The sequence below is a fragment of the Cibotium barometz genome, chromosome 15 (assembly GCF_041138505.1).
Source record: "Cibotium barometz isolate CiBa-2024 chromosome 15, ASM4113850v1, whole genome shotgun sequence".
Classification (NCBI taxonomy): Eukaryota; Viridiplantae; Streptophyta; class Polypodiopsida; order Cyatheales; family Cibotiaceae; genus Cibotium; species Cibotium barometz.
In genome coordinates, this window is record NC_141060.1 from 3,476,472 (window position 1) to 3,548,560 (window position 72,089).

General features: G+C 38.6%; 5 protein-coding genes across 6 annotated transcripts in view; 3 read left to right on the forward strand and 2 right to left on the reverse strand.

Annotated features, from left to right (window-relative positions):
- The window catches only part of LOC147630858 (putative serine/threonine-protein kinase PBL7), a 12,927-nt gene extending 11,265 nt beyond the window's left edge, over window positions 1-1,662 (forward strand). The window contains exon 5 of the mRNA XM_086809239.1: window positions 295-1,662. Coding sequence (XP_086665365.1) covers window positions 295-807 — 513 coding nt within the window. The 3' untranslated portion in view covers window positions 808-1,662. The remainder of the gene's footprint in view (window positions 1-294) is intronic.
- A 19,688-nt stretch (window positions 1,663-21,350) lies between these two features.
- Window positions 21,351-23,273, forward strand: LOC147630859 (uncharacterized). Its single transcript, XM_086809937.1, has 6 exons — window positions 21,351-22,125; window positions 22,213-22,341; window positions 22,426-22,512; window positions 22,643-22,765; window positions 22,865-22,927; window positions 23,028-23,273. The coding sequence occupies exons 1-6, from the start codon at window positions 21,637-21,639 to the stop codon at window positions 23,205-23,207; spliced, it is 1,071 nt and encodes a 356-aa protein (XP_086666063.1). The 5' UTR covers window positions 21,351-21,636; the 3' UTR covers window positions 23,208-23,273.
- Window positions 23,274-23,343: 70 nt separating this feature from the next.
- Window positions 23,344-24,631, forward strand: LOC147630860 (ubiquitin-like-specific protease 1D). 2 transcript variants are annotated; one of them, XM_086808961.1, is made up of 6 exons: window positions 23,344-23,402; window positions 23,481-23,654; window positions 23,742-23,879; window positions 23,966-24,059; window positions 24,170-24,271; window positions 24,379-24,631. In XM_086808961.1, the coding sequence occupies exons 1-6, from the start codon at window positions 23,359-23,361 to the stop codon at window positions 24,472-24,474; spliced, it is 648 nt and encodes a 215-aa protein (XP_086665087.1). In that variant the 5' UTR covers window positions 23,344-23,358; the 3' UTR covers window positions 24,475-24,631. The 2 variants fall into 2 exon arrangements, with proteins under 2 accessions (XP_086665087.1, XP_086665086.1); XM_086808960.1 differs by having other exon boundaries at window positions 23,364-23,654.
- Window positions 24,632-25,586: 955 nt separating this feature from the next.
- LOC147630861 (uncharacterized) lies at window positions 25,587-30,152 on the reverse strand. The gene is made up of 7 exons (XM_086809938.1): window positions 30,022-30,152; window positions 29,559-29,671; window positions 28,119-29,299; window positions 27,973-28,040; window positions 27,397-27,888; window positions 26,754-27,144; window positions 25,587-26,665 (listed from the first exon to the last, which is right to left on the reverse strand). Exons 3-7 carry the CDS (start codon window positions 29,296-29,298, stop codon window positions 25,587-25,589), a joined length of 3,210 nt encoding a protein of 1,069 aa, XP_086666064.1. The 5' UTR covers window position 29,299; window positions 29,559-29,671; window positions 30,022-30,152.
- Window positions 30,153-30,211: 59 nt separating this feature from the next.
- LOC147630862 (uncharacterized) lies at window positions 30,212-31,215 on the reverse strand. Its single transcript, XM_086809230.1, has 2 exons — window positions 30,757-31,215; window positions 30,212-30,618 (listed from the first exon to the last, which is right to left on the reverse strand). The coding sequence occupies exons 1-2, from the start codon at window positions 31,081-31,083 to the stop codon at window positions 30,355-30,357; spliced, it is 591 nt and encodes a 196-aa protein (XP_086665356.1). The 5' UTR covers window positions 31,084-31,215; the 3' UTR covers window positions 30,212-30,354.
- Window positions 31,216-72,089: the final 40,874 nt, after the last annotated feature.

Below are 72,089 nucleotides of genomic sequence, written 5' to 3' on the forward strand. Positions count from 1 at the left end.
AGTGTGCATTTTACGCTGCAATGGTCCTTCTTGATGTGAAAATTACTTCGTCTGTATGTGTGTGTGTGGGTGTGCGGATTTGTGTGTGTTGAGCAATGTAGATTCTTCATCATCTTTTTTCCACAAATTGACTTGATTAGTGTGCATTTTACGCTGCAATGGTCCTTCTTGATGTGAAAATTACTGTGTGTGTGTGGGTGTGTGTGGCTTATACTGATATTCCTTTACATTGTCTATAGGAGGGTTTTACTTTTTGGGAATTCCTATGGAGCTAATCTTGTGTATTGACTGTAGGCTCGCCCACTGTTTAAAGATCGAAGGAAGTTTCCGTACATGGCGGATCCATTGCTTCAGGGCCAGTATCCAATGCGAGGTTTATACCAAGCTCTTGCCGTTGCGGCCATGTGCCTCCAAGAGCAGGCTTCGACCAGACCTTTAATTGGTGATGTCGTGACGGCACTAACATACTTAGCGTCTCAAACGTACGATCCCTCCATTCATTTGGTCCATAGTAACAGATTTGGGCCTTCGCCCAGCCGCGACAAGAAGGAGAGGGAGAGAAGAAGCTCAGAAGATCATGGCGTGCCAAGAACATCTCGGCAGAGTAGTCTAAAATCTCCTCGCAGGCAGGATTCGCCGGACACACATTTGACGCGATTTTGGAATGGTGCGTCGGAAGATGTGGGGTCTGGGAGGAAACATCACTATGATGATGATGATGGTGAGGGTAATGAAAGGGCAAGCCCTGGGTCAGGTGGTAGAACTCCACGGAGACTACACAGAGCGTCCTCACCACACTTCATATGATTGAGTTGGCGTGATTATCTACATATAGCTGGATGATGATGATGATGATATATATATATATATATATGAGTACCTCCTCAGGACATGGTTGGTTATCAACATATAGGTGGCTGGTTATCCAAATGAGTACCCCCTCCCCTGTCTACATGGGTCCTCGTCGAAAAGCTGCAATGCCATAATGTCTAGTTCGCGTGCGCTCTTCTGAAATGTAGCCTTTTAACCATCCAAAGTATGATAAAGAACAGAGCGTGCGCAGCTTGCGGTCGTTGGTTGGTGCCTAAAAGGGGAAGCTGCCGGTGTGTGCGGCCAGGACGGCTATTTTATGTAAATGTTGCGGCTGTAAAATCTTGGCGGTAAGTCGTAGATGACTACACCGGCAGAAAACTGGGAAATCTTGGAGGTTAATGCCAATCATTTTTTTTTTTGTTCCTTACGCTCATTGGAGTGTGCTCTGCACCTTGGGGGCTTTTACATATTGTTTGTTTAAAGATCTCCATTTTCCATTCTCGCCATTCGGGCTCAGAATTGAAGGCGTATCCTCGTTATCGATTCGAAGGCGAAAATGAAACATACATATAGCTTTCATTGCGCATTTACGGATCAGCCTCTCATGCCTTCAAATTTTAGCCTTGCTCATGATCCTTCATGCCTGCACACAAGGTGGTGTAGTACAATAATATGATCATTATCAACATTAATGGCCAACAAGCTTTAGAGAGGCAAGAATGCCACCCCTCACTACATTGTTTTATGCCTATTTTTGTCTCTGAGACATGATGGAGGCAAGGATTTTTGGTAGTGCATATGCCCTATCAACTATCTCTTTGGTGCTTTAATTCTTTCTACTTATTATGATCCCTTGTTTGCCTTGCATCTCCGGAGGTTTGATAGAAAGGCCCTTGTGTGAATATATGCTCTATTATGTGTGTGTGCACGTGTGTGCGTGTGAGCATATCTTGATACTGAGTTCTATACCAACTATTAGGGCATTGACAATGTAAGTGGGGATGTTGTACTATCTAGTCTATACTATGCATAATGGGCTCGATAGTAATATATATAGTCTTGTGGATGACTATCATGAATATATAACATGTACCTTTTTAAAAGGTGAGTTTGGACATGATCTTGGATGCATCTAGATATATGAGGATTTCGCATACTAACATTCTACATTTTTTTTGGTTCAATGTCCCTTGTGAGATAGTATGGGGAAGCTTTGGGTATAACTAAGGGGTCAATAATACCCAAATGGATGTCATTTTCATCTTTGTGTGATATGTTGATTTAGGTGCTTCGAATCACATGACAAGTCATGGTGAGTTGTTCAAAGAAATGAAGAGTCTTAAAAGACCAAGTTTTATTGAAACAGGGGATGATACTGCTCATCCGATTGATCATGTTAGAGATGTGCCATTATCTATGCAGGATGGTAAGGTGAAGTACCTTACAGATGTACTTAATGTTTTGAACATTACAAAGAATCTCGTTTTTGTTGGTCAGCTGATTGAGCAGGGTTTGTAGGTCCGATTTAACCTTAATGGTTGCTATGTAGAAGACTTTAAAGATAAGTGCAAGTTGGTTGCAAAAAGTAACAGAGTGGACAGAATGTCTACATTGAATGTAAATATGCTTGAAGTGAGTGTCGTAATGTTTTCAAATAGTTCAGGAGCTGCAGATACAAATATTTGGCACAAAAAAATTAGGAATGTAAATGTGCAAAGAATGAAGTCTATGTAGACTAAAGAAATTGTGACAAGATTGCCTAAGTTTAAAGTTGAAGGTATGCGGAAAGTATGTGAAGCATGTCAATTTGGAAAGGAAACAAAGCATGTATTTTCACATGACAGAAATGTGAGCAGAAATGTACTAGATGTTGTGCATTCAGATGTATGGGATCCTACGAAGACTGTCTGGCTGACTGCAGATATTACGTAACATTCATTGATGACTACATGAGAAAAGTGTGGATGTACTTCATGAAGGAGAAGAGTGAAGTGTTTACTCATTTTTCAAAATTTCAGAGTGATGGTTGAAAAACAGACAGGAAAGAATGTGAAGTACTTAAGGTCAGATGGGGGGGGAGAATACTTCTCCGACGAGTTCTCTGAATTCTTGCGAAAGAATGGCATTCAGAGATAATTTATATATAAACACACTCAGCAGCAAAATGGAGTTGTTGAGCGAAAAAACATGCACATTACAGAGATACAAGCATTGATGGGGCAGAGAAGAATATCTACAACAGTTTATATCATGAGCATGACTCCTACTGCAGCTATACATAATGTAACGCTAGAGGAGAAGTTTACTAGCAAGAAACTTAACTTCTCACTTGAAAGTTTTTGGATGTATTGCAGATGTGTATGTGCCAGATGAGTTGCGTACCAAGCTGGATCCAAAGGCAGAAAAATATGTGTTTATTGGGTATTTTTTCGAGTAAATGAAATATAGATGTTATAATTTTGTTACACGTGAATTAAGGGTAAGCACGGATGTTGTATTTGATGAGATGAGTAGCTGGTATGTTGCTGAAAAAGATGTTTGGTCTCATGTAAGTGAAAATGTGGTTGCACAGAATGCAAGTCAGCAACAATCACAGTTATTGAGTGGACCAGGAGAATCCTCATCCAACGGTTATGTTGATAGGCCATGAAGTGGCAAGCTGCATCATAATACCAATCCTGAAAATGTAGTTGGTACATCACATAAAGGCAAGGAGAAAATGGTTGAGCTCCTTGGTATACCTGATATTTGTGCAGGGCATTCTCTTGTTGATGGAGATTTCAGTGACTCGGAGATGAGCCTTGATGAGGAGCTTAGGATTCCAGTAATGAGGACACTTGGTGTGAAGAAGGCTATGGAAGCCATGAATGCAAAAGTTGTGCAGGTTGTAGAACCCATATGTTTTGATGAGACTATTGGAAATGTGTGTTGGGAGAAAGCTATGGATGAGAAGATGGATGCATTGTATGGAAATGAGACTTGGGATTTGGTGCCATTGCTTGAAGGCGAGAAAGCTATTGGTTGTAAGTGGGTGTATAAGGTGAAACATAATAGTGATGGTAGCATTCATTGGTATAAGACTAGATTGGTAGCCAAAGGATATGCGCATACATGGGATTGATTATGAGGAGACATTTGTCTCAGTTGCAAAGATGGCAACTGTGAGTTGTGATTGCGGTGGCTGTAACTAAAGACTGGTTTTTACATCAAATGGATGTAAAAGATACGTTCTTGCATGGTGACTTGCAAGAAGAGGTGTATATGGATCAGCCATCAAGTTTTGAGGATATAATTTACTTAGAGTATGTATGTAAGCTTCGTAAGGCCTTGTATGGGTTTACATCAAATGGATGTAAAAAATACGTTCTTGCATGGTGACTTGCAAGAAGAGGTGTATATGGATCAGCCATCAAGTTTTGAGGATATAAGTTACTTAGAGTATGTATGTAAGCTTCGTAAGGCCTTGTATGGGTTGAAGCAAGCTCCACGAGCATGGCATGACAAGATTGCTGAGTATCTCATCACTATTCGTTTTCATATGGTGGCAGATGCAGATCACTCCTTGTATGTGCATAAGACTGATAAGGGTATTGTGATCATCACCATATATATAGATAATCTTATTGTTAGGGGTGACAACTTGGATGAGATTGAGGATGTGAAAAGTCTTCTCAAAAGGAAGTTTGAGATGAAGGATTTGAGAGATTTACGCTACTTTTTGGGAATTGAGGTCATTCACACATCTGAGGATATTTGGTTGTCACAGAGACAATATATATTGGACATGTTGGCCAAGTATGGGATGACTGATTATAAGTCAATCGCAGTGCCATTAGACCAAAATGGCAAGCTTAGTGTGGATGTAGGTTATGCGTTGGGAGGATTCACTATGTACAGGAAGATTGTGGGGAGTTTGATCTATGTTACGATCAATAGGTCAAATTTGAGCTACGCTGTTGGCTTAGAGAGCCAGTTTATGTAGGTTCTTCTGCAAACCACATCTTGACAGTGCCACACATGCTTCGGTATTTAAGGGCTACTGTTGATTATGCATTGTTTTATACAACAGGTGTACCATTGGGAGCTATTGGGTACACAGATGCAGATTGGGCAGGTAGCACCTCAGACAGGAGATCTACTAGTGGATTTATGTTTTTATTGGGGAGTGCTATTGTGACATGGAGTTGCAAGAAGCAGCCCACAGTTGCCTTGTCGAGTACAAAGGCAGAGTATAAAGGAGCTGCGGTGGCAGCATGGGAGGTAGCTTGGTTACGCAAGCTACTTGCTGATTTGGAGTTACATATGGAGAGAGGTTGTCATATATTGTGACAATCTTAGCAATATACAGTTGGCCAAGAATCCAATTTTTCATACATGGACAAAACACATTGAGGTACATTACCACTTCATCAGAGAGAGTCTTGGCAGGCGACATCGACTTGGCCTATGTCAACACACAGGATCAGGTCGTTGACATCTTCACGAAGGCCTTGGGAGCTGAGAAGCTCCACAAATTTTGAGATATACTTGGAGTTCATGAGCTGGAGTTGAGCTTGAGAGGGAGTATTGAGATGTCAAGCTCAACATGAGCTGACACTCACGAGGTGCCTGCTCGACATTTATATCATTAGGGTGGATTTGGTAGCTGGCACTAACATATCTTCGCCAGAGATTCTACAGAAGGACTACACCTAGTCCACATCCACCCACTCCTCTTAGCGCGTTCACATTATAGATCGCTTGTATATACTCTATTATGTGTGTTAGTCACTTTATCTCTTGTAGACCTCTTTTGTTGTGTGAAGAAGAAGAATTTTTAGTCCCTTACCTTGTATGTTCTCTTTTAGGGTTTTTGTGTGTGTACTTGCAAGAGCTCAAGCTCTCTTCTCTCTTCTCTCTTGTATCTTTTTAGCACGCACGCGCGCGCGTACACACACACACACACATACACACACACACACACACATGTATTAGTCTACTTATAATCAAATATCAAGTTCATAAACTCATAAATGCAAGGCTTTATGTTTACAAGAAGAAAAGTAATATTCCAAGGAAGGGCACACTCCTTTCGTCTTTGATTTTCTTTTGAGAGAAAGTGTGCCAACTCTCCACCCAACATTAGAAAGAAATAACACATTCCTTTCATCTTTGATTTTCTTTTGGGAGAAAGTGTACCAATTTACATTAATGCTTGAGTAAGTGTAGTTATATTTTGAAGTGAGAAAGGTTACATTTTAGAAGGCAGGAGACTTTGAAATTTAAAAAAACAAATTGTAAATCCCATTTACAAATGATTTCTAGCCATTTGTCAATCAGATTATTATATAAATAATAGTTCACGACATAATCATACACTTCTTCAGTTCTTTTTGTAGCATTTATCCAATTGTATAAGGTTCTCATCTTGTTGTGCATGTGATAAGGATCAATTTTTGGAATAATTTTTTTAGACTTCACACTGATAGCTTTTACTATATTTTTAGAGTCGGATTGTGCTAGCACAATCATATCATTTGGTAGTACATGCCTCTCGAACACCTCCTACATGTACCTTACAACCAAAAGTCCACAATTGGCAGCCATTGATACATAACGACAAGCATATGCATTTCTTTGTACAAGGGTATATGTCTTAAGGGTATATGAAACAATTGGCTAAAAATTCTTAAGGTTTAAATACGACCAAATAATACAAATAAATGTAAGAAAAAAATATGTTTCATCCTTGTATCCTTTCATTTAATTATCATGAAAGACATGAAGTGTTCTTTATTATCTTAGTCATGCTTGATTTCTTAATTACTTAATATGGACATTTGTTTCTCTTGCATGCATGATTCTCTTGTAACACAAGAAGACCATAAGAAGACGGCGTGCACACATGGTCGTTGATCTCTCTAATTTTATCAATATATACATTTTTCCATCCTGCATGAAAGATGATCGTCTCGTAGTGGCTCCTCTCATGAAGATGAGCACATGAAGATGATGTGCACACATGGCCACTGATCTCTTTGCACTTTTGTGCAATCATATTAAAGAGCTCTTATTTCATGCGGGGATGGTCACTGAGTGAGCTTGGTGGAGCGAGCTTTTTTGGGATGTCCTCTCTCTCTACTCGAACAATCTCTCTCTAACTATTGTCACCACCACCACTGCCTAACCTAGCCCAGCCTAGCTCACACCACCCTCTCTCTCCTTCTCCCACCCTCTTCCATCCCCCTCTCTCTTCCCTCCCTTTCCCTCTCTCCTTCTCTCTATAGGACAGAGAGTGTGGTGTGGGCTATATCCATCTCTATATCCTCCTCTTTCCTTCTCCTATCCTCCTTCTCTCTCTCTCCCTTTCACTCTCCCACCCTCTCTCTCTCTTTCTCTCCTCTCTCCCTCCCTTTCACTCTCCCACCCTCCCTCTCTCTCTCCTCTCCACCCTCTTCCCTCTCTTTCTCTCCTTGTTCCACCATCGTCCAGTCCACACCACCCTCTCTCTCCTTCTCTCACCCTCCCTCCCTCTCTCTCCCTCCCTTTCACTCTCCCACCCTCCCTCTCTATCCTTCTCTTACCTCTTATCCTCCTATCCTCATTCCCTCTCTCTCTCTCTCTCTCTCTCTCTCTCTCTCTATATATATATATATATATATATATATATATATATATATATATATATATATATATATATATATCCTCTTCTCCCTCTCTATCCTTCTCTCACCTCTTATGTCTGTTTCCTCTCTCACTCTCTATATCCTCCTCTCTCTCTCCTCCTCTCTCTATCCTTCTCTTGGCTCTCTCTCTCTCTCCTCCTCTCTCTATCCTTCTCTTGGCTCTCTCTCTCTCTCTCTCTCTCTCTCTCTCTCTCTCTCTGTGTCTCTCTATCCTTCTCTTACCTCCTATCCTTCTTCTCTTTGCTAACTGTTGAGTCTTTCTCTTTGCTCACTCTCACCGTCTTCTCTCTGTCCTTCTCTTTGCTCTCTCTCTCTCTCTCTCTCTCTCTCTCTCTCTCTCTCACACACACACACACACACACACACACACACACACACACACACACACACATACACACACACAAACTCCTTCAGTTTTTTTTTTGTTGACTCTTAAGAGAAAGGGGGAGACAATAAGATTTGGAAGTGAGGATTATAGTAAGAGGCAAGGGTCAAATTTATAGATACACAAAAGCAAAAGGCAAAAAGTTAGTTTGCATGGTTATCCACTAAATTTAGAAAAGTAGATGCATGTCTTTTTCTTAAATTTAGAAAAGTATATGCATGGTTTTTCTCTAAACTTAGAAAAGTAGATGTATGTCTATCTGCTTTTTTTATATAAAAGTAGATGAATGGAATGAACATATTCAAGGCATTGTCATATAACCATATTAGTTGTCTTGCTAAAACATTAAAAAAATAAAAAGTAAATAGTCCTTGCTAGTAGATAATTGAGACATCATACATTTTATTATTGCAACATGAAGGATCTTTCAAAACTACAGTACAATGTCATCACAACACTACTAGGTCCTGTTCACATTGTTCTGCTACTATTGAACATTCTCAATAGGTCCTTCTTTTTTAGAGTGGGTTGATGTATAAACATATTATGGTTCACATCTAATCCAAAGATACGCAAATATACAAAGTAAAGGTGCTTGCATGCATAATATGGTCGTCCAGCACCTATCTTGATTTGAAAATCGAGACATGTGCATGATGGATTCTTTCCCATAGTCACCTGGTAATTTTTATTGCGTACTATTGATTCCTCAGTCTCAATTACAAACACTTTCATTTTTCGACCTTAATGACCAAATTCTCATCAAAGGCCATAGCCGTACTTGAAATTATCGAATCTATTCTCTTGGCTATCATATCTGATATGCTACTTTTGTAGCTTGTTGATCATTGGTCTACATCATTTGCATCCTGACATTGTCCGTTTTGCAACACAAACCCACCAATCTCTAATTCTCGGATCTCATTCACAATGATGGGGTGACTCTCTTGGCATAGACTGCTACGTACACTGTGTCACCAAACATGTCCACCAAAAAAGCTTTAGCAGCCTCTTGAAGAGCTTCTAAAGCTACTATTGTCCATCGTGTGTGGCAGCCTGCCGACCCGTCGATGCCATTGAGATATCCGGATCGCATTCAAATCATCCATGATCTCCCTAATGAGGCGATGAAAAGGTCTCCTCGAGATTAGAAGGTCTATCATCTTCTGATACTTTCTTATTTCTTAAAGAGCGACGATGCTAGGTCTCCACCGACGTTTGCGATGTACGGACAGTGTTGGGGGCGTGACCTTCACGGGATCAATCCTCATGGCAGTCTACTTGGTGCAAGCCATGTTCTTGAAGAAGATAAAACAAGAATAGAATAAAAATGAAAGACTCTAAACTTATATTTATAACTTCAAAAATTAAAATTATAACTTATATTTATATTTTTATAGAATGAAAATAAATAACTCTTAAAATTTTAGTAATTTTTATTATATTTAGAGTTTTTCAACATCTCACTAATTCTCTAGGGTTTCTAGAACTTCGTTCCATGTTTAAAGTAATCTAATTTTTAGAGTAATTTTTATTATATTTTTTTAGTAAAGATAAAAAATTTAAACTTATTGAAATTTTATACACTTATAGTCTTTCATGCATACATGTGTGAAAAATCCTAAATCCATATGAGGCTTGTGAACAAAAAAATAATGCTTTCGATAAACTTGAAAAACTATACGAGAGAAAAAGATAATAACACCCAAGATATTGAGAAAGAAACATCAAATCGTACTTGTATTAAAAACACTTCTCATAAATTACAAGTACATTGAAACACAGGTTTACAACACATTATATGAATTACTCAAATCATATTATCCATGTTCAAACTGAAGGTATCGCCATTATTACGAATCCTTCATACAAGTCTCAAATCCTTGTCTCCATAAGAGTGATGCGCTTTGCATGAATAGCTGCCAACTAACCATCATGCATGAGGTCCACCGAATATGCCTCAGTTGCTTCTTGAAAAACTAGCAACGCTTGGGTTGATCATCGCTACATATTATTGATTGTAGAACTAAGTCTTGCATAGAACCTATTACGAGACATTCGCTGGAGATCTTGCAATATCTCTCTCACACCAGTCTTGCAAAATGGCGCCCTCGGTATGATTAAGTTTGTACTTTTTTTATACTTCCTTATTTCTCGAAGAACAGCAGTGCCTGGTCTCCATCGACGCTTCTTGTGATGTGGCGGATGTGGATGCGTTATACCTGTAGTAGTGCCTCTTAGATTGTCAGATTGAGTTCGCTCACTATCAGTCTCCACCATTGGTATATTGACCTGGGGGTGTGTTGGGCGAGTCTTAGTAGGGTTCCTCTTAGCAGTTTGCTTGGTGCGTACCATGTCTTGAAAGCTAGAAGACTATAAAATGTAAATGTCTCACCACTTATAAGTAATAGTTTAGTCAGCTTTAAAAATAACACAATTGTTCACACACAAGTATGCATATACTCACACAAAATCACTTAATATTATGGTTATAGTTAGTGAGATTATGGGTGATATATCACATTGGTTTACAAGATCTATGTGAAAGCCATTTTGTTTAGTAGAGTAATACTTGTATCAACAAAAATATTACAGAGTTTCAACTTGCATTTGCTTATTTTGAAACACTTGACTCTCGGGTTTTTCACTTGCTTCCCTCTCTTTCTTGAGTTCTCAACTATTCAGCATGTTTCTCTCTACCTGATGAATTCTCAAACCGTGCCTTTCTAACCTCACATATGACTCTATGTATTGCTTGTGATCCATTGGACAACATAGGTTTCTTCTCCTCCAACCTTATTACTATCTTTCTATACCACTATAGAAGTAATTGTTTCATTGGATTGACATCATAGATTCCACCTCCATGAGTAGTTGTCTTTTGGAAAGCACATCGTGCTTGCCAATGAGATCGCTCCATGCCAGGCATGCCAGCCGAAGGTTGGCGAGAGGATGGCCCTGATTCTGCATAATCAGGGCCATCCTCGCCCGCGTGCCAACCTTCAGTTCGCATGCCTGAAGAGCCTCGATGCATGCCAGATTTCATGTGTGGTGTCCCTAGGCCCTTGAGGCCCCACACAAACAATTTCAACTCGTTTAAAAATATTTTTTTCATGTAATTGTATTTTAGAATAATTTTTTATATTTTATTTTTGCATGTAAATATTTTCTTCATGAAATTATCTATGTCGATGAGTTTGCATCAAGAGGAGCTTGTGGAACAAGGGGTGGCAACAAGTAGAGGAAGACTCCAGGATGCAGCTTTGAAGGAGTATATTGGCAGATCTTCCAAGACATCATTGTCTTTCACAAAGTATGCTCCTCTGATGGACAAGTCTCTCTCATGAAGATCAAGGCTTTAACAAAGGGTGCTACCATTCAAGTCCATGCCTGTGACATCAAGCTTAGAGAAGGTGGTGCTTGTAGTGCTCCAAGCTCCTATATTTATTCGAAGCTCAGCGTGGAGGGAAGATTCACTCACTTGTTGGCCTAGGCCTTGCTACTGGGAAGATTGATCTTCATGCTATCCAACTTGAGCTTGGAGAAAATTTTGTTGTAATTTCTTCACTTAAAGCTCCTACTACTGAGCCTAGTACTAAGAGGCGCAGAGTTTAGGGTTTTTGTACTTTCTTCTATGTCATGATGTAATAGTTTCTATATTAATAAAAATATATTGTCAAAGTTTTGTTGTATTCGTGCAATCAACAAATAATATTTAATCATTACTTTGAAATTGAAATCACAATACAATTATGATTGCCAGATATAATCAAGTAGACACTTGGCAAGGATCAAAAAATATATCTTCATTAAGTAAAGCATTTACATCATGATCACATGAGATTACATTGTGGCATATACATGAGATTACAAGGTCTCCCTAAATCTGTGGCTCATCACCATAATCTTTCCTTCACTTTCGCATGAGTAGCTTCTATTTCTTGTTACATATTATTATTATATTATATTATTATTTGCACTTAAATATATACTTAAAGTTATATTTATTTTTATACTTATATCCATAGACTTAAAATTAATGACACTTTATTAAAATATAAGAAATCATAAATTATATTTATATTTCTAGGATAATTAATTATATTATTATTTACACTTATATATATATTTATACTTATATTTATAATTATACTTACTTATACTTATCTTTATTTTCTTACATATTAATGGGTTCAAAACACACTAGCCTTAAAAAATCACTACAATTTATGAAAATGAAATAAAATTAAATTTACAACACTTTTAGAGAAATAGTTTTTAATATTTACTTGGAAGAATAAAAATTACATGGACTCTATAATTTCAAGGATGTGTGGAGCAACACACTGCTTGCATATTTTACAATGTTCACTTCGACTCCCAAGCTTCCTACCATCCAGTTACTTGAAATAAAAATTATAAGGGGGATCATTGGACATGAGTTGGATTTTCTGCCTCAAAAAACTAAGGGGCCAATGACTTTCTACATTAATGCTAAAAGGTTCATGACCCTCCCAAAGAATTTTCACATCAATGAGTGATGAATGCGTGTCATCTTACATGTCTTGGTCCAAGCTGAGAGCCACTTCTCTCGTAGAAGTCGCCACCTTCTATACTTGAAGCGAATGCACAAAGTTTGTCTTGCAATGAAGTACCTATCATAAAAAACAAACAGCCAACATAAAAACAACAATCAACAATCAACAATTAACAATCAACAACAAACATAAAAATATAAATGTCTTGCATAACAATCAATGATCTCGGTGTCTTACACAATGAAGTACTTATGAATAAAAACTATAAATAATTAATAGCAGTGTAATATTACCTAAAGGTAACATGCAACACAATGATTCTACACTCAATGATATCATCATGGTGAGTTCTCTCTTAAGATGCCATGACTCATCTAGTAATTGAGTCATTCAATCCTCAGATGGGCACTTGCATTGATACGTAATCTTAGTTTTCTTTACTACTTCATAGGATCTAAACAAACCAAATGGTACAATCCAACTTAGATGCACATATCTAGAGCATGTGGAGGGTTTCATGGCAGCATGAACATCAGTTTTTATCTTTAATCTGCATGCTTTCTGACATGTCTAAGCTAGGATTATACCATTCTTGGCTAGACAACAGTGGTAGTGATATGTACTCCAAGCTATGTCTCTCCACAATATATGTGGAATCATAAAAGTAAACATTCTGAGATGCCAATTTGCTTGCACTCTTGTTGTCATAGATCAAGGCACCTATCACTGCATGTAAAACATTTAGTTTTTCACTTAAGCACTCTATATTTTGTCATTCATGCAGAGTTGATGGATATAAAGCTACAAGCAACAAACATGCTTGTATTAAAACTCTATCTAATAACCATGGACTCAAAGCACAAGAATACAAAGCAGAGAGATATAAATTTAATGTTAGGCTTATGTCTCACACTGAAGTTATCATGATGCACTCGAATCTCTTTGTGCATATAAACATGCTGAATGAAAGTCTCTGTTATTGTACCATTGGTGCATCTCCTGAACTCTATGATTCTACCTTTCCATTGTTTGTTGGGATCTAAATATTACATCTTTGAGCTTGACCTTGAAACTCCCACGAGTACTTGGTCTTATTAAAATCCAATTTAGCTTACTGTATTGATTAGGGATCCAAGTACCTTCATCATCTCTCCTATTAAACACCTCCACTGTGTGAATATTGCTGATATTCCTTCTCCTTGAATACATCTACAATAAAAAACAAAGCACCAAATTAACAAAGTTAGATTGCCTGATTAATAAATATCTGTTAAGATTGTGAGCAATAAATAAACATTATAAGAACAACAAGAAATAAACAGCAACCTATTGTTTTGATTCACACAACCTTGTTGCTTACAACCTATGAAAATGAACATAAACACATCAAGACAAAACATAAACAAACCTTAAACCTATGATCATTACTTACAAGTATTTTATGCCACTTAAATCAAGATAATTATCTATGGTATAGAGAAGATTATAAGTAACAAATAAAGATTAAAACAACATGAAATAAACAACTTACTGCTTTGATTTGCATAATCTTGTTGCTCACAACCTTTCTCCTGTGAAAATAAATAACAACACATAAGCTTTTTTTAGAAATGAGAAAGAAATATAGAGAGAGTGAGAAAAGAGAAGGACAGAAAGAGTGAGTGAGAGAGAAAGCGAGAGAGAGAGAGAGAGAAAGCGAGAGCAAAGAGAAGCGAGAGAGAGAGAGAGAGAGAAAGCGAGAGCAAAGAGAAGGGAAGAGAGAGAGGGAGGATAAAGAGAGTGAGAAAAAAAAGGGATTGAAAGAGTGAGAGTGAAGGGTAGAGAGGAAAGATAGAGAGACTATAATCCTCACTTCCAAATCTTGTTGCCTCCCTCTCCCTCTCATTGTATTTCTCTCCCTCACTATCGTTCTCTTCCTTACAACCCTCACGACCATCATCTACCTTTTTTCATCTCTAATGGCTTCTTCTAATGGCCCTAGCTATACTTTGAAGGAAACCCTGGAAAGGGTTTGCAAAGATTTATGAAACAAAATGGGCGAAGATGCAATAGAACATCTCAGAATCATGGCAGAGGCTCACAATCTTTGGACAAAGATGCTAGCGGATGAGCCTATTAATTGTGGAGATTTGTTCGTATGGAACATGAAGATTGGAAGCACCCATCGGTACTTGGCAAAGTTTTGGATATATTGCTTAAGAGACGGAGGAGCCCTACAGGAGGAGTTAAAGAATAGAGTAGTCGAAAAAAGTATATAGGTGTAGATCCATAGGTAGTTATAGTATGTTTTCAATTTTAAACAATGTTAGATTATAGTAGCCCATGTAATAATCTTTTTTTGGAATAAAGTGGTTTCAACTATAGATCGCCTTGTCTTTTGTATTAATTGCCTTGGCAAATTTTGGGTTTGTTGTTGTTTTGATTAATTATGTCAAATTCTTGGTTTTTTGTATGTTTTAAATAGCAACGTCATGTTCTTATCTCTCTCTCTCTCTCTCTCTCTCTCTCTCTCAAATAATTACGCCATGATCCCAATCATAATTGAAAAATTATTGACCTTAATAAATTTACAGTCTTCATTACTTCTTACGCAAGGCATAGTCGATATCTTGCATGTATAAATCTTGAAATTATTCACCTTGTTAATTGTACTAACATCTATAACCTTTATGCTCCAAAGAATAACTAATGAAGATGCATTTCTTTTCCTTTAGATCCAACTTTATTCTCACTTCATCCAGGAACATGCACGTATGCAATACACCCAAACATTGTCAAGTGAGACACATCTGGTTTTATGCCTTTAAACTTCTGTTCATGCATCATACCATGAACACTTGCAACAATGGGGATCTTGTTCATATGTATACAGTAGTTGCTACTGCTTCTGCCCAAAAATTATATGGAGTATTCTTTTTACACATCAAGGCATGTGCCACTTCTGCAATGTGTCTATTTTTCCTTTCTACAACACCATTATGTTGGTGGAGTGTACTTGCATGTAAATTGTCTCTTGATTCCCTGCTTTCTCAAGAAATTATTAAACTCATTGGAGAAATACTCTCCCCCACCGCCTAATCTTAGACATTTGATTTGCATACATTTTTCTTTTTCGACCAAGGCTTTATATATCTAAAAGTGAGAAAAGGCCTCACTTTTCTTCTTCATAAAATAAACCCACACTTTCCTCATGTGATCATCAATGAACATAACATAATACTTGTAACCTGTAATTATTACAGTCTTGGTCGATCCCCATACATCTAAATGTATAACATCTAATGGCCTTGTAATGATATACTTTTCATGCCGAAAAGCATGTTTAGCCTACTTTTACCAAGCTAGCATTCTTCACATACTTTATGCATACCATCAACCTTAAACTTTGGCAATCTTGTGGTAATATTTTATGCCTGCATAGACTTTAGCCGTTATATATTCAAATGACTAATGTGTTGTATATTCACATGACTAATGTGCTTGTGTCATATGTCAATATCTGTAATGACACTTGTCCCATGAGAAAACATGGTTGCCTTTACCTCAAGTATGTTCACATCTAATGTAAACATCCTACCATTTTTGTTACCCTTTGTAACCAAGCGATACTGATTTTTGAAGTCTTTTACAAAAATTCTTCAGGGTTAAACCACACTTACAGACCCTGGTCAACAATCTATCCACCAATAAAAACCAAGTTCTTTGTAATATTTAGAAGTTGAAGTATAGAGTACTTCATTTTGCTATCCTACATAGATAATCACACTTTACCAACATGTGCAATGGATGTATAGTATCATTAATTGTTTCTTCATAATCTATTTTTTTTATTTTTTGCATGTCTCTAAACCACTCACCATGACTAGTCATGTGGTTAGAGGCACCAGAATCCACATACAAAACATTAGCATGCTCTAAACCACTTACCATGACTGGTCATGTGGTTAGAGATACCAGAATCCATATACCAAACATCTCTAGATCCTGACACCTCCTATTTGTGGACCTGAGCATATGCTACATCACAAATAACTTCTCACTTTTGTCATCACCACCTTGTTTACTTGATGATGCATAGTTGCCTTACTGCAACTTGTCACTTTTAATATCATTTTGTATTTTTATAGTAGTCTTTTCCACGTGCCTTGGTTTGTCATAGTAATAGCACTCTATTTTATTTGCACCCTGATTTATTTGCCAACCACCTCGGCCCCTTTGGCTCCCCCTACCTCCTCTAGAGAGCCTCTAGTGGCCTCTTCCACCTATTTATACATTTGGATCCTATTGTTGTTGTTTGCTATCCATGATTTCTAATTTCAAAATAGCCTCCACCTCGACCTCTAGCTCGAAAACCCTAGGTATCACGTACGTTCAAGAGGTATTAAAAAAACCCTTAACTAAAATTTTTTTCCCAATAAAACAACCCATCTTTACTTATGGACTAAATGAATTTTTCCTAAAGTTGAATTAAAAAACCCCTCCTGTTAATGGAATTGTGTTAATTTTTCTCAATGTATCTAATTAAAAAACCGCTCCTGTTGAACTCATGTGGTACGCTAACATTTTTTGAGGTGAACCCCCCGAGACCTCTAGGTGATGAACTCCCTCTGTCTCTACCTGTATTTGAGTAAAAGACTTGCTCATTTGAATTTCTAGAGAATGAACCTTCCCCAATATTCATGTCCTCCTGGAGAAGGAGGAATGAACCTTCCCCAATATTCATGTCCTCCTGGAGAAGGAGCAATCAATTCTTGAAAATCAAGAAAGTTCTCTCAAACTCCAATGGAGGTGTGAAACTAGTTGTATTCATTGCTAAGACCATTCAAGGTCATGGACATTATATCATCATCATCTAGTGGTGATCCAATAGAAGAAAGGGCATTTACAAGTCCTTTAATCTTCATTGAGTAATCATTTATACTCAGCTTTCCTCTAGTCACATTATGTAGCTCCTACTTTAGCTACCTCTTTTGAACTTGGGGTGTTTGTTTTGTACATATTTACCAAGGTGTCATAAGCGTCCTTTGGTGTTTGTGCATCCTATATACACACAATTATAAAATCTACCACGCTAATAGACAAGCAATACATTGCCTTTTTGGGTTTTTCATGCCATGCTTTATATGCTTGCACTTGCTAAGGGATCTCTAGTTCCTTTTCATCACCTATGATGAACTCCCAATATCCTTTTCTCATAAGGAAATTTTCTTCAGCAATCTTTAGCTCCTTTTCATCACCTATGATGAAGTTCCAATATCCTTTTTCCATAAGGAAATTGGGCATCTTGAACTTCCATGCTCCTTCCATGCATGTAAGTTATTCTTGTCTAGCTTCTCACTCACAATCTATGATAAATTATGAGAAAACTTTACTGGCAACAACTTACCAAACAATTCTTACAAAAAATCTTAAGTACTTGTAGCAAATTTGCAACCTTCTATAGCGGTATTGTAAACCTATTATAGTGTCATTGCATGTGAACCAGTCACATATATATACACATTTTTCAACACCTCCAACACTGAGATTCTCTACATTGTATGTTAAAACCAGTCACATATATATACATTTGTCAACACCTCCAACACTAAGATTCTCTACACATACTGTTCTACAACCATTTTTTTACTGCAACTTTGCGCCAAACCATAAATTGGAAATATACAATCAAAATTGACACTTCATAGAGTGCCTATAGAAAACCTGCAGAGCCATAATGGGACTCGAAACATGCCTGAAACGTGCCATAATGCATAAAAACTTAGTTAACTACGTTAACTAGTTAACAATGTTACCTTTACACAATATGATCTTAGAATCCTTCACCCAGGTGGATGCCTCAATCTAAGGCAATAGCTTCCCTGTCTGCTTGTAGCTCTCATAGCATTGTGAGGAAGTGCTTTAAAACATTGTGAGAAAGTGCTTTAAAACACTGTGAGAAAGTGCTTGTGAGACACATGTCCCACGTCAACCTGCCTACAAAAAAAGCTTGGAAGATTTAAAAAATCCAATGTCCCACATAGACCCCAAGGGTTGTGAGAAATTTTGAGAATACATCAAATGAAATTTCCCTAATTCCCTTTAAATAGAATATATTTTTCCAATGAAGTCAACGAAATGCAAGGCTATAAGGAAGCATGCAACCCATAACTTATACCCAATGTGAAAACATTAAATTAACAGTACATTCGAGGCCCTTGCTAGACTATACAGGTTGAAAATCTTCAGCTTGCAGTCAAGTTTAAGTACTAGAGGTAAGTTGAGAAACAATGCTAATAGTGGGGGTGGGTGCTTACAAACACTCTTCAGAAAGTTGTAACAATGAACAAAGTTACAGCTATGGTGGGGCTAGATGCTATGTGCTAGAGATAAGAAGGGATACGGGAGCATGGGCCTTCATTGTGGGCTTTGTTTGTAGCACAAGAAGAGAGAGAGAGAGAGAGAGAGAGAGAGAGAGAGAGAGAGAGAGAGAGAGAGAGAGAGAGAGAGAGAGAGAGTCTGTGAGAGTCGAGAGAGAGAGAGAGAGAGAGAGCGCCCACACCCACCTTGCTACAACTACAACAGCTACGGTATTGGGAGATGTTAACACAAAGAGGGAGGGAGGGAGAGACAGGGCCGCCCAACAGGCAGTCGTGAAAGGGAGGGAGAGAGAGGGCGGCGGCCCGACATGCAGCCATGAGAGGGAGGAGAGAGGGTGGCCTTGTGAGAGGGAGGGCGGCGGCCCGACATGCAGCCATGAGAGGGTGGCCTTGTGAGAGGGAGGGAGAAAATGGGGGTCCACGTAAGGTTAAGTTACAAAGTTAGTTGTTAAAGTTCAAATTTAAATGTGTCAAAAAGGAAAGGTATTCTTTGTAGCAGCTCTTCCTTGTGTGAAGGGTTCTCCTTAGAAAGTAAAGTGTCTTCCAAAAACATGTGTCAACCATATCTTCAAAAGTTGTATACATGTATGCTGATAGACATCATAGACTGTGACAACAGTACATGATCCCACTATCTAAGGGCCTTGTGTTTAGATCAAACTTCCTTCCTTCTCAGTCAACCAACTAAATAGCAATGTCTAGGATAAAGCTTTTTAGCCCACCTTACCATGTATAGACTTAATGTTCAATATCATAGTAATGGTACATTATGCCGAGTATGCCTGACACAGATGATGCAATATATTGTCTACAAGGTTGCACAAACCTTCTCCTTGAAGTTATGTGAGAATTTGACATTATCAAGAGACTTGTGCGCCTCCTACTCATCCATTGTAGAGATGAAGTCGAACACAACATTGTGCAAAGATCTCCTCAATGTCTTGCATTGTCAAATTTATTATTAGGGCACAAACTAAATGTGTGGAAATTTAAGATGATGACAATGGTGCTCATTGATAAAAGGTTATACGGCATGTGAATGGTCAAAAGGTCAGAACACCTATTTTCCCCACTTGTTTTTAAAAAAGTCACCCACCAACGCTCAAGTAAGCCTTGTGGAATAGCAGTAATAATTTTTATAAAAAAAATATTGCAAAGGTAACGAATACATATTTTTCACTTGTTTTTAAAAAGTCGTTAAGTTTTGCATGCAAGAATCAAAGACTGGTTTGTATAACTTGTGTATCCACTGTGAATGGCAATTTCTCATGAGCAAATAAGTGAGAGTTTAAACAAAGGGCCACGTATGCCCATGATTAAAAACAATAATATATTATGGATGGTTAACCTAAGGAGATGTTCAAACAAAGTATTTTCTTGGAGATGTTTAGGCCTTGATTGAAACAACATAACAGCCACTCCATGCAGATGAAAAGACAGGGGATTGATTACTAATGAACAAGCGTAAGCACCATAATCGCCACATGCAGATGAAAGATCAGGATGATTTGGAATTAATGGATAAGCTAAGATAGCCAGAGGATCATCAATGGATAAGCCAAGCAACATAATTATAGCCACATGCATTTGCCGACGAGTTAGGCACTGTCGACCCTCGTCGCTATATCACACGGTGCTTTTAATAAGCGCCTCAGGTGGGATCGATGGCTGAGAAGAGCGCGCGGTTCTCGGCCATCCGATCCCACGCGATCTAAAAGTAAACTAGGACGCGCAATCGACGGCTGCCACGATCGCGCGATTCCTGGCCGTCGATCACTTGCATGCAAGAACTAAACTAGGACGAGCGGCGTGCGAACTGGGAGAAGCATGGATCGTGCGTCTGAGATGATCCCGCGATTCCTGGCCGTCGGATGACACCGCCAATACCTAGGGACCTGTCGCTATCCTGCAGCCGCCCCAGTTCACAAGGAACTGCGCGTCGTCCTAGTTTAGTTCTGCAAGGAGCTGCGCGCTCGTCCGCCGTACTTGCCAGGAAGCTGTAGCGTTCGCCGTACCTGCCGCCGTACCTGCCAGGAAGCTGAGCGTTCGCCGTACCTGCAGAAGAGGCTGTAGCGTCCGCCAAGGCATAAGTCCAAGTATTGGCGGTGATACATCCGACGAGGCACGTCCTCCCTCCCTCAGCCGTCAATCAGACTATACCACACGGTGCCTTCTTCTTGCATTCCTCCTTGACGTGTTTTTTTAATTTCTTTGGAACGTTCAAGTAGCTTGACGTTTTTTTTCAAAATAGATTACACACTAGTTTAGTACACAGTCGTACTTTACCCCTGGTTTACTATACGAACAGACCCAGTTTGAGAACCAGCCTTCTTTTAATGATGGTGCTTATTGCATGCATGCTTATAGTTTGAAAATCAGCCGTATTTTAACGATGGTGCTTATTTATCCCTGGTTTACTATACAAACAGACCCAGTTTGAGAACCAGCCTTCTTTTAATGATGGTGCTTATTGCATGCATGCTTATAGTTTGAAAATCAGTCTTATTTTAACGATGGTGCTTATTTATCCCTGGTTTACTATAAGACCCAGTTTGAGAACCAGCCTTCTTTTAACGATGGTGCTTATTGCATGCATGCTTATAGTTTGAAAATCAGCCTTATTTTAACGTTGGTGCTTATTGCATGCATGCTTATAGCCATGCTTGGGTTCACTTATTGCCATGATTAATGTCTTCTTGTCATGCATGTGTTTAGTAATATGCAACCATGCATACATGACACACTTAAAGCTTCAACCTAGTTTAACCCTTGTGCACATATTCTTGTAGTCTTTCTTTTTGCTAAAAGTATGTGGTTCCAATTTGTGTATGTCACCTCTTTATATTGATGGTGAGTTCGGTACTCATTGCTATTAGATGCCACCTGCAAACCCTCTTTATGAGGAGATAATTCTTCCTTCTGGGAAACTTGCTCGGCAATGTCGAGTCTCAGATACGTGTCCTAGATGGAACACGAACTACATCAAGAGAATTCATATGATCCGCCACTTGAAAGTCGACCATGGCTTAGAGGTGGATATCCCACTTCAAAAGACAGGACGCCCCTTGGGTGGTGGAATGCAAGGAGCTTCAAAGAGTGCTGCAAAGCAAGCACAGACAAGGTTTCTAGATGCAAAACGTAAATTTGAAATCAACATGAAAAACAATGAAAAGAAACAAAGACTTTTGGCTGAAGATGCTTGGGAAAAGAAAGCTCCTACCAACTTGTCTAAGAGAGCCTACAACATGCGAAAGGAAGCATTCATCGAGGGATTTGTTGCCAAGGGCATGGAACAATACATGGAGAACAAGGATAAACGCATGCAAGGGATTGAACGGCGCATTAAAGAGGGATATTCCAGACATGTGAGATTTTCTCTTGTCCTATTAACCTTAATTGTGAAATATATTTATACCATGAACATTATTAAGCTCTCATTTTGCATCTTGTAGCGACGCCAAAAAGAAAGTGATGATTCTGACAATGATGATGGTGAAGTGGGTTCTCAACGGATGGAAAACCTCGATGAGGACATATTCACAAGCGGCAAGGATGAAAATCAGAAAGAGTCTCCTCCTTTGGTATGCAAGATATGATTTTTTGATTTTTTTTTACTTGTTCATTGCTTGTTATCTTTACTCTCATAACATGCCACTCTCTTGAAGGGCTCTCTTGATGAGGCGAACCATGAGCATGGGGCTCCATCTCAAGTGAAGAAGAGACAAAAGTGTGTTGTTTTTTCTCCTTTGAAGGTAAGAGATGGATGTACTAGTTGGTCTGATGGCTTCTGGTGTACAAGTTAAGTAGAGGGCTTCTTTAAAAACATGGTACTAACCTTAAATTGCGTGGACCATGAAACTTTGTAATCTTCCAATTCATAAGACTCGATCAAAGAAAAATGTTCAAATCCATGATAGTGAAGGCTCCTCACATGGCAACAAAATAATCGATGACGAAGTGTCGATGAGAAATGTGGAATTCGAGGAAAAAGCCCCCCTTACAACGGTATGAAAATACATCTCTTCAACCTTTGTACTGCTTTGAGGTTGTTTTCCTTACCCTAAAATACATAAATATGCTTTATTTCTTGTTTCCTCACTTTAGGAGAAAATTGTCAACAAGGAGGCTCATGTAGGACTCTCTAAAAAAAGTAAGAAACGGAAGAAGGTAAGGGGTGGAAGATGTCTCTTCGTACACAATTTAAGAGTAGGATTTATTTCACATACCATGGCTCCTTATGTCAACTCTTGTTTGTTTGAACTTGAAGGGGATGGCTTGCAATGTGAATGCAACTTATTTTGATATTAGCTCTCCGAGTGAGAGTAAGCCTTCAAATGTAATAATAACAATATCCACTAGTGACATTAAGACGCACAATGTCTTGGGCAAGGTAAAAGATCTAAGTGCGGTCTATGAAAGGTATACTTTTTATAACTCTATGGCTTGAATATTGAATTATCTTATCATATGCATGGTTTAAAGTTACGCAAGGATTGATTTTTTGGTTGTGTAGACTTCACCACGGATTGACTATTCACTTACACTCTACACGTTGGGGATTCATTGCCGAGGTGGATGTGCAATTAGCTAAGTCACTCATGAATGTGGAAGCGTCTACTCGTGTGCTTAACCTATTTGCCATGTCGGTAAATTTTTCAATTCTGAAATATAGCTTTTGGATTTGCAGCTCAAAGATGTGTAAAGCATGTTCATTTTGTAGGTGGATGGAAAAAACCCTACCTGTACATGCTCTGGAGAAGGTTACATTCGTGGATAGTTTGTGGTATGACTATGTGGCTTCACGGCGTCCAACGAGGAATACTTCCTTGCAGAATTTCTTTGGACATATTGATCTGAGCAAGCATGTGTTCTTGTTTCTACCTCTAGTACATAGGTAAGGTCAATACTTTACTCATATTGATGCATGTGTTCTTGGTTTTGTCATGAGTAGACAAAGCACTTACAACTTCATGTTTCTTAGGCACCACTGGACTCTTTTTGTGGTCTATAATTCCCACAGCATGAAGGTGAGAGGCTTGTCATCGAGAAAAAATATTCTCCTTCACCTAGACTCACTGCATGTAGGGAATTCGGGCGAGTATGTTTCCATTGTGCAACGGTAAGACAAGAGCTTTACTTTGAAGTTCATGAATCCATAATGCTTGGGTGAATGCTAGCTAACATTTTACATGTATATATTTGTAGAGTTCTTGAGTCAATTTCTTCAAGTTGCACACATGGACCATTACAAGAGTCTCTTGCATGCCCATCCACTGGGTTTGAGTTGAAGTGTATAGAGGTATGTGAAAATTAATTTTGGCTTTGAATATTGAGACATAGTATATATAGCATGATATATGGCATTTTTTGGATTCAATCAAATGAGACATACGTATGTAAACATTGTAGGTGCCAAAACAACCAAACGCAATTGATTGCGGATTTTATGTAATGGCATTTATCAAGAAACTTATCGATGGGAGCCTTATACATACACCTCCAAAGCATTGGGTATCCACATGCTTATTAAAAAGCTTCCTTATGAAATCTCTTTCTATGTATGAGCTAAATGTGAATTTGGTGTTATAAACTCTAACATTGCTTTTTTCCTTGTGTAGCTATCAAAGAAGTGGTTCGACCATGGATACGTCATGAAGTTGAAGAATGAGTTCAATTCTTGGCTTAGCCATGTAGTGGATGAGCATCTGCCCTAACCATCGTGACCTTAGTTCGCTATGTTAGTTTTTTGTCAATGGATGGCTTATGCCATTCCATGATATATGACATTTTATGTTAAGTTGGGATTTTATAGTTCGCAAAAAATTGAATTTGTAAGGCTACACTTCCATGGATGCTAAATGTTTTGATTCTATTCCACATTAGAGCTATCAATATTCAAAATGGTAGTGGGTTCTCTTTTTGAATTCTTTTGAAATCTCTTGCTATGTATGAGCTAAATGTGAATGCTACATGTGTCAATGTAGTACTTATGTTTGGTTTTAGGGTTGATTTTTACTTTATGCAAAACATTTGTACTTGCCACCATTTCACAAAATTTGTACTTCGGCTTGTCCTAGTTTACTGCACAGTCCTAATTTACACCAAAGTCTTTACAAACACTATATAAACAATGAGAGAGATCATCCAAAGGAGAGATCATAAACACTCAACAATGAGAGAGATCATACATAAATCCAATGCCGCACAAAGAGAAAAAAATAAACAGTACTTGCCAACAATTAACAACATCTGTACTTCGGCGTGTGTGTGTTTTCATAGACCTAGTTTACTGCACAGTCCTAGTTTACTGCACAGTCCTAGTTTACTCCACAGTCCTATTTTTTTGCATTGTCCTAGTTTAATACACAGTCCTAATTTACAATAAAGTCCTTACAATCACCATATAAACAATGAGAGAGATCATCCAAATGCTTACAAAGGAGAGATCATAAACACTCAACAATGAGAGAGATCATACATAAATCCAATGCCGCACAAAGAGAAAAAAATAAACAGTACTTGCCAACAATTAACAACATCTGTACTTCGGCGTGTGTGTGTTTTCATAGACCTAGTTTACTGCACAGTCCTAGTTTACTGCATAGTCCTAGTTTACTTCACAGTCCTATTTTTTTGCATTGTCCTAGTTTAATACACAGTCCTAATTTACAACAAAGTCCTTACAATCACCATATAAACAATGAGAGAGATCATCCAAATGCTTACCAAGGAGAGATCATAGACACTCAACAATGAGAGAGATCATACGTAAATCCAATGCCACACAAATACAAAATAACACAATAATTGCCACCATCCTCATATATCAAGTGTACAACAACACAAGTCTAACGCGCGATGCGTATATCTTTTCGAGGACTTGTCCACTTGGAAGAGTCAAAGAAAAGTGTCTCTCCTCATCCTTACAATCACCATACAAACAAGACATGATCTTACATTGCAAGCTTTGTAATCCATCGCACAATAGCACATACTTGTTTATGAGGACGCCTTCAACACCGACGGGAGCATGTCTTTCAGTTAAAGGCAATAAACCATGGCAAGTGTGACAAGAGAGGGTAGAAAGGGGGTCTACCAACAATGTTTTCGTGCAGCAGTGTGGGCACCAAATACGTGGTCTTTTATCAAATTGAATACGATGTCTACCACGTTGATGTTTTCTTCTCAATACACCGGATACATGAGCTCGTTTGTTGGGGTGACACAATGCTGCTTCCTGAATTGAAGTTGGAATGGTATTGAAAGGCTCTCTTGGCCTTCCATGTCCAAGCCTAGTTGTCGTCACATGTGCTTGAATTTGACGAACATTCCCTCTTGTAGGCATGTCAATCTCCTTTGGCTTGATAAGATTTGAAAGGTACTCCTTTGAGGTTTGTAGCTGTGTCAAGCATAATTCTTTTTCTGTAGAGTCCTTTGTGTCCAATTCTTCCTCTATTTGACTTAAAATTCTTCTAAATTCCTCAATGCAGAGATGAATGTCTTCACTTGTGTTGGCCTGTATCATTTCCATCTGATTACAAGGGCTTGCAGAAGTCTCACAAATCTCATGATCCATAGAAACCATTCCCAAGGTGCGTGCATTGTCAATAATGGGAAGAAACTTGTATAACTCAGGAAAGTGATGCCTCATTATCAATCTTATGCCATATAAGTGCTTGCAGTCACTTGTCCAATCGGGGCAATCACAATAATTGGATTGCATACTCACATGATACCAGTGGCTTGAAGAAGAGGTGCTTTGAATCTTGAACGACAAGGCCATTTCATTGATGACTTTCAACGATGAGGGGTCACTTTCAAACCGTTGTAGTATTCTCTCCCCAGCAGACAACCTTGAAGTGTGCATCTTTGACGATCCACGAATACTAAAGCGCCCAGAATCGGCTAGATCAAGAAATACAAATGTCAAGAAGAGGATTTTCGATACTTTAAATGAATACAGCAAAAATGTGAAAAGAACTATTGATATTACCTATTTCTTGCTTTTGCTTGAAGAACTCAAGCATAGTTCCACCCATGCGCCTGCCAGTCTTTGAATCGCCCACAAGAGCATGTATAAGTTCAAGCATGGACCGGTTGATTTGTGCATCCAAGAGAGTGTATTTTATGTATTGCCATAGGCGCTCCACCAAGTTAGTAGTATCAACATTCCCATAAGAGAACAATCGGCCAAATTTTGGCCATCGCCTTCGCCAAACACAAGTCGACCCACACCAACCATTTGTCACATACCGAATGATATTGTCATGGGCATTGTAACATTGTAAGAAATGTTGATACTTCTGTTCGAATTCCATTTCTGTGACCGAGTGCATGAGATTTGACATTGATGTGTAAATCTCATCTTGCAATTCTTTGGAAACCTGCATTTTTCACATTTTTTTTGAGGTTAAATTATAACCCAAAAGTCATGTTAAATCAGACATCCTAAGCTACTCTCAATTACGAAGTACTGTGTTACTGCATAGTCCTAGTTTACTGCACAGTCCTAGTTTTTGCACAGTCCTAGTTTACTATCCAGTCCTAGTTAATGCACAGTCAGTCCTAGTTTACTATTCAGTCCTAATTAACTGTATACCCACATTCCATATCCTTGAAATATTGCAAGCTCTTACTTGTGGTAACAAATTCTCAACCCAAGCTTTCTTAGCATGGAACCAACATAGGATAACATGGCATGCAACTTGTTGGCGAGTTTCTTGGTCTTGTTGAACCCAACAATGCGGATCTTCGTCAACCACCTTAAGCAATGGCTGTAGTTCTTGTGGACACTTGTCAATGACTAGAGCTGTAGGACGAATATCTCCCATTCTTGAAAAAACCATTTTCATAGTGATCTCCAAGGCAATGCTCTCACCATGAGAGCCTGGGTCATTAGTGCACATCATACACCACACTGGAATGCCAACTCCAAGTTGGTTTGGTAGCACAGCTGCATATAATGGTAGGCCAAACTTATTTGTCTTGAAAGTACTATCAATAGCCCATGAGTTATGCAAGGAGAATCGAAGTGCCATTTGTAACATCCACGTATCTTGAATAATAAGAATGAATGGTTTGTCTTTGTCTTCCTTCGCTTGAGGATTGTAGAGCTGACAATATAGCACCTATATCCACGAAACTTGTAATTAAGAATGTATGGTAAGATATAAAGAAACTCCAATGATGTCAAGAAAAACCACCAAACTCACCTTGTTTTGTGTCTTTAGTTTCAAGCATTCCATGTACATCAATGCCCAATCATCTTCTGTAGCTTTGTCTGCAATAACATGAATGTCAAGAATATGTATTCACATAGAAAAGAAACCACGAATGTACATGAGTATTAGAATTCTACCTTGATTGCGTACTTGGTATGACAACATGGAGACCTCTTTTGGAATCATGAAAAACCTAAAGATCGTGCGATCTAGGTCTGAAGATTTCTCCATATGCAATCTCTCTTTTGAGAGTGACATCCTTGCTACATGGCGAGAGCTACCAATGTCAAACAAATCCTCTATACAACGCTCAATGACAATAGGATGGACTGGCAAATGATATAGATCATTTCGAGTGCCAGGAACATGTCCCTTATGAGAAGCATATAATGAAATAACTGCTTTGTCTTTTGTATTCAAATACTCCACTTGTACCTTAAACGGACAGTGACACTTCTTTGAGGTCCTCAATCTCCTTAGTGTCCCCTTTTGAGTAGGTTCTCCACCTCTATGGCACAAGTAATCAACAACCCTCTTTGATGGCCCTTGGTTTTTTGTTGAGCGAACTTTCACAAGCCTCACTTTGTGCTCTATCATTATCTCTATCAAATGCCTCTCCACATTAGAGCTATCAATATTCAAAATGGTAGTGGGTTCTCTTTTTGGGTTCTTTTGAAGCCAACGTGGAATAGAATCTCCATCCGGTCCTTTTACCATGTTTCTGCAAGCACAAGAATTAATGAAGTCCTTTACATAAGAAATAGGGATTCCATGTTGACGAATGTCAACACACCATGTTTCTTTAATGGTTTCAAGGGTTTCCTTTATCCCTCTATGATCTCCACACTCCAATATATTATGACATGTCATGACAATATTCTCCCATTCCTCTATGCATGCTATCCTTAAATTTGGAAATGACTTTAAGCGAAGCACAAGGGAGCCATCTTGATTCGGATCCAAGCAAAGATTTTCCTTCATTCGCCTCCATTTCTTTAGATCAAGGATTCCTCTATAATCGAAAGTCTTAAGACTCTCAATGGTCATCGACAAATTCCCTTGAATAACCATGACCATCACATCATAACTTCTCCTATCAAAGGAGAAATATATAGGCGATAGATAAAGCAGTGGATTAAGTGACTCTTTGGCACTTTCTTCAATTTCTTTGCTTTCAACCCTTTGTGCAAAGAAACCATCCTCTTCCTGACTCCAACTAGATTCTTGGCTACTTGTATCAGGCACCAAGTATTCTTCGATCGTAGTTTGCTCACTTGGGCCATCTTCAATCCCACGATCTTCAATCCACAAGCTCATCCTTCACACGCATGGACATATTTAGAAAGTTATCATGTTTGAAAACGCAAAAAATTTTCTTAATACAATGCTATTCATCTATCCCTTAGACTGTCGTAGTTTGCTAACAGTCCTAGTTTACTACACAGTCCTACTTTCCTTACTTTTCTTATTTTACTGCGTAGACCTTGTTTTTTGATTTTCCTAACACATATCAAATAGACTGAGTGATTTAGAGAGAAGGGAGAGAGAGAGAGAGAGAGAGAGAGAGAGCAAATTACCTTGAATGTTAAGCAAGCTTCTTTGAGTGAAAGGGATCAAAAGGGGTGGTGTAAGGAACATATGACAAGGTGGAAGCGGGCATTCTTTGAATGACAATGAAAGGCGCTCAAACCTGATTAATTGAACGCAATACAAAAAAATGATTTACAAAAAATGATTTATATTCCCAAAAAAATGCAATACAAAAAATGCCATATATCATGCTATACAAAGGACACACTATTGAAAGTCAATCCATAAAATCATCATTGTTGGCAACTTGGCATATGCGTTTGGAGGAGTTGTTGCATTGTCAATAAACTCAACGTTTATGCATTAGTCTCATAAATCAAACTAAACTAAACTAGGATCATCACCGTTTGCTTATAGTTTGAAATCTTTGAAATCTTTGAAATCATCACCGTTTGCATAGCATTGTCTCTAATGACCATCGACGAACAAAACGTATGTTTTTTCACATACCTCTACTACGGCCGAGTGCTTGTTACGCTTTGTCAATCAGACTCCTCCGTCTCGAAAGCTTTTGTCTCCCTCACCAGCTAGGTTTTACAGGTGTTCAACCGACGGCCACGAATCGCGCTGCCAGTTTCGCTTGATCCGACGGCCGAAATTATCTTCCCAGTTCGCGCTGCGATGATCCTAGTTTAGTTTTCAAAAAATTTAGATCGACGGCCAGGAATCGCGCGATCGTGGCAGCCGTCGATTGCGCGTCCTAGTTTACTTTTAGATCGCGTGGGATCGGATGGCCGAGAACCGCGCGCTCTTCTCAGCCATCGATCCCACCTGAGGCGCTTATTAAAAGCACCGTGTGATATAGCGACGAGGACTGTCGACCGCGTTCAGCTTCTTCTCTCTGTCGGCCATGGCCTCTTCGAGCTTGTCTGCGGCCTCCTCCAGAGCGGCAGTATACTCGTCTGCAGTGCTCGCCAAAAACTCCGCAGAAAGCTCCTCTTCAGCCTCCGGTGCCATCTCGCGATCAGAAACCCCACTCGCCTTCTTTCTCCCACAAAGCGTGCTGCACCATACCATTATGGACAGAGGAAAACCTAATGACTCCCTCTGCAAAATTAATAGTTCAATCATCACTCCCCCTGCACATACCATTATCGATAGAGGAAAACCCCCTACACTAATTGATGATGACGCAATTTATGGAGCAATCCTCTGATACTGCAGAATGGCAAGCAGCAGGATTACCTCTCCGTCTCTAGGTTGGATTTGGATGGCTCTTGAGACATTGCCTTTGACGGTAGAGGCCTTCTTGTAGGCCGTGTCTGCGTAGTGTCCAGCCTTCATAGCCACATTGGAGAGGAAGACCTTTGAAGAGTCGGCAGCACGGTAGGCATTCTCAAGGACCACCTCGCTCACCTGCTTCACACGGGTTTGTGCGCTCTGCATCCCGACAGCATAGGCACGCTTGGCAGCCTCGGAAGCTCTCTCAGCAGACTTCAAAAGCCTAGAAGCCTTTCGGTCGAGCTCCGGCTGATCAGAAACAGGCACTTGGTCATCACTAGAACTAGCCATGATCAGGCACTCTAATTAATCTCTATTAATTATATCAAAACCGGAGCGTTATTTTAATGATATGATATTGATGATTAATGTAATACGGATTAAGTCTCTGTGTGTGTCTCTCTCTCAGAGAGTCTCACATACAGCATAGACCTCATTCTCTTGTAATCCTATGGACCAGTACACGTAGCGCACACGCACATGCCATTGGCCCATGTGAATAGGCATCATCCGTGGGGATCCCACAGCCTGCCGGACCGCTGATGCGCTACACAACAAAGCTCCGACCACTTGGGCCGTGTGAAAAGACGATCAATCGTTTATTTCATAATTGTCGTGAGAGAAGTACTACGTACGTAACTAGCCTTAGGAAGAAGTTGTAGTTGTACCATACGATGAGCCAGCGCCAGCGCAGCACTCCATTATTATTTCAGGTCGGCAGCCAGCGATACGAATCCCAGCCTATGGAGAGCTGCCACTTGCCTCTTCCACCTTCTCACGTGTCACACCTAGCTTGTCTCCACACTATGTATAACCAACCTACAACAAACCCCTCAAAGCACGTCTTGTCTTTACAAGGCTAGCCTTATCATTGAATGGTTTTTTACAACTTGCAAGCATATTTTCTAGAAGCATGCTCAAAATGTCCACCTCGAATCCGTCTCGAACTTTGCACCTTTTGAAATTGCACACACAACCCAAGAACATGGCAACAAAATATGTGCTTAGGGCTTAGCCCCTCACCACCATGAAACCTGCAAATTAACTCTTTTGCCAAGAAAAGCAGCCTACACACTCACAGAGAGAACGTGGCACACAAAAAATGTCATCTTCCTCACCATCCTCTCTATCTCCTTTTTCTTCCATAATGCAAGAACAAGAAAGCGCAAGAAAAGAGAAAGCAAGAGTTGTGCCAACCGAGAGAGAGAAAGAAGGAAGAAGATGCATCTAAATAGTCTCTTTGCATATGTGTGGTTCTTTGAGTTTCCCAAGTTGGCACCATTAGATTTGGGCTTGTGGGTCTTGCCTTTTCCCTTAATGTCAAAGACTAACTACAAGTGGGATGCCTACTATGCTAATGCCACCACATTGGCGGATTAGGTGATCTTCTTCTCTGGGAGATTGCTTGACTTACAAATTATAGATTAATTTGCAAGTGAGATTCCTATTACATTAACACCACATTGGAGGATTAGGTGATCTTCTTCTTTGGGAGACTGTTTGACTTGCAGAACTCCTAGGCCAAGTGTAGGTGGAGATTGATTGGTCCTACTTTGAGCAAGAGGATTTCCCCCACATGTTATCTACTGGTCATTAGAGCCTGTGAATAGCAACATATCATCAACATATAAAATGAAAAAAATAATTCCTACTCCTCTTTAGGGTACTCTTAGTTGGACTGTTGCCAAAACCATTTGCAACCAGGTATGCATTTATCTTCTCATACTACGCTCTAGAATCATGCTTAAGACCATATAAAGATGTTCTTAATTTGCATAATTTAGACTCGTGTCCCATCTCAAAAAAACCACGAGGCTAAGATACATAAACCTCCTCATGGCAATCACCATTCAAGAAGGCAGTCTTGATATCCAACTAATGTACATCCTAACCATGATGTGCTGTCCCAATACAATAATACACATGATTATAGTCATACAAGATGTGGCGTCAAAGGCCTCATCATCTATGCCCTTCTCTTGAGCATGTTCCTTTGCAACAAGCCTTGCTTTGTAGCAGTCTATGCTACCATCATATTTATGCTTAAGCTTTTGTATAACAATGGCCATTTTACCGTGATGCAAATCTTCCAAATACCAAGTGTCATTGATCATGAGGCAAATCTGCCAAATACCAAGTGTCATTTTGAAGGATTGAGTCATACTCATCCTTCATGGCTTACATCCAATGATCGTTTTTATGTACTTCCTCAAAGGAAATAGGTTCCTCTTCATTGCATATATTGGCAATATGAGCATGATCCAATAGGATGCATGATGAGAACCCGCACATGTCCTCCCAGGCAAAGGAGTAGCTAATTTGCTATCCCACAATGTTTGCACTAGCCATTTTGGCATACTCTTAGATGCCTATATGGCCATGATTTTGGATCCCACAAGGCTTAGAGTTTGTTGAAGCAAGATATAACTTAGCAATTATGATTATGAGAGAAGAATCCACTTTGAAAACATAAGCATAAGCTGCATTAAATGTGGATTAGACTGGGATAGTTAGTTTTTGCTCATGCATTTCATATTTTTCATGCATTCTTGAAATTAGTAGCTTAGAAGCATACAAAATTAACAAAAATTTCAAAAACCACTTAATTACTTGTATAACCACCATTAACTAGGATTAGGAACCTTAATTCACACCCTATCAAGCCTAAAAAAACTACCAAAAACTCTAAAAACTAGGCCAAACCATCTCTCAGGTTGGGAGGCCCTAGTCCTACGAAAAAAGACATGTCAAAACAAGTGAGTCAACACAGGTGAGCCTAGAGACGTGAGTTGTGAGCCTAGACACATACATGAGTCATGATTCTGGACACGTAGGTCATGTGAGGGCTAGAGGCATGAGTGAACCATACGTGAGTCTAGAGGTAGGTATACCTAATATTATACCAATCAATTATTCCTTCCTTGAAGACTTGTAAGGATCTACTTGTATCCTTTTAGGATTTTCTTATCATTTGTACCATAAATTTTTTTATAATTATTAGGACATTAAGGTATAATTATTACCCAATAATTTCACACCACCCATGTTGTAGACCTATTTTATAAAAGTCTACGTCGATGTAGGAATTTTTTATAGAAGTAAAATTTGCGAGCCTAGTTCATATAAAAAGGATACGAACCTACAAACATGAGTAAACACAAGTGAGCCTAGAGACCTGAGTCTAGGGTTATGAGTCAACAAACATAATTTTGGAGTTGTGAGGGCTTAGCCCCTCACCACCATGAAACCTGCAAATTAACTCTTTTGCCAAGAAAAGCAGCCTACACACTCACAGAGAGAACGTGGCACACAAAAAATGTCATCTTCCTCACCATCCTCTCTATCTCCTTTTTCTTCCATAATGCAAGAACAAGAAAGCGCAAGAAAAGAGAAAGCAAGAGTTGTGCCAACCGAGAGAGAGAAAGAAGGAAGAAGATGCATCTAAATAGTCTCTTTGCATATGTGTGGTTCTTTGAGTTTCCCAAGTTGGCACCATTAGATTTGGGCTTGTGGGTCTTGCCTTTTCCCTTAATGTCAAAGACTAACTACAAGTGGGCTGCCTACTATGCCAATGCCACATTGGCAGATTAGGTGATCTTCTTCTCTAGGAGATTGCTTGACTTACAAATTATAGATTAATTTGCAAGTGAGATTCCTATTACATTAACACCACATTGGTGGAGGATTAGGTGATCTTCTTCTTTGGGAGACTGTTTGACTTGCAGAACTCCTAGGCCAAGTGTAGGTGGAGATTGATTGGTCCTACTTTGAGCAAGAGGATTTCCCCCACATGTTATCTACTGGTCATTAGAGCCTGTGAATAGCAACATATCATCAACATATAAAATGAAAAAAATAATTCCTACTCCTCTTTAGGGTACTCTTAGTTGGACTGTTGCCAAAACCATTTGCAACCAGGTATGCATTTATCTTCTCATGCTATGCTCTAGAATCATGCTTAAGACCATATAAAGATGTTCTTAATTTGCATAATTTAGACTCGTGTCCCATCTCAAAAAAACCACGAGGCTAAGATACATAAACCTCCTCATGGCAATCACCATTCAAGAAGGCAGTCTTGATATCCAACTAATGTACATCCTAACCATGATGTGCTGTCCCAATACAATAATACACATGATTATAGTCATACAAGATGTGGCGTCAAAGGCCTCATCATCTATGCCCTTCTCTTGAGCATGTTCCTTTGCAACAAGCCTTGCTTTGTAGCAGTCTATGCTACCATCATATTTATGCTTAAGCTTTTGTATAACAATGGCCATTTTACCGTGATGCAAATCTTCCAAATACCAAGTGTCATTGATCATGAGGCAAATCTGCCAAATACCAAGTGTCATTTTGAAGGATTGAGTCATACTCATCCTTCATGGCTTACATCCAATGATCGTTTTTATGTACTTCCTCAAAGGAAATAGGTTCCTCTTCATTGCATATATTGGCAATATGAGCATGATCCAATAGGATGCATGATGAGAACCCGCACATGTCCTCCCAGGCAAAGGAGTAGCTAATTTGCTATCCCACAATGTTTGCACTAGCCATTTTGGCATACTCTTAGATGCCTATATGGCCATGATTTTGGATCCCACAAGGCTTAGAGTTTGTTGAAGCAAGATATAACTTAGCAATTATGATTATGAGAGAAGAATCCACTTTGAAAACATAAGCATAAGCTGCATTAAATGTGGATTAGACTGGGATAGTTAGTTTTTGCTCATGCATTTCATATTTTTCATGCATTCTTGAAATTAGTAGCTTAGAAGCATACAAAATTAACAAAAATTTCAAAAACCACTTAATTACTTGTATAACCACCATTAACTAGGATTAGGAACCTTAATTCACACCCTATCAAGCCTAAAAAAACTACCAAAAACTCTAAAAACTAGGCCAAACCATCTCTCAGGTTGGGAGGCCCTAGTCCTACGAAAAAAGACATGTCAAAACAAGTGAGTCAACACAGGTGAGCCTAGAGACGTGAGTTGTGAGCCTAGACACATACATGAGTCATGATTCTGGACACGTAGGTCATGTGAGGGCTAGAGGCATGAGTGAACCATACGTGAGTCTAGAGGTAGGTATACCTAATATTATACCAATCAATTATTCCTTCCTTGAAGACTTGTAAGGATCTACTTGTATCCTTTTAGGATTTTCTTATCATTTGTACCATAAATTTTTTTATAATTATTAGGACATTAAGGTATAATTATTACCCAATAATTTCACACCACCCATGTTGTAGACCTATTTTATAAAAGTCTACGTCGATGTAGGAATTTTTTATAGAAGTAAAATTTGCGAGCCTAGTTCATATAAAAAGGATACGAACCTACAAACATGAGTAAACACAAGTGAGCCTAGAGACCTGAGTCTAGGGTTATGAGTCAACAAACATAATTTTGGAGTTGTGAGGGCTTAGCCCCTCACCACCATGAAACCTGCAAATTAACTCTTTTGCCAAGAAAAGCAGCCTACACACTCACAGAGAGAACGTGGCACACAAAAAATGTCATCTTCCTCACCATCCTCTCTATCTCCTTTTTCTTCCATAATGCAAGAACAAGAAAGCGCAAGAAAAGAGAAAGCAAGAGTTGTGCCAACCGAGAGAGAGAAAGAAGGAAGAAGATGCATCTAAATAGTCTCTTTGCATATGTGTGGTTCTTTGAGTTTCCCAAGTTGGCACCATTAGATTTGGGCTTGTGGGTCTTGCCTTTTCCCTTAATGTCAAAGACTAACTACAAGTGGGCTGCCTACTATGCCAATGCCACATTGGCAGATTAGGTGATCTTCTTCTCTAGGAGATTGCTTGACTTACAAATTATAGATTAATTTGCAAGTGAGATTCCTATTACATTAACACCACATTGGTGGAGGATTAGGTGATCTTCTTCTTTGGGAGACTGTTTGACTTGCAGAACTCCTAGGCCAAGTGTAGGTGGAGATTGATTGGTCCTACTTTGAGCAAGAGGATTTCCCCCACATGTTATCTACTGGTCATTAGAGCCTGTGAATAGCAACATATCATCAACATATAAAATGAAAAAAATAATTCCTACTCCTCTTTAGGGTACTCTTAGTTGGACTGTTGCCAAAACCATTTGCAACCAGGTATGCATTTATCTTCTCATACTATGCTCTAGAATCATGCTTAAGACCATATAAAGATGTTCTTAATTTGCATAATTTAGACTCGTGTCCCATCTCAAAAAAACCACGAGGCTAAGATACATAAACCTCCTCATGGCAATCACCATTCAAGAAGGCAGTCTTGATATCCAACTAATGTACATCCTAACCATGATGTGCTGTCCCAATACAATAATACACATGATTATAGTCATACAAGATGTGGCGTCAAAGGCCTCATCATCTATGCCCTTCTCTTGAGCATGTTCCTTTGCAACAAGCCTTGCTTTGTAGCAGTCTATGCTACCATCATATTTATGCTTAAGCTTTTGTATAACAATGGCCATTTTACCGTGATGCAAATCTTCCAAATACCAAGTGTCATTGATCATGAGGCAAATCTGCCAAATACCAAGTGTCATTTTGAAGGATTGAGTCATACTCATCCTTCATGGCTTACATCCAATGATCGTTTTTATGTACTTCCTCAAAGGAAATAGGTTCCTCTTCATTGCATATATTGGCAATATGAGCATGATCCAATAGGATGCATGATGAGAACCCGCACATGTCCTCCCAGGCAAAGGAGTAGCTAATTTGCTATCCCACAATGTTTGCACTAGCCATTTTGGCATACTCTTAGATGCCTATATGGCCATGATTTTGGATCCCACAAGGCTTAGAGTTTGTTGAAGCAAGATATAACTTAGCAATTATGATTATGAGAGAAGAATCCACTTTGAAAACATAAGCATAAGCTGCATTAAATGTGGATTAGACTGGGATAGTTAGTTTTTGCTCATGCATTTCATATTTTTCATGCATTCTTGAAATTAGTAGCTTAGAAGCATACAAAATTAACAAAAATTTCAAAAACCACTTAATTACTTGTATAACCACCATTAACTAGGATTAGGAACCTTAATTCACACCCTATCAAGCCTAAAAAAACTACCAAAAACTCTAAAAACTAGGCCAAACCATCTCTCAGGTTGGGAGGCCCTAGTCCTACGAAAAAAGACATGTCAAAACAAGTGAGTCAACACAGGTGAGCCTAGAGACGTGAGTTGTGAGCCTAGACACATACATGAGTCATGATTCTGGACACGTAGGTCATGTGAGGGCTAGAGGCATGAGTGAACCATACGTGAGTCTAGAGGTAGGTATACCTAATATTATACCAATCAATTATTCCTTCCTTGAAGACTTGTAAGGATCTACTTGTATCCTTTTAGGATTTTCTTATCATTTGTACCATAAATTTTTTTATAATTATTAGGACATTAAGGTATAATTATTACCCAATAATTTCACACCACCCATGTTGTAGACCTATTTTATAAAAGTCTACGTCGATGTAGGAATTTTTTATAGAAGTAAAATTTGCGAGCCTAGTTCATATAAAAAGGATACGAACCTACAAACATGAGTAAACACAAGTGAGCCTAGAGACCTGAGTCTAGGGTTATGAGTCAACAAACATAATTTTGGAGTTGTGAGGGCTTAGCCCCTCACCACCATGAAACCTGCAAATTAACTCTTTTGCCAAGAAAAGCAGCCTACACACTCACAGAGAGAACGTGGCACACAAAAAATGTCATCTTCCTCACCATCCTCTCTATCTCCTTTTTCTTCCATAATGCAAGAACAAGAAAGCGCAAGAAAAGAGAAAGCAAGAGTTGTGCCAACCGAGAGAGAGAAAGAAGGAAGAAGATGCATCTAAATAGTCTCTTTGCATATGTGTGGTTCTTTGAGTTTCCCAAGTTGGCACCATTAGATTTGGGCTTGTGGGTCTTGCCTTTTCCCTTAATGTCAAAGACTAACTACAAGTGGGCTGCCTACTATGCCAATGCCACATTGGCAGATTAGGTGATCTTCTTCTCTAGGAGATTGCTTGACTTACAAATTATAGATTAATTTGCAAGTGAGATTCCTATTACATTAACACCACATTGGTGGAGGATTAGGTGATCTTCTTCTTTGGGAGACTGTTTGACTTGCAGAACTCCTAGGCCAAGTGTAGGTGGAGATTGATTGGTCCTACTTTGAGCAAGAGGATTTCCCCCACATGTTATCTACTGGTCATTAGAGCCTGTGAATAGCAACATATCATCAACATATAAAATGAAAAAAATAATTCCTACTCCTCTTTAGGGTACTCTTAGTTGGACTGTTGCCAAAACCATTTGCAACCAGGTATGCATTTATCTTCTCATACTATGCTCTAGAATCATGCTTAAGACCATATAAAGATGTTCTTAATTTGCATAATTTAGACTCGTGTCCCATCTCAAAAAAACCACGAGGCTAAGATACATAAACCTCCTCATGGCAATCACCATTCAAGAAGGCAGTCTTGATATCCAACTAATGTACATCCTAACCATGATGTGCTGTCCCAATACAATAATACACATGATTATAGTCATACAAGATGTGGCGTCAAAGGCCTCATCATCTATGCCCTTCTCTTGAGCATGTTCCTTTGCAACAAGCCTTGCTTTGTAGCAGTCTATGCTACCATCATATTTATGCTTAAGCTTTTGTATAACAATGGCCATTTTACCGTGATGCAAATCTTCCAAATACCAAGTGTCATTGATCATGAGGCAAATCTGCCAAATACCAAGTGTCATTTTGAAGGATTGAGTCATACTCATCCTTCATGGCTTACATCCAATGATCGTTTTTATGTACTTCCTCAAAGGAAATAGGTTCCTCTTCATTGCATATATTGGCAATATGAGCATGATCCAATAGGATGCATGATGAGAACCCGCACATGTCCTCCCAGGCAAAGGAGTAGCTAATTTGCTATCCCACAATGTTTGCACTAGCCATTTTGGCATACTCTTAGATGCCTATATGGCCATGATTTTGGATCCCACAAGGCTTAGAGTTTGTTGAAGCAAGATATAACTTAGCAATTATGATTATGAGAGAAGAATCCACTTTGAAAACATAAGCATAAGCTGCATTAAATGTGGATTAGACTGGGATAGTTAGTTTTTGCTCATGCATTTCATATTTTTCATGCATTCTTGAAATTAGTAGCTTAGAAGCATACAAAATTAACAAAAATTTCAAAAACCACTTAATTACTTGTATAACCACCATTAACTAGGATTAGGAACCTTAATTCACACCCTATCAAGCCTAAAAAAACTACCAAAAACTCTAAAAACTAGGCCAAACCATCTCTCAGGTTGGGAGGCCCTAGTCCTACGAAAAAAGACATGTCAAAACAAGTGAGTCAACACAGGTGAGCCTAGAGACGTGAGTTGTGAGCCTAGACACATACATGAGTCATGATTCTGGACACGTAGGTCATGTGAGGGCTAGAGGCATGAGTGAACCATACGTGAGTCTAGAGGTAGGTATACCTAATATTATACCAATCAATTATTCCTTCCTTGAAGACTTGTAAGGATCTACTTGTATCCTTTTAGGATTTTCTTATCATTTGTACCATAAATTTTTTTATAATTATTAGGACATTAAGGTATAATTATTACCCAATAATTTCACACCACCCATGTTGTAGACCTATTTTATAAAAGTCTACGTCGATGTAGGAATTTTTTATAGAAGTAAAATTTGCGAGCCTAGTTCATATAAAAAGGATACGAACCTACAAACATGAGTAAACACAAGTGAGCCTAGAGACCTGAGTCTAGGGTTATGAGTCAACAAACATAATTTTGGAGTTGTGAGGGCTTAGCCCCTCACCACCATGAAACCTGCAAATTAACTCTTTTGCCAAGAAAAGCAGCCTACACACTCACAGAGAGAACGTGGCACACAAAAAATGTCATCTTCCTCACCATCCTCTCTATCTCCTTTTTCTTCCATAATGCAAGAACAAGAAAGCGCAAGAAAAGAGAAAGCAAGAGTTGTGCCAACCGAGAGAGAGAAAGAAGGAAGAAGATGCATCTAAATAGTCTCTTTGCATATGTGTGGTTCTTTGAGTTTCCCAAGTTGGCACCATTAGATTTGGGCTTGTGGGTCTTGCCTTTTCCCTTAATGTCAAAGACTAACTACAAGTGGGCTGCCTACTATGCCAATGCCACATTGGCAGATTAGGTGATCTTCTTCTCTAGGAGATTGCTTGACTTACAAATTATAGATTAATTTGCAAGTGAGATTCCTATTACATTAACACCACATTGGTGGAGGATTAGGTGATCTTCTTCTTTGGGAGACTGTTTGACTTGCAGAACTCCTAGGCCAAGTGTAGGTGGAGATTGATTGGTCCTACTTTGAGCAAGAGGATTTCCCCCACATGTTATCTACTGGTCATTAGAGCCTGTGAATAGCAACATATCATCAACATATAAAATGAAAAAAATAATTCCTACTCCTCTTTAGGGTACTCTTAGTTGGACTGTTGCCAAAACCATTTGCAACCAGGTATGCATTTATCTTCTCATGCTATGCTCTAGAATCATGCTTAAGACCATATAAAGATGTTCTTAATTTGCATAATTTAGACTCGTGTCCCATCTCAAAAAAACCACGAGGCTAAGATACATAAACCTCCTCATGGCAATCACCATTCAAGAAGGCAGTCTTGATATCCAACTAATGTACATCCTAACCATGATGTGCTGTCCCAATACAATAATACACATGATTATAGTCATACAAGATGTGGCGTCAAAGGCCTCATCATCTATGCCCTTCTCTTGAGCATGTTCCTTTGCAACAAGCCTTGCTTTGTAGCAGTCTATGCTACCATCATATTTATGCTTAAGCTTTTGTATAACAATGGCCATTTTACCGTGATGCAAATCTTCCAAATACCAAGTGTCATTGATCATGAGGCAAATCTGCCAAATACCAAGTGTCATTTTGAAGGATTGAGTCATACTCATCCTTCATGGCTTACATCCAATGATCGTTTTTATGTACTTCCTCAAAGGAAATAGGTTCCTCTTCATTGCATATATTGGCAATATGAGCATGATCCAATAGGATGCATGATGAGAACCCGCACATGTCCTCCCAGGCAAAGGAGTAGCTAATTTGCTATCCCACAATGTTTGCACTAGCCATTTTGGCATACTCTTAGATGCCTATATGGCCATGATTTTGGATCCCACAAGGCTTAGAGTTTGTTGAAGCAAGATATAACTTAGCAATTATGATTATGAGAGAAGAATCCACTTTGAAAACATAAGCATAAGCTGCATTAAATGTGGATTAGACTGGGATAGTTAGTTTTTGCTCATGCATTTCATATTTTTCATGCATTCTTGAAATTAGTAGCTTAGAAGCATACAAAATTAACAAAAATTTCAAAAACCACTTAATTACTTGTATAACCACCATTAACTAGGATTAGGAACCTTAATTCACACCCTATCAAGCCTAAAAAAACTACCAAAAACTCTAAAAACTAGGCCAAACCATCTCTCAGGTTGGGAGGCCCTAGTCCTACGAAAAAAGACATGTCAAAACAAGTGAGTCAACACAGGTGAGCCTAGAGACGTGAGTTGTGAGCCTAGACACATACATGAGTCATGATTCTGGACACGTAGGTCATGTGAGGGCTAGAGGCATGAGTGAACCATACGTGAGTCTAGAGGTAGGTATACCTAATATTATACCAATCAATTATTCCTTCCTTGAAGACTTGTAAGGATCTACTTGTATCCTTTTAGGATTTTCTTATCATTTGTACCATAAATTTTTTTATAATTATTAGGACATTAAGGTATAATTATTACCCAATAATTTCACACCACCCATGTTGTAGACCTATTTTATAAAAGTCTACGTCGATGTAGGAATTTTTTATAGAAGTAAAATTTGCGAGCCTAGTTCATATAAAAAGGATACGAACCTACAAACATGAGTAAACACAAGTGAGCCTAGAGACCTGAGTCTAGGGTTATGAGTCAACAAACATAATTTTGGAGTTGTGAGGGCTTAGCCCCTCACCACCATGAAACCTGCAAATTAACTCTTTTGCCAAGAAAAGCAGCCTACACACTCACAGAGAGAACGTGGCACACAAAAAATGTCATCTTCCTCACCATCCTCTCTATCTCCTTTTTCTTCCATAATGCAAGAACAAGAAAGCGCAAGAAAAGAGAAAGCAAGAGTTGTGCCAACCGAGAGAGAGAAAGAAGGAAGAAGATGCATCTAAATAGTCTCTTTGCATATGTGTGGTTCTTTGAGTTTCCCAAGTTGGCACCATTAGATTTGGGCTTGTGGGTCTTGCCTTTTCCCTTAATGTCAAAGACTAACTACAAGTGGGCTGCCTACTATGCCAATGCCACATTGGCAGATTAGGTGATCTTCTTCTCTAGGAGATTGCTTGACTTACAAATTATAGATTAATTTGCAAGTGAGATTCCTATTACATTAACACCACATTGGTGGAGGATTAGGTGATCTTCTTCTTTGGGAGACTGTTTGACTTGCAGAACTCCTAGGCCAAGTGTAGGTGGAGATTGATTGGTCCTACTTTGAGCAAGAGGATTTCCCCCACATGTTATCTACTGGTCATTAGAGCCTGTGAATAGCAACATATCATCAACATATAAAATGAAAAAAATAATTCCTACTCCTCTTTAGGGTACTCTTAGTTGGACTGTTGCCAAAACCATTTGCAACCAGGTATGCATTTATCTTCTCATGCTATGCTCTAGAATCATGCTTAAGACCATATAAAGATGTTCTTAATTTGCATAATTTAGACTCGTGTCCCATCTCAAAAAAACCACGAGGCTAAGATACATAAACCTCCTCATGGCAATCACCATTCAAGAAGGCAGTCTTGATATCCAACTAATGTACATCCTAACCATGATGTGCTGTCCCAATACAATAATACACATGATTATAGTCATACAAGATGTGGCGTCAAAGGCCTCATCATCTATGCCCTTCTCTTGAGCATGTTCCTTTGCAACAAGCCTTGCTTTGTAGCAGTCTATGCTACCATCATATTTATGCTTAAGCTTTTGTATAACAATGGCCATTTTACCGTGATGCAAATCTTCCAAATACCAAGTGTCATTGATCATGAGGCAAATCTGCCAAATACCAAGTGTCATTTTGAAGGATTGAGTCATACTCATCCTTCATGGCTTACATCCAATGATCGTTTTTATGTACTTCCTCAAAGGAAATAGGTTCCTCTTCATTGCATATATTGGCAATATGAGCATGATCCAATAGGATGCATGATGAGAACCCGCACATGTCCTCCCAGGCAAAGGAGTAGCTAATTTGCTATCCCACAATGTTTGCACTAGCCATTTTGGCATACTCTTAGATGCCTATATGGCCATGATTTTGGATCCCACAAGGCTTAGAGTTTGTTGAAGCAAGATATAACTTAGCAATTATGATTATGAGAGAAGAATCCACTTTGAAAACATAAGCATAAGCTGCATTAAATGTGGATTAGACTGGGATAGTTAGTTTTTGCTCATGCATTTCATATTTTTCATGCATTCTTGAAATTAGTAGCTTAGAAGCATACAAAATTAACAAAAATTTCAAAAACCACTTAATTACTTGTATAACCACCATTAACTAGGATTAGGAACCTTAATTCACACCCTATCAAGCCTAAAAAAACTACCAAAAACTCTAAAAACTAGGCCAAACCATCTCTCAGGTTGGGAGGCCCTAGTCCTACGAAAAAAGACATGTCAAAACAAGTGAGTCAACACAGGTGAGCCTAGAGACGTGAGTTGTGAGCCTAGACACATACATGAGTCATGATTCTGGACACGTAGGTCATGTGAGGGCTAGAGGCATGAGTGAACCATACGTGAGTCTAGAGGTAGGTATACCTAATATTATACCAATCAATTATTCCTTCCTTGAAGACTTGTAAGGATCTACTTGTATCCTTTTAGGATTTTCTTATCATTTGTACCATAAATTTTTTTATAATTATTAGGACATTAAGGTATAATTATTACCCAATAATTTCACACCACCCATGTTGTAGACCTATTTTATAAAAGTCTACGTCGATGTAGGAATTTTTTATAGAAGTAAAATTTGCGAGCCTAGTTCATATAAAAAGGATACGAACCTACAAACATGAGTAAACACAAGTGAGCCTAGAGACCTGAGTCTAGGGTTATGAGTCAACAAACATAATTTTGGAGTTGTGAGGGCTTAGCCCCTCACCACCATGAAACCTGCAAATTAACTCTTTTGCCAAGAAAAGCAGCCTACACACTCACAGAGAGAACGTGGCACACAAAAAATGTCATCTTCCTCACCATCCTCTCTATCTCCTTTTTCTTCCATAATGCAAGAACAAGAAAGCGCAAGAAAAGAGAAAGCAAGAGTTGTGCCAACCGAGAGAGAGAAAGAAGGAAGAAGATGCATCTAAATAGTCTCTTTGCATATGTGTGGTTCTTTGAGTTTCCCAAGTTGGCACCATTAGATTTGGGCTTGTGGGTCTTGCCTTTTCCCTTAATGTCAAAGACTAACTACAAGTGGGCTGCCTACTATGCCAATGCCACATTGGCAGATTAGGTGATCTTCTTCTCTAGGAGATTGCTTGACTTACAAATTATAGATTAATTTGCAAGTGAGATTCCTATTACATTAACACCACATTGGTGGAGGATTAGGTGATCTTCTTCTTTGGGAGACTGTTTGACTTGCAGAACTCCTAGGCCAAGTGTAGGTGGAGATTGATTGGTCCTACTTTGAGCAAGAGGATTTCCCCCACATGTTATCTACTGGTCATTAGAGCCTGTGAATAGCAACATATCATCAACATATAAAATGAAAAAAATAATTCCTACTCCTCTTTAGGGTACTCTTAGTTGGACTGTTGCCAAAACCATTTGCAACCAGGTATGCATTTATCTTCTCATGCTATGCTCTAGAATCATGCTTAAGACCATATAAAGATGTTCTTAATTTGCATAATTTAGACTCGTGTCCCATCTCAAAAAAACCACGAGGCTAAGATACATAAACCTCCTCATGGCAATCACCATTCAAGAAGGCAGTCTTGATATCCAACTAATGTACATCCTAACCATGATGTGCTGTCCCAATACAATAATACACATGATTATAGTCATACAAGATGTGGCGTCAAAGGCCTCATCATCTATGCCCTTCTCTTGAGCATGTTCCTTTGCAACAAGCCTTGCTTTGTAGCAGTCTATGCTACCATCATATTTATGCTTAAGCTTTTGTATAACAATGGCCATTTTACCGTGATGCAAATCTTCCAAATACCAAGTGTCATTGATCATGAGGCAAATCTGCCAAATACCAAGTGTCATTTTGAAGGATTGAGTCATACTCATCCTTCATGGCTTACATCCAATGATCGTTTTTATGTACTTCCTCAAAGGAAATAGGTTCCTCTTCATTGCATATATTGGCAATATGAGCATGATCCAATAGGATGCATGATGAGAACCCGCACATGTCCTCCCAGGCAAAGGAGTAGCTAATTTGCTATCCCACAATGTTTGCACTAGCCATTTTGGCATACTCTTAGATGCCTATATGGCCATGATTTTGGATCCCACAAGGCTTAGAGTTTGTTGAAGCAAGATATAACTTAGCAATTATGATTATGAGAGAAGAATCCACTTTGAAAACATAAGCATAAGCTGCATTAAATGTGGATTAGACTGGGATAGTTAGTTTTTGCTCATGCATTTCATATTTTTCATGCATTCTTGAAATTAGTAGCTTAGAAGCATACAAAATTAACAAAAATTTCAAAAACCACTTAATTACTTGTATAACCACCATTAACTAGGATTAGGAACCTTAATTCACACCCTATCAAGCCTAAAAAAACTACCAAAAACTCTAAAAACTAGGCCAAACCATCTCTCAGGTTGGGAGGCCCTAGTCCTACGAAAAAAGACATGTCAAAACAAGTGAGTCAACACAGGTGAGCCTAGAGACGTGAGTTGTGAGCCTAGACACATACATGAGTCATGATTCTGGACACGTAGGTCATGTGAGGGCTAGAGGCATGAGTGAACCATACGTGAGTCTAGAGGTAGGTATACCTAATATTATACCAATCAATTATTCCTTCCTTGAAGACTTGTAAGGATCTACTTGTATCCTTTTAGGATTTTCTTATCATTTGTACCATAAATTTTTTTATAATTATTAGGACATTAAGGTATAATTATTACCCAATAATTTCACACCACCCATGTTGTAGACCTATTTTATAAAAGTCTACGTCGATGTAGGAATTTTTTATAGAAGTAAAATTTGCGAGCCTAGTTCATATAAAAAGGATACGAACCTACAAACATGAGTAAACACAAGTGAGCCTAGAGACCTGAGTCTAGGGTTATGAGTCAACAAACATAATTTTGGAGTTGTGAGGGCTTAGCCCCTCACCACCATGAAACCTGCAAATTAACTCTTTTGCCAAGAAAAGCAGCCTACACACTCACAGAGAGAACGTGGCACACAAAAAATGTCATCTTCCTCACCATCCTCTCTATCTCCTTTTTCTTCCATAATGCAAGAACAAGAAAGCGCAAGAAAAGAGAAAGCAAGAGTTGTGCCAACCGAGAGAGAGAAAGAAGGAAGAAGATGCATCTAAATAGTCTCTTTGCATATGTGTGGTTCTTTGAGTTTCCCAAGTTGGCACCATTAGATTTGGGCTTGTGGGTCTTGCCTTTTCCCTTAATGTCAAAGACTAACTACAAGTGGGCTGCCTACTATGCCAATGCCACATTGGCAGATTAGGTGATCTTCTTCTCTAGGAGATTGCTTGACTTACAAATTATAGATTAATTTGCAAGTGAGATTCCTATTACATTAACACCACATTGGTGGAGGATTAGGTGATCTTCTTCTTTGGGAGACTGTTTGACTTGCAGAACTCCTAGGCCAAGTGTAGGTGGAGATTGATTGGTCCTACTTTGAGCAAGAGGATTTCCCCCACATGTTATCTACTGGTCATTAGAGCCTGTGAATAGCAACATATCATCAACATATAAAATGAAAAAAATAATTCCTACTCCTCTTTAGGGTACTCTTAGTTGGACTGTTGCCAAAACCATTTGCAACCAGGTATGCATTTATCTTCTCATGCTATGCTCTAGAATCATGCTTAAGACCATATAAAGATGTTCTTAATTTGCATAATTTAGACTCGTGTCCCATCTCAAAAAAACCACGAGGCTAAGATACATAAACCTCCTCATGGCAATCACCATTCAAGAAGGCAGTCTTGATATCCAACTAATGTACATCCTAACCATGATGTGCTGTCCCAATACAATAATACACATGATTATAGTCATACAAGATGTGGCGTCAAAGGCCTCATCATCTATGCCCTTCTCTTGAGCATGTTCCTTTGCAACAAGCCTTGCTTTGTAGCAGTCTATGCTACCATCATATTTATGCTTAAGCTTTTGTATAACAATGGCCATTTTACCGTGATGCAAATCTTCCAAATACCAAGTGTCATTGATCATGAGGCAAATCTGCCAAATACCAAGTGTCATTTTGAAGGATTGAGTCATACTCATCCTTCATGGCTTACATCCAATGATCGTTTTTATGTACTTCCTCAAAGGAAATAGGTTCCTCTTCATTGCATATATTGGCAATATGAGCATGATCCAATAGGATGCATGATGAGAACCCGCACATGTCCTCCCAGGCAAAGGAGTAGCTAATTTGCTATCCCACAATGTTTGCACTAGCCATTTTGGCATACTCTTAGATGCCTATATGGCCATGATTTTGGATCCCACAAGGCTTAGAGTTTGTTGAAGCAAGATATAACTTAGCAATTATGATTATGAGAGAAGAATCCACTTTGAAAACATAAGCATAAGCTGCATTAAATGTGGATTAGACTGGGATAGTTAGTTTTTGCTCATGCATTTCATATTTTTCATGCATTCTTGAAATTAGTAGCTTAGAAGCATACAAAATTAACAAAAATTTCAAAAACCACTTAATTACTTGTATAACCACCATTAACTAGGATTAGGAACCTTAATTCACACCCTATCAAGCCTAAAAAAACTACCAAAAACTCTAAAAACTAGGCCAAACCATCTCTCAGGTTGGGAGGCCCTAGTCCTACGAAAAAAGACATGTCAAAACAAGTGAGTCAACACAGGTGAGCCTAGAGACGTGAGTTGTGAGCCTAGACACATACATGAGTCATGATTCTGGACACGTAGGTCATGTGAGGGCTAGAGGCATGAGTGAACCATACGTGAGTCTAGAGGTAGGTATACCTAATATTATACCAATCAATTATTCCTTCCTTGAAGACTTGTAAGGATCTACTTGTATCCTTTTAGGATTTTCTTATCATTTGTACCATAAATTTTTTTATAATTATTAGGACATTAAGGTATAATTATTACCCAATAATTTCACACCACCCATGTTGTAGACCTATTTTATAAAAGTCTACGTCGATGTAGGAATTTTTTATAGAAGTAAAATTTGCGAGCCTAGTTCATATAAAAAGGATACGAACCTACAAACATGAGTAAACACAAGTGAGCCTAGAGACCTGAGTCTAGGGTTATGAGTCAACAAACATAATTTTGGAGTTGTGAGGGCTTAGCCCCTCACCACCATGAAACCTGCAAATTAACTCTTTTGCCAAGAAAAGCAGCCTACACACTCACAGAGAGAACGTGGCACACAAAAAATGTCATCTTCCTCACCATCCTCTCTATCTCCTTTTTCTTCCATAATGCAAGAACAAGAAAGCGCAAGAAAAGAGAAAGCAAGAGTTGTGCCAACCGAGAGAGAGAAAGAAGGAAGAAGATGCATCTAAATAGTCTCTTTGCATATGTGTGGTTCTTTGAGTTTCCCAAGTTGGCACCATTAGATTTGGGCTTGTGGGTCTTGCCTTTTCCCTTAATGTCAAAGACTAACTACAAGTGGGCTGCCTACTATGCCAATGCCACATTGGCAGATTAGGTGATCTTCTTCTCTAGGAGATTGCTTGACTTACAAATTATAGATTAATTTGCAAGTGAGATTCCTATTACATTAACACCACATTGGTGGAGGATTAGGTGATCTTCTTCTTTGGGAGACTGTTTGACTTGCAGAACTCCTAGGCCAAGTGTAGGTGGAGATTGATTGGTCCTACTTTGAGCAAGAGGATTTCCCCCACATGTTATCTACTGGTCATTAGAGCCTGTGAATAGCAACATATCATCAACATATAAAATGAAAAAAATAATTCCTACTCCTCTTTAGGGTACTCTTAGTTGGACTGTTGCCAAAACCATTTGCAACCAGGTATGCATTTATCTTCTCATGCTATGCTCTAGAATCATGCTTAAGACCATATAAAGATGTTCTTAATTTGCATAATTTAGACTCGTGTCCCATCTCAAAAAAACCACGAGGCTAAGATACATAAACCTCCTCATGGCAATCACCATTCAAGAAGGCAGTCTTGATATCCAACTAATGTACATCCTAACCATGATGTGCTGTCCCAATACAATAATACACATGATTATAGTCATACAAGATGTGGCGTCAAAGGCCTCATCATCTATGCCCTTCTCTTGAGCATGTTCCTTTGCAACAAGCCTTGCTTTGTAGCAGTCTATGCTACCATCATATTTATGCTTAAGCTTTTGTATAACAATGGCCATTTTACCGTGATGCAAATCTTCCAAATACCAAGTGTCATTGATCATGAGGCAAATCTGCCAAATACCAAGTGTCATTTTGAAGGATTGAGTCATACTCATCCTTCATGGCTTACATCCAATGATCGTTTTTATGTACTTCCTCAAAGGAAATAGGTTCCTCTTCATTGCATATATTGGCAATATGAGCATGATCCAATAGGATGCATGATGAGAACCCGCACATGTCCTCCCAGGCAAAGGAGTAGCTAATTTGCTATCCCACAATGTTTGCACTAGCCATTTTGGCATACTCTTAGATGCCTATATGGCCATGATTTTGGATCCCACAAGGCTTAGAGTTTGTTGAAGCAAGATATAACTTAGCAATTATGATTATGAGAGAAGAATCCACTTTGAAAACATAAGCATAAGCTGCATTAAATGTGGATTAGACTGGGATAGTTAGTTTTTGCTCATGCATTTCATATTTTTCATGCATTCTTGAAATTAGTAGCTTAGAAGCATACAAAATTAACAAAAATTTCAAAAACCACTTAATTACTTGTATAACCACCATTAACTAGGATTAGGAACCTTAATTCACACCCTATCAAGCCTAAAAAAACTACCAAAAACTCTAAAAACTAGGCCAAACCATCTCTCAGGTTGGGAGGCCCTAGTCCTACGAAAAAAGACATGTCAAAACAAGTGAGTCAACACAGGTGAGCCTAGAGACGTGAGTTGTGAGCCTAGACACATACATGAGTCATGATTCTGGACACGTAGGTCATGTGAGGGCTAGAGGCATGAGTGAACCATACGTGAGTCTAGAGGTAGGTATACCTAATATTATACCAATCAATTATTCCTTCCTTGAAGACTTGTAAGGATCTACTTGTATCCTTTTAGGATTTTCTTATCATTTGTACCATAAATTTTTTTATAATTATTAGGACATTAAGGTATAATTATTACCCAATAATTTCACACCACCCATGTTGTAGACCTATTTTATAAAAGTCTACGTCGATGTAGGAATTTTTTATAGAAGTAAAATTTGCGAGCCTAGTTCATATAAAAAGGATACGAACCTACAAACATGAGTAAACACAAGTGAGCCTAGAGACCTGAGTCTAGGGTTATGAGTCAACAAACATAATTTTGGAGTTGTGAGGGCTTAGCCCCTCACCACCATGAAACCTGCAAATTAACTCTTTTGCCAAGAAAAGCAGCCTACACACTCACAGAGAGAACGTGGCACACAAAAAATGTCATCTTCCTCACCATCCTCTCTATCTCCTTTTTCTTCCATAATGCAAGAACAAGAAAGCGCAAGAAAAGAGAAAGCAAGAGTTGTGCCAACCGAGAGAGAGAAAGAAGGAAGAAGATGCATCTAAATAGTCTCTTTGCATATGTGTGGTTCTTTGAGTTTCCCAAGTTGGCACCATTAGATTTGGGCTTGTGGGTCTTGCCTTTTCCCTTAATGTCAAAGACTAACTACAAGTGGGCTGCCTACTATGCCAATGCCACATTGGCAGATTAGGTGATCTTCTTCTCTAGGAGATTGCTTGACTTACAAATTATAGATTAATTTGCAAGTGAGATTCCTATTACATTAACACCACATTGGTGGAGGATTAGGTGATCTTCTTCTTTGGGAGACTGTTTGACTTGCAGAACTCCTAGGCCAAGTGTAGGTGGAGATTGATTGGTCCTACTTTGAGCAAGAGGATTTCCCCCACATGTTATCTACTGGTCATTAGAGCCTGTGAATAGCAACATATCATCAACATATAAAATGAAAAAAATAATTCCTACTCCTCTTTAGGGTACTCTTAGTTGGACTGTTGCCAAAACCATTTGCAACCAGGTATGCATTTATCTTCTCATGCTATGCTCTAGAATCATGCTTAAGACCATATAAAGATGTTCTTAATTTGCATAATTTAGACTCGTGTCCCATCTCAAAAAAACCACGAGGCTAAGATACATAAACCTCCTCATGGCAATCACCATTCAAGAAGGCAGTCTTGATATCCAACTAATGTACATCCTAACCATGATGTGCTGTCCCAATACAATAATACACATGATTATAGTCATACAAGATGTGGCGTCAAAGGCCTCATCATCTATGCCCTTCTCTTGAGCATGTTCCTTTGCAACAAGCCTTGCTTTGTAGCAGTCTATGCTACCATCATATTTATGCTTAAGCTTTTGTATAACAATGGCCATTTTACCGTGATGCAAATCTTCCAAATACCAAGTGTCATTGATCATGAGGCAAATCTGCCAAATACCAAGTGTCATTTTGAAGGATTGAGTCATACTCATCCTTCATGGCTTACATCCAATGATCGTTTTTATGTACTTCCTCAAAGGAAATAGGTTCCTCTTCATTGCATATATTGGCAATATGAGCATGATCCAATAGGATGCATGATGAGAACCCGCACATGTCCTCCCAGGCAAAGGAGTAGCTAATTTGCTATCCCACAATGTTTGCACTAGCCATTTTGGCATACTCTTAGATGCCTATATGGCCATGATTTTGGATCCCACAAGGCTTAGAGTTTGTTGAAGCAAGATATAACTTAGCAATTATGATTATGAGAGAAGAATCCACTTTGAAAACATAAGCATAAGCTGCATTAAATGTGGATTAGACTGGGATAGTTAGTTTTTGCTCATGCATTTCATATTTTTCATGCATTCTTGAAATTAGTAGCTTAGAAGCATACAAAATTAACAAAAATTTCAAAAACCACTTAATTACTTGTATAACCACCATTAACTAGGATTAGGAACCTTAATTCACACCCTATCAAGCCTAAAAAAACTACCAAAAACTCTAAAAACTAGGCCAAACCATCTCTCAGGTTGGGAGGCCCTAGTCCTACGAAAAAAGACATGTCAAAACAAGTGAGTCAACACAGGTGAGCCTAGAGACGTGAGTTGTGAGCCTAGACACATACATGAGTCATGATTCTGGACACGTAGGTCATGTGAGGGCTAGAGGCATGAGTGAACCATACGTGAGTCTAGAGGTAGGTATACCTAATATTATACCAATCAATTATTCCTTCCTTGAAGACTTGTAAGGATCTACTTGTATCCTTTTAGGATTTTCTTATCATTTGTACCATAAATTTTTTTATAATTATTAGGACATTAAGGTATAATTATTACCCAATAATTTCACACCACCCATGTTGTAGACCTATTTTATAAAAGTCTACGTCGATGTAGGAATTTTTTATAGAAGTAAAATTTGCGAGCCTAGTTCATATAAAAAGGATACGAACCTACAAACATGAGTAAACACAAGTGAGCCTAGAGACCTGAGTCTAGGGTTATGAGTCAACAAACATAATTTTGGAGTTGTGAGGGCTTAGCCCCTCACCACCATGAAACCTGCAAATTAACTCTTTTGCCAAGAAAAGCAGCCTACACACTCACAGAGAGAACGTGGCACACAAAAAATGTCATCTTCCTCACCATCCTCTCTATCTCCTTTTTCTTCCATAATGCAAGAACAAGAAAGCGCAAGAAAAGAGAAAGCAAGAGTTGTGCCAACCGAGAGAGAGAAAGAAGGAAGAAGATGCATCTAAATAGTCTCTTTGCATATGTGTGGTTCTTTGAGTTTCCCAAGTTGGCACCATTAGATTTGGGCTTGTGGGTCTTGCCTTTTCCCTTAATGTCAAAGACTAACTACAAGTGGGCTGCCTACTATGCCAATGCCACATTGGCAGATTAGGTGATCTTCTTCTCTAGGAGATTGCTTGACTTACAAATTATAGATTAATTTGCAAGTGAGATTCCTATTACATTAACACCACATTGGTGGAGGATTAGGTGATCTTCTTCTTTGGGAGACTGTTTGACTTGCAGAACTCCTAGGCCAAGTGTAGGTGGAGATTGATTGGTCCTACTTTGAGCAAGAGGATTTCCCCCACATGTTATCTACTGGTCATTAGAGCCTGTGAATAGCAACATATCATCAACATATAAAATGAAAAAAATAATTCCTACTCCTCTTTAGGGTACTCTTAGTTGGACTGTTGCTAAAACCATTTGCAACCAGGTATGCATTTATCTTCTCATGCTATGCTCTAGAATCATGCTTAAGACCATATAAAGATGTTCTTAATTTGCATAATTTAGACTCGTGTCCCATCTCAAAAAAACCACGAGGCTAAGATACATAAACCTCCTCATGGCAATCACCATTCAAGAAGGCAGTCTTGATATCCAACTAATGTACATCCTAACCATGATGTGCTGTCCCAATACAATAATACACATGATTATAGTCATACAAGATGTGGCGTCAAAGGCCTCATCATCTATGCCCTTCTCTTGAGCATGTTCCTTTGCAACAAGCCTTGCTTTGTAGCAGTCTATGCTACCATCATATTTATGCTTAAGCTTTTGTATAACAATGGCCATTTTACCGTGATGCAAATCTTCCAAATACCAAGTGTCATTGATCATGAGGCAAATCTGCCAAATACCAAGTGTCATTTTGAAGGATTGAGTCATACTCATCCTTCATGGCTTACATCCAATGATCGTTTTTATGTACTTCCTCAAAGGAAATAGGTTCCTCTTCATTGCATATATTGGCAATATGAGCATGATCCAATAGGATGCATGATGAGAACCCGCACATGTCCTCCCAGGCAAAGGAGTAGCTAATTTGCTATCCCACAATGTTTGCACTAGCCATTTTGGCATACTCTTAGATGCCTATATGGCCATGATTTTGGATCCCACAAGGCTTAGAGTTTGTTGAAGCAAGATATAACTTAGCAATTATGATTATGAGAGAAGAATCCACTTTGAAAACATAAGCATAAGCTGCATTAAATGTGGATTAGACTGGGATAGTTAGTTTTTGCTCATGCATTTCATATTTTTCATGCATTCTTGAAATTAGTAGCTTAGAAGCATACAAAATTAACAAAAATTTCAAAAACCACTTAATTACTTGTATAACCACCATTAACTAGGATTAGGAACCTTAATTCACACCCTATCAAGCCTAAAAAAACTACCAAAAACTCTAAAAACTAGGCCAAACCATCTCTCAGGTTGGGAGGCCCTAGTCCTACGAAAAAAGACATGTCAAAACAAGTGAGTCAACACAGGTGAGCCTAGAGACGTGAGTTGTGAGCCTAGACACATACATGAGTCATGATTCTGGACACGTAGGTCATGTGAGGGCTAGAGGCATGAGTGAACCATACGTGAGTCTAGAGGTAGGTATACCTAATATTATACCAATCAATTATTCCTTCCTTGAAGACTTGTAAGGATCTACTTGTATCCTTTTAGGATTTTCTTATCATTTGTACCATAAATTTTTTTATAATTATTAGGACATTAAGGTATAATTATTACCCAATAATTTCACACCACCCATGTTGTAGACCTATTTTATAAAAGTCTACGTCGATGTAGGAATTTTTTATAGAAGTAAAATTTGCGAGCCTAGTTCATATAAAAAGGATACGAACCTACAAACATGAGTAAACACAAGTGAGCCTAGAGACCTGAGTCTAGGGTTATGAGTCAACAAACATAATTTTGGAGTTGTGAGGGCTTAGCCCCTCACCACCATGAAACCTGCAAATTAACTCTTTTGCCAAGAAAAGCAGCCTACACACTCACAGAGAGAACGTGGCACACAAAAAATGTCATCTTCCTCACCATCCTCTCTATCTCCTTTTTCTTCCATAATGCAAGAACAAGAAAGCGCAAGAAAAGAGAAAGCAAGAGTTGTGCCAACCGAGAGAGAGAAAGAAGGAAGAAGATGCATCTAAATAGTCTCTTTGCATATGTGTGGTTCTTTGAGTTTCCCAAGTTGGCACCATTAGATTTGGGCTTGTGGGTCTTGCCTTTTCCCTTAATGTCAAAGACTAACTACAAGTGGGCTGCCTACTATGCCAATGCCACATTGGCAGATTAGGTGATCTTCTTCTCTAGGAGATTGCTTGACTTACAAATTATAGATTAATTTGCAAGTGAGATTCCTATTACATTAACACCACATTGGTGGAGGATTAGGTGATCTTCTTCTTTGGGAGACTGTTTGACTTGCAGAACTCCTAGGCCAAGTGTAGGTGGAGATTGATTGGTCCTACTTTGAGCAAGAGGATTTCCCCCACATGTTATCTACTGGTCATTAGAGCCTGTGAATAGCAACATATCATCAACATATAAAATGAAAAAAATAATTCCTACTCCTCTTTAGGGTACTCTTAGTTGGACTGTTGCCAAAACCATTTGCAACCAGGTATGCATTTATCTTCTCATGCTATGCTCTAGAATCATGCTTAAGACCATATAAAGATGTTCTTAATTTGCATAATTTAGACTCGTGTCCCATCTCAAAAAAACCACGAGGCTAAGATACATAAACCTCCTCATGGCAATCACCATTCAAGAAGGCAGTCTTGATATCCAACTAATGTACATCCTAACCATGATGTGCTGTCCCAATACAATAATACACATGATTATAGTCATACAAGATGTGGCGTCAAAGGCCTCATCATCTATGCCCTTCTCTTGAGCATGTTCCTTTGCAACAAGCCTTGCTTTGTAGCAGTCTATGCTACCATCATATTTATGCTTAAGCTTTTGTATAACAATGGCCATTTTACCGTGATGCAAATCTTCCAAATACCAAGTGTCATTGATCATGAGGCAAATCTGCCAAATACCAAGTGTCATTTTGAAGGATTGAGTCATACTCATCCTTCATGGCTTACATCCAATGATCGTTTTTATGTACTTCCTCAAAGGAAATAGGTTCCTCTTCATTGCATATATTGGCAATATGAGCATGATCCAATAGGATGCATGATGAGAACCCGCACATGTCCTCCCAGGCAAAGGAGTAGCTAATTTGCTATCCCACAATGTTTGCACTAGCCATTTTGGCATACTCTTAGATGCCTATATGGCCATGATTTTGGATCCCACAAGGCTTAGAGTTTGTTGAAGCAAGATATAACTTAGCAATTATGATTATGAGAGAAGAATCCACTTTGAAAACATAAGCATAAGCTGCATTAAATGTGGATTAGACTGGGATAGTTAGTTTTTGCTCATGCATTTCATATTTTTCATGCATTCTTGAAATTAGTAGCTTAGAAGCATACAAAATTAACAAAAATTTCAAAAACCACTTAATTACTTGTATAACCACCATTAACTAGGATTAGGAACCTTAATTCACACCCTATCAAGCCTAAAAAAACTACCAAAAACTCTAAAAACTAGGCCAAACCATCTCTCAGGTTGGGAGGCCCTAGTCCTACGAAAAAAGACATGTCAAAACAAGTGAGTCAACACAGGTGAGCCTAGAGACGTGAGTTGTGAGCCTAGACACATACATGAGTCATGATTCTGGACACGTAGGTCATGTGAGGGCTAGAGGCATGAGTGAACCATACGTGAGTCTAGAGGTAGGTATACCTAATATTATACCAATCAATTATTCCTTCCTTGAAGACTTGTAAGGATCTACTTGTATCCTTTTAGGATTTTCTTATCATTTGTACCATAAATTTTTTTATAATTATTAGGACATTAAGGTATAATTATTACCCAATAATTTCACACCACCCATGTTGTAGACCTATTTTATAAAAGTCTACGTCGATGTAGGAATTTTTTATAGAAGTAAAATTTGCGAGCCTAGTTCATATAAAAAGGATACGAACCTACAAACATGAGTAAACACAAGTGAGCCTAGAGACCTGAGTCTAGGGTTATGAGTCAACAAACATAATTTTGGAGTTGTGAGGGCTTAGCCCCTCACCACCATGAAACCTGCAAATTAACTCTTTTGCCAAGAAAAGCAGCCTACACACTCACAGAGAGAACGTGGCACACAAAAAATGTCATCTTCCTCACCATCCTCTCTATCTCCTTTTTCTTCCATAATGCAAGAACAAGAAAGCGCAAGAAAAGAGAAAGCAAGAGTTGTGCCAACCGAGAGAGAGAAAGAAGGAAGAAGATGCATCTAAATAGTCTCTTTGCATATGTGTGGTTCTTTGAGTTTCCCAAGTTGGCACCATTAGATTTGGGCTTGTGGGTCTTGCCTTTTCCCTTAATGTCAAAGACTAACTACAAGTGGGCTGCCTACTATGCCAATGCCACATTGGCAGATTAGGTGATCTTCTTCTCTAGGAGATTGCTTGACTTACAAATTATAGATTAATTTGCAAGTGAGATTCCTATTACATTAACACCACATTGGTGGAGGATTAGGTGATCTTCTTCTTTGGGAGACTGTTTGACTTGCAGAACTCCTAGGCCAAGTGTAGGTGGAGATTGATTGGTCCTACTTTGAGCAAGAGGATTTCCCCCACATGTTATCTACTGGTCATTAGAGCCTGTGAATAGCAACATATCATCAACATATAAAATGAAAAAAATAATTCCTACTCCTCTTTAGGGTACTCTTAGTTGGACTGTTGCCAAAACCATTTGCAACCAGGTATGCATTTATCTTCTCATGCTATGCTCTAGAATCATGCTTAAGACCATATAAAGATGTTCTTAATTTGCATAATTTAGACTCGTGTCCCATCTCAAAAAAACCACGAGGCTAAGATACATAAACCTCCTCATGGCAATCACCATTCAAGAAGGCAGTCTTGATATCCAACTAATGTACATCCTAACCATGATGTGCTGTCCCAATACAATAATACACATGATTATAGTCATACAAGATGTGGCGTCAAAGGCCTCATCATCTATGCCCTTCTCTTGAGCATGTTCCTTTGCAACAAGCCTTGCTTTGTAGCAGTCTATGCTACCATCATATTTATGCTTAAGCTTTTGTATAACAATGGCCATTTTACCGTGATGCAAATCTTCCAAATACCAAGTGTCATTGATCATGAGGCAAATCTGCCAAATACCAAGTGTCATTTTGAAGGATTGAGTCATACTCATCCTTCATGGCTTACATCCAATGATCGTTTTTATGTACTTCCTCAAAGGAAATAGGTTCCTCTTCATTGCATATATTGGCAATATGAGCATGATCCAATAGGATGCATGATGAGAACCCGCACATGTCCTCCCAGGCAAAGGAGTAGCTAATTTGCTATCCCACAATGTTTGCACTAGCCATTTTGGCATACTCTTAGATGCCTATATGGCCATGATTTTGGATCCCACAAGGCTTAGAGTTTGTTGAAGCAAGATATAACTTAGCAATTATGATTATGAGAGAAGAATCCACTTTGAAAACATAAGCATAAGCTGCATTAAATGTGGATTAGACTGGGATAGTTAGTTTTTGCTCATGCATTTCATATTTTTCATGCATTCTTGAAATTAGTAGCTTAGAAGCATACAAAATTAACAAAAATTTCAAAAACCACTTAATTACTTGTATAACCACCATTAACTAGGATTAGGAACCTTAATTCACACCCTATCAAGCCTAAAAAAACTACCAAAAACTCTAAAAACTAGGCCAAACCATCTCTCAGGTTGGGAGGCCCTAGTCCTACGAAAAAAGACATGTCAAAACAAGTGAGTCAACACAGGTGAGCCTAGAGACGTGAGTTGTGAGCCTAGACACATACATGAGTCATGATTCTGGACACGTAGGTCATGTGAGGGCTAGAGGCATGAGTGAACCATACGTGAGTCTAGAGGTAGGTATACCTAATATTATACCAATCAATTATTCCTTCCTTGAAGACTTGTAAGGATCTACTTGTATCCTTTTAGGATTTTCTTATCATTTGTACCATAAATTTTTTTATAATTATTAGGACATTAAGGTATAATTATTACCCAATAATTTCACACCACCCATGTTGTAGACCTATTTTATAAAAGTCTACGTCGATGTAGGAATTTTTTATAGAAGTAAAATTTGCGAGCCTAGTTCATATAAAAAGGATACGAACCTACAAACATGAGTAAACACAAGTGAGCCTAGAGACCTGAGTCTAGGGTTATGAGTCAACAAACATAATTTTGGAGTTGTGAGGGCTTAGCCCCTCACCACCATGAAACCTGCAAATTAACTCTTTTGCCAAGAAAAGCAGCCTACACACTCACAGAGAGAACGTGGCACACAAAAAATGTCATCTTCCTCACCATCCTCTCTATCTCCTTTTTCTTCCATAATGCAAGAACAAGAAAGCGCAAGAAAAGAGAAAGCAAGAGTTGTGCCAACCGAGAGAGAGAAAGAAGGAAGAAGATGCATCTAAATAGTCTCTTTGCATATGTGTGGTTCTTTGAGTTTCCCAAGTTGGCACCATTAGATTTGGGCTTGTGGGTCTTGCCTTTTCCCTTAATGTCAAAGACTAACTACAAGTGGGCTGCCTACTATGCCAATGCCACATTGGCAGATTAGGTGATCTTCTTCTCTAGGAGATTGCTTGACTTACAAATTATAGATTAATTTGCAAGTGAGATTCCTATTACATTAACACCACATTGGTGGAGGATTAGGTGATCTTCTTCTTTGGGAGACTGTTTGACTTGCAGAACTCCTAGGCCAAGTGTAGGTGGAGATTGATTGGTCCTACTTTGAGCAAGAGGATTTCCCCCACATGTTATCTACTGGTCATTAGAGCCTGTGAATAGCAACATATCATCAACATATAAAATGAAAAAAATAATTCCTACTCCTCTTTAGGGTACTCTTAGTTGGACTGTTGCCAAAACCATTTGCAACCAGGTATGCATTTATCTTCTCATGCTATGCTCTAGAATCATGCTTAAGACCATATAAAGATGTTCTTAATTTGCATAATTTAGACTCGTGTCCCATCTCAAAAAAACCACGAGGCTAAGATACATAAACCTCCTCATGGCAATCACCATTCAAGAAGGCAGTCTTGATATCCAACTAATGTACATCCTAACCATGATGTGCTGTCCCAATACAATAATACACATGATTATAGTCATACAAGATGTGGCGTCAAAGGCCTCATCATCTATGCCCTTCTCTTGAGCATGTTCCTTTGCAACAAGCCTTGCTTTGTAGCAGTCTATGCTACCATCATATTTATGCTTAAGCTTTTGTATAACAATGGCCATTTTACCGTGATGCAAATCTTCCAAATACCAAGTGTCATTGATCATGAGGCAAATCTGCCAAATACCAAGTGTCATTTTGAAGGATTGAGTCATACTCATCCTTCATGGCTTACATCCAATGATCGTTTTTATGTACTTCCTCAAAGGAAATAGGTTCCTCTTCATTGCATATATTGGCAATATGAGCATGATCCAATAGGATGCATGATGAGAACCCGCACATGTCCTCCCAGGCAAAGGAGTAGCTAATTTGCTATCCCACAATGTTTGCACTAGCCATTTTGGCATACTCTTAGATGCCTATATGGCCATGATTTTGGATCCCACAAGGCTTAGAGTTTGTTGAAGCAAGATATAACTTAGCAATTATGATTATGAGAGAAGAATCCACTTTGAAAACATAAGCATAAGCTGCATTAAATGTGGATTAGACTGGGATAGTTAGTTTTTGCTCATGCATTTCATATTTTTCATGCATTCTTGAAATTAGTAGCTTAGAAGCATACAAAATTAACAAAAATTTCAAAAACCACTTAATTACTTGTATAACCACCATTAACTAGGATTAGGAACCTTAATTCACACCCTATCAAGCCTAAAAAAACTACCAAAAACTCTAAAAACTAGGCCAAACCATCTCTCAGGTTGGGAGGCCCTAGTCCTACGAAAAAAGACATGTCAAAACAAGTGAGTCAACACAGGTGAGCCTAGAGACGTGAGTTGTGAGCCTAGACACATACATGAGTCATGATTCTGGACACGTAGGTCATGTGAGGGCTAGAGGCATGAGTGAACCATACGTGAGTCTAGAGGTAGGTATACCTAATATTATACCAATCAATTATTCCTTCCTTGAAGACTTGTAAGGATCTACTTGTATCCTTTTAGGATTTTCTTATCATTTGTACCATAAATTTTTTTATAATTATTAGGACATTAAGGTATAATTATTACCCAATAATTTCACACCACCCATGTTGTAGACCTATTTTATAAAAGTCTACGTCGATGTAGGAATTTTTTATAGAAGTAAAATTTGCGAGCCTAGTTCATATAAAAAGGATACGAACCTACAAACATGAGTAAACACAAGTGAGCCTAGAGACCTGAGTCTAGGGTTATGAGTCAACAAACATAATTTTGGAGTTGTGAGGGCTTAGCCCCTCACCACCATGAAACCTGCAAATTAACTCTTTTGCCAAGAAAAGCAGCCTACACACTCACAGAGAGAACGTGGCACACAAAAAATGTCATCTTCCTCACCATCCTCTCTATCTCCTTTTTCTTCCATAATGCAAGAACAAGAAAGCGCAAGAAAAGAGAAAGCAAGAGTTGTGCCAACCGAGAGAGAGAAAGAAGGAAGAAGATGCATCTAAATAGTCTCTTTGCATATGTGTGGTTCTTTGAGTTTCCCAAGTTGGCACCATTAGATTTGGGCTTGTGGGTCTTGCCTTTTCCCTTAATGTCAAAGACTAACTACAAGTGGGCTGCCTACTATGCCAATGCCACATTGGCAGATTAGGTGATCTTCTTCTCTAGGAGATTGCTTGACTTACAAATTATAGATTAATTTGCAAGTGAGATTCCTATTACATTAACACCACATTGGTGGAGGATTAGGTGATCTTCTTCTTTGGGAGACTGTTTGACTTGCAGAACTCCTAGGCCAAGTGTAGGTGGAGATTGATTGGTCCTACTTTGAGCAAGAGGATTTCCCCCACATGTTATCTACTGGTCATTAGAGCCTGTGAATAGCAACATATCATCAACATATAAAATGAAAAAAATAATTCCTACTCCTCTTTAGGGTACTCTTAGTTGGACTGTTGCCAAAACCATTTGCAACCAGGTATGCATTTATCTTCTCATACTATGCTCTAGAATCATGCTTAAGACCATATAAAGATGTTCTTAATTTGCATAATTTAGACTCGTGTCCCATCTCAAAAAAACCACGAGGCTAAGATACATAAACCTCCTCATGGCAATCACCATTCAAGAAGGCAGTCTTGATATCCAACTAATGTACATCCTAACCATGATGTGCTGTCCCAATACAATAATACACATGATTATAGTCATACAAGATGTGGCGTCAAAGGCCTCATCATCTATGCCCTTCTCTTGAGCATGTTCCTTTGCAACAAGCCTTGCTTTGTAGCAGTCTATGCTACCATCATATTTATGCTTAAGCTTTTGTATAACAATGGCCATTTTACCGTGATGCAAATCTTCCAAATACCAAGTGTCATTGATCATGAGGCAAATCTGCCAAATACCAAGTGTCATTTTGAAGGATTGAGTCATACTCATCCTTCATGGCTTACATCCAATGATCGTTTTTATGTACTTCCTCAAAGGAAATAGGTTCCTCTTCATTGCATATATTGGCAATATGAGCATGATCCAATAGGATGCATGATGAGAACCCGCACATGTCCTCCCAGGCAAAGGAGTAGCTAATTTGCTATCCCACAATGTTTGCACTAGCCATTTTGGCATACTCTTAGATGCCTATATGGCCATGATTTTGGATCCCACAAGGCTTAGAGTTTGTTGAAGCAAGATATAACTTAGCAATTATGATTATGAGAGAAGAATCCACTTTGAAAACATAAGCATAAGCTGCATTAAATGTGGATTAGACTGGGATAGTTAGTTTTTGCTCATGCATTTCATATTTTTCATGCATTCTTGAAATTAGTAGCTTAGAAGCATACAAAATTAACAAAAATTTCAAAAACCACTTAATTACTTGTATAACCACCATTAACTAGGATTAGGAACCTTAATTCACACCCTATCAAGCCTAAAAAAACTACCAAAAACTCTAAAAACTAGGCCAAACCATCTCTCAGGTTGGGAGGCCCTAGTCCTACGAAAAAAGACATGTCAAAACAAGTGAGTCAACACAGGTGAGCCTAGAGACGTGAGTTGTGAGCCTAGACACATACATGAGTCATGATTCTGGACACGTAGGTCATGTGAGGGCTAGAGGCATGAGTGAACCATACGTGAGTCTAGAGGTAGGTATACCTAATATTATACCAATCAATTATTCCTTCCTTGAAGACTTGTAAGGATCTACTTGTATCCTTTTAGGATTTTCTTATCATTTGTACCATAAATTTTTTTATAATTATTAGGACATTAAGGTATAATTATTACCCAATAATTTCACACCACCCATGTTGTAGACCTATTTTATAAAAGTCTACGTCGATGTAGGAATTTTTTATAGAAGTAAAATTTGCGAGCCTAGTTCATATAAAAAGGATACGAACCTACAAACATGAGTAAACACAAGTGAGCCTAGAGACCTGAGTCTAGGGTTATGAGTCAACAAACATAATTTTGGAGTTGTGAGGGCTTAGCCCCTCACCACCATGAAACCTGCAAATTAACTCTTTTGCCAAGAAAAGCAGCCTACACACTCACAGAGAGAACGTGGCACACAAAAAATGTCATCTTCCTCACCATCCTCTCTATCTCCTTTTTCTTCCATAATGCAAGAACAAGAAAGCGCAAGAAAAGAGAAAGCAAGAGTTGTGCCAACCGAGAGAGAGAAAGAAGGAAGAAGATGCATCTAAATAGTCTCTTTGCATATGTGTGGTTCTTTGAGTTTCCCAAGTTGGCACCATTAGATTTGGGCTTGTGGGTCTTGCCTTTTCCCTTAATGTCAAAGACTAACTACAAGTGGGCTGCCTACTATGCCAATGCCACATTGGCAGATTAGGTGATCTTCTTCTCTAGGAGATTGCTTGACTTACAAATTATAGATTAATTTGCAAGTGAGATTCCTATTACATTAACACCACATTGGTGGAGGATTAGGTGATCTTCTTCTTTGGGAGACTGTTTGACTTGCAGAACTCCTAGGCCAAGTGTAGGTGGAGATTGATTGGTCCTACTTTGAGCAAGAGGATTTCCCCCACATGTTATCTACTGGTCATTAGAGCCTGTGAATAGCAACATATCATCAACATATAAAATGAAAAAAATAATTCCTACTCCTCTTTAGGGTACTCTTAGTTGGACTGTTGCCAAAACCATTTGCAACCAGGTATGCATTTATCTTCTCATGCTATGCTCTAGAATCATGCTTAAGACCATATAAAGATGTTCTTAATTTGCATAATTTAGACTCGTGTCCCATCTCAAAAAAACCACGAGGCTAAGATACATAAACCTCCTCATGGCAATCACCATTCAAGAAGGCAGTCTTGATATCCAACTAATGTACATCCTAACCATGATGTGCTGTCCCAATACAATAATACACATGATTATAGTCATACAAGATGTGGCGTCAAAGGCCTCATCATCTATGCCCTTCTCTTGAGCATGTTCCTTTGCAACAAGCCTTGCTTTGTAGCAGTCTATGCTACCATCATATTTATGCTTAAGCTTTTGTATAACAATGGCCATTTTACCGTGATGCAAATCTTCCAAATACCAAGTGTCATTGATCATGAGGCAAATCTGCCAAATACCAAGTGTCATTTTGAAGGATTGAGTCATACTCATCCTTCATGGCTTACATCCAATGATCGTTTTTATGTACTTCCTCAAAGGAAATAGGTTCCTCTTCATTGCATATATTGGCAATATGAGCATGATCCAATAGGATGCATGATGAGAACCCGCACATGTCCTCCCAGGCAAAGGAGTAGCTAATTTGCTATCCCACAATGTTTGCACTAGCCATTTTGGCATACTCTTAGATGCCTATATGGCCATGATTTTGGATCCCACAAGGCTTAGAGTTTGTTGAAGCAAGATATAACTTAGCAATTATGATTATGAGAGAAGAATCCACTTTGAAAACATAAGCATAAGCTGCATTAAATGTGGATTAGACTGGGATAGTTAGTTTTTGCTCATGCATTTCATATTTTTCATGCATTCTTGAAATTAGTAGCTTAGAAGCATACAAAATTAACAAAAATTTCAAAAACCACTTAATTACTTGTATAACCACCATTAACTAGGATTAGGAACCTTAATTCACACCCTATCAAGCCTAAAAAAACTACCAAAAACTCTAAAAACTAGGCCAAACCATCTCTCAGGTTGGGAGGCCCTAGTCCTACGAAAAAAGACATGTCAAAACAAGTGAGTCAACACAGGTGAGCCTAGAGACGTGAGTTGTGAGCCTAGACACATACATGAGTCATGATTCTGGACACGTAGGTCATGTGAGGGCTAGAGGCATGAGTGAACCATACGTGAGTCTAGAGGTAGGTATACCTAATATTATACCAATCAATTATTCCTTCCTTGAAGACTTGTAAGGATCTACTTGTATCCTTTTAGGATTTTCTTATCATTTGTACCATAAATTTTTTTATAATTATTAGGACATTAAGGTATAATTATTACCCAATAATTTCACACCACCCATGTTGTAGACCTATTTTATAAAAGTCTACGTCGATGTAGGAATTTTTTATAGAAGTAAAATTTGCGAGCCTAGTTCATATAAAAAGGATACGAACCTACAAACATGAGTAAACACAAGTGAGCCTAGAGACCTGAGTCTAGGGTTATGAGTCAACAAACATAATTTTGGAGTTGTGAGGGCTTAGCCCCTCACCACCATGAAACCTGCAAATTAACTCTTTTGCCAAGAAAAGCAGCCTACACACTCACAGAGAGAACGTGGCACACAAAAAATGTCATCTTCCTCACCATCCTCTCTATCTCCTTTTTCTTCCATAATGCAAGAACAAGAAAGCGCAAGAAAAGAGAAAGCAAGAGTTGTGCCAACCGAGAGAGAGAAAGAAGGAAGAAGATGCATCTAAATAGTCTCTTTGCATATGTGTGGTTCTTTGAGTTTCCCAAGTTGGCACCATTAGATTTGGGCTTGTGGGTCTTGCCTTTTCCCTTAATGTCAAAGACTAACTACAAGTGGGCTGCCTACTATGCCAATGCCACATTGGCAGATTAGGTGATCTTCTTCTCTAGGAGATTGCTTGACTTACAAATTATAGATTAATTTGCAAGTGAGATTCCTATTACATTAACACCACATTGGTGGAGGATTAGGTGATCTTCTTCTTTGGGAGACTGTTTGACTTGCAGAACTCCTAGGCCAAGTGTAGGTGGAGATTGATTGGTCCTACTTTGAGCAAGAGGATTTCCCCCACATGTTATCTACTGGTCATTAGAGCCTGTGAATAGCAACATATCATCAACATATAAAATGAAAAAAATAATTCCTACTCCTCTTTAGGGTACTCTTAGTTGGACTGTTGCCAAAACCATTTGCAACCAGGTATGCATTTATCTTCTCATGCTATGCTCTAGAATCATGCTTAAGACCATATAAAGATGTTCTTAATTTGCATAATTTAGACTCGTGTCCCATCTCAAAAAAACCACGAGGCTAAGATACATAAACCTCCTCATGGCAATCACCATTCAAGAAGGCAGTCTTGATATCCAACTAATGTACATCCTAACCATGATGTGCTGTCCCAATACAATAATACACATGATTATAGTCATACAAGATGTGGCGTCAAAGGCCTCATCATCTATGCCCTTCTCTTGAGCATGTTCCTTTGCAACAAGCCTTGCTTTGTAGCAGTCTATGCTACCATCATATTTATGCTTAAGCTTTTGTATAACAATGGCCATTTTACCGTGATGCAAATCTTCCAAATACCAAGTGTCATTGATCATGAGGCAAATTTGCCAAATACCAAGTGTCATTTTGAAGGATTGAGTCATACTCATCCTTCATGGCTTACATCCAATGATCGTTTTTATGTACTTCCTCAAAGGAAATAGGTTCCTCTTCATTGCATATATTGGCAATATGAGCATGATCCAATAGGATGCATGATGAGAACCCGCACATGTCCTCCCAGGCAAAGGAGTAGCTAATTTGCTATCCCACAATGTTTGCACTAGCCATTTTGGCATACTCTTAGATGCCTATATGGCCATGATTTTGGATCCCACAAGGCTTAGAGTTTGTTGAAGCAAGATATAACTTAGCAATTATGATTATGAGAGAAGAATCCACTTTGAAAACATAAGCATAAGCTGCATTAAATGTGGATTAGACTGGGATAGTTAGTTTTTGCTCATGCATTTCATATTTTTCATGCATTCTTGAAATTAGTAGCTTAGAAGCATACAAAATTAACAAAAATTTCAAAAACCACTTAATTACTTGTATAACCACCATTAACTAGGATTAGGAACCTTAATTCACACCCTATCAAGCCTAAAAAAACTACCAAAAACTCTAAAAACTAGGCCAAACCATCTCTCAGGTTGGGAGGCCCTAGTCCTACGAAAAAAGACATGTCAAAACAAGTGAGTCAACACAGGTGAGCCTAGAGACGTGAGTTGTGAGCCTAGACACATACATGAGTCATGATTCTGGACACGTAGGTCATGTGAGGGCTAGAGGCATGAGTGAACCATACGTGAGTCTAGAGGTAGGTATACCTAATATTATACCAATCAATTATTCCTTCCTTGAAGACTTGTAAGGATCTACTTGTATCCTTTTAGGATTTTCTTATCATTTGTACCATAAATTTTTTTATAATTATTAGGACATTAAGGTATAATTATTACCCAATAATTTCACACCACCCATGTTGTAGACCTATTTTATAAAAGTCTACGTCGATGTAGGAATTTTTTATAGAAGTAAAATTTGCGAGCCTAGTTCATATAAAAAGGATACGAACCTACAAACATGAGTAAACACAAGTGAGCCTAGAGACCTGAGTCTAGGGTTATGAGTCAACAAACATAATTTTGGAGTTGTGAGGGCTTAGCCCCTCACCACCATGAAACCTGCAAATTAACTCTTTTGCCAAGAAAAGCAGCCTACACACTCACAGAGAGAACGTGGCACACAAAAAATGTCATCTTCCTCACCATCCTCTCTATCTCCTTTTTCTTCCATAATGCAAGAACAAGAAAGCGCAAGAAAAGAGAAAGCAAGAGTTGTGCCAACCGAGAGAGAGAAAGAAGGAAGAAGATGCATCTAAATAGTCTCTTTGCATATGTGTGGTTCTTTGAGTTTCCCAAGTTGGCACCATTAGATTTGGGCTTGTGGGTCTTGCCTTTTCCCTTAATGTCAAAGACTAACTACAAGTGGGCTGCCTACTATGCCAATGCCACATTGGCAGATTAGGTGATCTTCTTCTCTAGGAGATTGCTTGACTTACAAATTATAGATTAATTTGCAAGTGAGATTCCTATTACATTAACACCACATTGGTGGAGGATTAGGTGATCTTCTTCTTTGGGAGACTGTTTGACTTGCAGAACTCCTAGGCCAAGTGTAGGTGGAGATTGATTGGTCCTACTTTGAGCAAGAGGATTTCCCCCACATGTTATCTACTGGTCATTAGAGCCTGTGAATAGCAACATATCATCAACATATAAAATGAAAAAAATAATTCCTACTCCTCTTTAGGGTACTCTTAGTTGGACTGTTGCCAAAACCATTTGCAACCAGGTATGCATTTATCTTCTCATGCTATGCTCTAGAATCATGCTTAAGACCATATAAAGATGTTCTTAATTTGCATAATTTAGACTCGTGTCCCATCTCAAAAAAACCACGAGGCTAAGATACATAAACCTCCTCATGGCAATCACCATTCAAGAAGGCAGTCTTGATATCCAACTAATGTACATCCTAACCATGATGTGCTGTCCCAATACAATAATACACATGATTATAGTCATACAAGATGTGGCGTCAAAGGCCTCATCATCTATGCCCTTCTCTTGAGCATGTTCCTTTGCAACAAGCCTTGCTTTGTAGCAGTCTATGCTACCATCATATTTATGCTTAAGCTTTTGTATAACAATGGCCATTTTACCGTGATGCAAATCTTCCAAATACCAAGTGTCATTGATCATGAGGCAAATCTGCCAAATACCAAGTGTCATTTTGAAGGATTGAGTCATACTCATCCTTCATGGCTTACATCCAATGATCGTTTTTATGTACTTCCTCAAAGGAAATAGGTTCCTCTTCATTGCATATATTGGCAATATGAGCATGATCCAATAGGATGCATGATGAGAACCCGCACATGTCCTCCCAGGCAAAGGAGTAGCTAATTTGCTATCCCACAATGTTTGCACTAGCCATTTTGGCATACTCTTAGATGCCTATATGGCCATGATTTTGGATCCCACAAGGCTTAGAGTTTGTTGAAGCAAGATATAACTTAGCAATTATGATTATGAGAGAAGAATCCACTTTGAAAACATAAGCATAAGCTGCATTAAATGTGGATTAGACTGGGATAGTTAGTTTTTGCTCATGCATTTCATATTTTTCATGCATTCTTGAAATTAGTAGCTTAGAAGCATACAAAATTAACAAAAATTTCAAAAACCACTTAATTACTTGTATAACCACCATTAACTAGGATTAGGAACCTTAATTCACACCCTATCAAGCCTAAAAAAACTACCAAAAACTCTAAAAACTAGGCCAAACCATCTCTCAGGTTGGGAGGCCCTAGTCCTACGAAAAAAGACATGTCAAAACAAGTGAGTCAACACAGGTGAGCCTAGAGACGTGAGTTGTGAGCCTAGACACATACATGAGTCATGATTCTGGACACGTAGGTCATGTGAGGGCTAGAGGCATGAGTGAACCATACGTGAGTCTAGAGGTAGGTATACCTAATATTATACCAATCAATTATTCCTTCCTTGAAGACTTGTAAGGATCTACTTGTATCCTTTTAGGATTTTCTTATCATTTGTACCATAAATTTTTTTATAATTATTAGGACATTAAGGTATAATTATTACCCAATAATTTCACACCACCCATGTTGTAGACCTATTTTATAAAAGTCTACGTCGATGTAGGAATTTTTTATAGAAGTAAAATTTGCGAGCCTAGTTCATATAAAAAGGATACGAACCTACAAACATGAGTAAACACAAGTGAGCCTAGAGACCTGAATCTAGGGTTATGAGTCAACAAACATAATTTTGGAGTTGTGAGTCAAGAGATGTAAACCTAGAGATGTGAACCTAGGAAAAAAAAAGATTCAAAAAACCAAATAATAAACTCAATTTTAAAAAATTAATTTTTATAGTTGAGTAGAACATACGCGTTTCAACAAGAAGCACTAGAGATTGTTCCACCAGAGTAAAACCTTTAATGTGAACCTAATTTGAACTATTTATTGGAAATGACAATACATCCGATTGTAGCACATCAAACCACACTTCCTCCAACCCACCAAAGCCTTCACTCCTAGTAGTAAATGACCAATAAACACCATATTAGATAATTTGGGAAAAATCCCATTCCCATTTTAAAAATGGGATCATGGTGAACTTGTCCAAAATTTTGTCAAAACCCCCTCATGTGACATATCATTGAAAAGATCTTGAAGAGTAGAATCTAGATCTTCAATATCCGACAAATTTGGAGTT

Coding starts and splice junctions, on each gene's coding strand:
- LOC147630861 (XM_086809938.1), bottom strand. CDS start 29,298: ATGAGCTTGTGGATTGAAGATCGTGGGATTGAAGATGGCCCAAGTGAG. Junction 28,041..28,118: donor ATACCAAGTACGCAATCAAG/GTAGAATTCTAA, acceptor ATGTTATTGCAG/ACAAAGCTACAGAAGATGAT. Junction 27,889..27,972: donor AACTAAAGACACAAAACAAG/GTGAGTTTGGTG, acceptor TCGTGGATATAG/GTGCTATATTGTCAGCTCTA.
- LOC147630860 (XM_086808960.1), top strand. CDS start 23,401: ATGTCGGTAAATTTTTCAATTCTGAAATATAGCTTTTGGATTTGCAGC. Junction 23,880..23,965: donor TATGTTTCCATTGTGCAACG/GTAAGACAAGAG, acceptor ATATATTTGTAG/AGTTCTTGAGTCAATTTCTT. Junction 24,272..24,378: donor ATACACCTCCAAAGCATTGG/GTATCCACATGC, acceptor TTCCTTGTGTAG/CTATCAAAGAAGTGGTTCGA.
- LOC147630859 (XM_086809937.1), top strand. CDS start 21,637: ATGCCACCTGCAAACCCTCTTTATGAGGAGATAATTCTTCCTTCTGGG. Junction 22,513..22,642: donor TTGTTTTTTCTCCTTTGAAG/GTAAGAGATGGA, acceptor CCAATTCATAAG/ACTCGATCAAAGAAAAATGT. Junction 22,766..22,864: donor AAAAAGCCCCCCTTACAACG/GTATGAAAATAC, acceptor TCCTCACTTTAG/GAGAAAATTGTCAACAAGGA.
- LOC147630862 (XM_086809230.1), bottom strand. CDS start 31,083: ATGGCTAGTTCTAGTGATGACCAAGTGCCTGTTTCTGATCAGCCGGAG. Junction 30,619..30,756: donor TCCAACCTAGAGACGGAGAG/GTAATCCTGCTG, acceptor TTAATTTTGCAG/AGGGAGTCATTAGGTTTTCC.